Source organism: Dermochelys coriacea, chromosome 6, assembly GCF_009764565.3.
Source record: "Dermochelys coriacea isolate rDerCor1 chromosome 6, rDerCor1.pri.v4, whole genome shotgun sequence".
Classification (NCBI taxonomy): domain Eukaryota; kingdom Metazoa; phylum Chordata; order Testudines; family Dermochelyidae; genus Dermochelys; species Dermochelys coriacea.
This window is the reverse complement of record NC_050073.1, coordinates 9,989,560-10,061,648: the sequence shown is the minus strand read 5'-3', so window position 1 is coordinate 10,061,648 and position 72,089 is coordinate 9,989,560. Positions and strand designations below refer to the sequence as shown.

The window sequence follows — 72,089 nt, the reverse complement described above, 5'->3', positions numbered from 1 at the left end:
CATCTGCATCCAAGTCCTCATCACTCTCGTCACCACGCTGCCATCGCCTCCTCGTCTGCTTTTGCAGGTTCTGGTTCTGCATATACTGCAGGATAATGCATGAGGTGTTTACAATGCTCATAACTGCCATGGTGATCTGAGCGGGCTCCATGCTTGCCATGGTATGGCGTCTGCAGGAGATCAGAGTTTCAGCGGAAGCGATGGCTGACGACAGATGCCAGAAGAATAGATATTTATAGAGAACAATGAGAGGACCTGCGAGGTGGATTCATGATACCAGGAGAGCAGATTTGCAGCAGAAGAGGTAGATGACGATGGTTAGCAGGCCTACTGCACTGTCTGCTGCCAGCAACACCAGGACACAACAGCGGCAGTGTCGGTGAGCTGAGCTGAGCGGGCTGCACACTTGCTGTGATATGGCGTTTGCATGAGAGCAGAGGTGCAGCAGAAGCGGTGGATAACAATGGTTTGCAGTCCTACTGCATCATCTGCTGAAAGCAGCCTGGCGTCCGCACGGAAAAAAGGCGCAAAACGATTGTCTGCCATTGCTTTCACAGAGGAAGGGGTGACTGATGACATGTACCCAAAACCATCCACGACAATGTTTTTGCCCCATCAGGCATTGGGAGCTTAATCCAGAATTCCAATGGGTGGCAGAGACTGCAGGAATGATGGGATAGCTACCCACAGTGCAATGCTGCAAAAGTCGATGCTAGCCACGGTACTTTGGACGCACTCCGCTGACTTAATGCGCTTAGTGGGGACATACACAATCAACTGTATAAAATCGCTTCTATAAAAATCGACTTCTATAAATTCAACCTAATTTCGTAGTGTAGACATACCCTTAGTGCTTTGCTCAGTAGGGGCCTAGCTGGAAGTCCCCTTCTTTTTGCTATTTTGAATATATTGCTGGCTACTTTAATTCTTCTAACTTCCCTTTTTCAGCCTCTCTGGACACTTTGTCTTTCTTTTGTTCCCTGGTAGCCTGGCTACCTTTTTAGCAGCTGTTTGCAGCTTTTCTTTCCATTGAACTCCTTTCTATTGGGCTCTTAATTGAGGTTTATGTGTCAGTAGAAAAATTGAAGGTGGTTGTTGAGCCACAAGCTGCTGCTACAGATACAGCAGGCAGACAGTAGGGAGCAGTTTAAAGTATCCCTATTTCTCTTCCAGCTCCCTATTTGTCATAGAATCATAGACTATCAGGGTTGGAAGGGACCTCAGGAGGTCATCTAGTCCAACCGCCTGCTCAAAGCATGAACAATCCCCAACTAAATCATCCCAGCCAGGGCTTTGTTAAGCCTGACCTTAAAAACCTCTAAGGAAGGAGATTCCATGACCTCCCTAGGTAACCCATTCCAGTGCTTCACCACCCTCCACCCTGTCTCTTCTGTCTTCCTCTCCAATACAAGTTTCAACAAAAATTGGTCCAATAAACAATATTACCTCCCCCACCTTCTCCCTCTCCAACATTCCTTCTCCATGTTCTTGATCAACAAGCACTCTGCTATTTCCCATCAGCCACTCTTCCTGGATAATGCCCTGGGCGAAGCAGAGCTAAACTCTGAGAATCCTCCGCCGCCCTCCTCCTGTTAGGAAAGGGGTGGGAACATTCTCTAGAAACTCACCAGACAGATGTTGCCACAATTCTCAGCTGCAACCAAGAGGGATCCAGAAATGACGAACTGCCCGGGAAAGAGAAAACCATCGTTCACACTTCACACTTACAAGAAAGATCTCTCCTCTGAGACAGGCTCTATGCAAAGAGAAAGAATGACACAGTTCCCTCAGCAGGGGCAGTCATAATAATTATACCTAGTGTTTAGAGAGCACTTTCCATCTAATAATGCTGCCATCCAGGTTCACTTCAATCTAATCAGTTAAGGTGACACCCATACCATAATCTTTCCCCCCAGATTCTCTCCTCCTTCTGAGTTCTTGCTCCTTTTGACAACTGAGCTTGCTCTTCTCCCAATAAATAGAGCAATGACTGGATGATCCTGAGAAGAGCTCAGGATGTCACCAGATTCCTCACCCCACCTTCCACCCAGTGCAGCTGTGCCATCCCCTGCCTATGTCTCTACCTATGGAAATTGTATAGTACTCCCATCACCATGGGATTGGAGTACCTCTACATTTCAAGACTGACCTGCAGTGGGGACACAGGCTGGGGGCTGCTCTCAGGTCCCCCAGCCTCTTGCTCAGGGCAGATGGAGGATCTGGGGCTCTCCACAGTGTCCTGGGCTCCCTGGGCAACTCTTACCATGGCTTGGCTCTGGCTTCCCGCCTGACTGGGGGGTGGGGCTTTGGGGGAAGAGGAGGACCAGGTGGCAGGGCTACACGGAGGGTGGGGCTTCTGCATGTGTCCTACCTTTGCCTTTTGAAAAACTGGTCGCCTTACCTGTCCTCTCCAGCGTCCCAGCTGTGCTAACATGCCTCAATCCAGACCTGCAGTGCCCCCTGCTGTCACCTCCATTTCTGTGGCGAAGCAGTTACTAATTTCACTTAAGAGTTGAATAGTCCCTTGGTTGGAAGGTGACAGAAGATTTGCCCTTTTTGCTCATCAGGCAATTTTCCTCCCCTCCACTCCCAATTCAGGGTAGATAAAACCCTAACAAGGCCCAGTTCAGCCAGGGGAATTGCAAAGGGACAGAGACGTGAACCTTGACCTCAGCCTAGTAAGCTAGAGATGCTCAGATAGTGACCTCACAAAGGCCTGGGCCTTGACAACAGCCCAGTAAGCAGAAGTGCTGAGCCAATGACTTCACAGGTGTCTGAGTGCCAACATCGGCCCAGTAGAGGGGCTAAGGCAGGGACTTCACAGCATCTTGGCCCTTAACATCAGCCCAAGAAGACAGTTTTGGTGAATAGGGTGAGTAGATTTTCAAAACGAGAAGCCAGGACAAGGTAGGATAGCAGGGATTGTGAGAGTGGTAGTTGGTGGAAGGCTCCTGTCTTTCAAGCACATGTGGGTGGGTTTTACTGGGGGACTAAGGTGGCACATGGGAAAGGTTTTTAGAAGCCTATTCCGGGGCACTGCATGATACAGATTAATGCAGATTGAGGAGTCTGGTGGCACCTTAAAGACTAACAGATTTATTTGGGCAAAAGCTTTCGTGGGTAAAAAACCCACTTCTTCAGATGCATGGAGTGAAAATTACAGATGCAGGCATAAATATACTGACGCATGAAAAGAAGGGAGTTACCTTACAAGTGGAGAACCAGTGTTGACAGGGCCAATTCGATCAGGATGGATGTGGTCCACTCCCAATAATTGATGAAGAGGTGTCAACACCGAGAGAGAAAATTGCGTTTTCAATGAGCCAGCCACTCCCAGTCCCTATTCAAGCCCAAATTAATGGTGTTAAATTTGCAAATGAACTGAAGCTCTGCAGTTTCTCTTTGAAGTCTGTTTTGAAGTTTTTTTGTTGAAATATGGCTACTTTTAAATCTGTTATAGAATGTCTAGGGAGATTGAAGTGTTCTCCTACTGGCTTTTGTAAGTTACCATTCCTGATGTCTGATTTGTGTCCATTTAGAGCTTTAATAATATATAATTATTATTTATCCATGTGGTCATGCCATCATTTCATAAAAGCATTCAATTATTCTACTCACAAAAATTCCTTCCCAGAACGGGTACCCCACGATGCCAGAGACAGAAATGTATTGAATGAAAATTGTAGAGACACCTCCAAAGCCGATGTGTATTAGCCCAATCAAGATCTGGATGGCCTGTGGGAAGAGAATGGGGCAGTAAGAGGAGACTATTCCCCCCCATCTTGGGGATGAGCAGAGCACCCTGTCCTGAACAGAGCTGATTAGATATTGGAATGTCCATCCTGTGAGAAATTCTGATCTTTAGACTGTTGTTTTAATCTGAAATCTGAAAATTTTCAGTTTTGAAAATGTTAAACATTTCATTTCAGTTTGTCAAACTGTCGCCTTATAGGAGTTGTAGTTGGGGTACCATTCTCTTCTATGGGCTAGACTTCCTACATGGACTACATCTCACATGCGCAATCATGGGACTCTCATGGCATACCATGGTGGTTCATTAGAGACTAACAAATTTATTAGAGCATAAGATTTCGTGAGCTACAACTCACTGCATCGGCTCACGAAAGCTTATCCTCTAATAAATTTGTTAGTCTCTAAGGTGCCACAAGTACTCCTTTTCTTTTTGCGAATACAGACTAACACGGCTGCTACTCTGAAACCTGTCATGGTGGTTCAGTAAAAGAGAAGACCGCAGTGCAGCTGGGAAGGCATAGTTTGGAATAGGGAGCCAGTCCTATTGGGAAGAATCACCTCAACTTCCTTGAGGCATTGTAGCAGCTCATGTGGATACAATTTAATGTCAAACTGACCTGAGAGGAAACATTTCAGTTCAGTTTGACAAACTGAGGTAGTTTGATTTGGGAAGATATTTTGTTTTGATTTTTCCAATGGAAATCTTTGATTTTTATGGAAACTACATTTCCCATTTAAAAAATGTCAACCTCTCTGCCCCCCCCCCCAATCATCCCCTCAGCAGGAAGGTTCTCTGGCCTGTGATATACCGGAGGTCAGTGGTCCCTTTTGGACTTCAAATCTATTAACGGATTTGCTTATTTATTTACATAATTGTAAATAAACAACCAATCATTGGCTTATCCATGTAGACTAATGAATAGAAGTTGCAGGTTGGTTGTTTTCACTAGCAGCACAAGGGTGAATGGAATCAGCTCTGCACTGCAGTAACTAGGAGTGGGACCTTGGGTTTGAACTGCTTCTTCTCAGACCAGATCCTTGGCCAGAGTGAATTAGCACAATGAAGCTACATTGATTTACACCAGTTTAATAGCCATCCCCTCTTCCCCAAGATGGGGCTGTTTCATTCCATTAGTTCCAGAAATAGCTGGTTTATAATCTTTTCCCCCTGTTTTTCCTTTGCTTGATTAATCTTCATTTCTCTTGGGTAGCTAGGAGGATTCAGTGCCCTTGGAACTCTGGGTGTATTTCCATCCCCCGCCCCCTACAAAACAGTGAAGTCTCAAGAGGAGGCCAGATGGTACCAGCTTCTTGGCATCCTTCCCATAAAGCTGTTGGTTAAAGTAAAAAAGAAAAGGGTGGAATCTGGAGTTTGTTCATGCTCAGGCCTTCATCCACCTGTGTAGTCCCTTCTGTATTGAAATGACTCATTCTCATGGACTGAGACCAAAGATCACACTTACCCCCAGGGTCTTGGGCTGTGCTTTGAGGAATATCTCCATCATCCCTACATTCCTTAGCTGCGCGATCTTTTCAGCGGGACACCTGGGGTACACTGACCCAAGAGGTTGGTTCCCAGGGTTCATGACTGTGAACTGCTGAGGCCCACATTGCAACATCTCAGGAGTCTGGGAAATAGCACTAGAGCCCCCCTGGCCTTGGTGGATGATGCCAGCGCTGTTTGGGGGCATGAACACAAGCACCCTAACGGCCATGCTTCCTGGTGCTGCCATGATGGCGAAGATGCTGAAGAAAAGAGTGATTGGCCCAGATTAAGTCATATGTAATAATACTGGTTCCAAAATTAGCCCCTGGGCCATGCTGAGTAGGAATCTTCATGCTCAATCCCTTTTGAGTCCCTGCCATGATTTTGTCCTTCTCCTGGAGCTATAATTGAAGCACGAGCAACACCTTAAAGCTAAGGCTTGACATTCCAAAAGCTGACTCAAGGATTCAGCCACAACTCCCATTAATTTCAGTGGGGTTTGTGTGGCAAAACAGTCTTGTTGGCTTTTAAAATCTCAGCCAAGGAGCTCAAGTGTCTCCATTCCACCCCTCCTTTTCCAGGTGTTTTTCACTTTCTGGATCTTTCAGTTTTCGGGATGGAATTTTCCAGAGCTGTGTAACTGATTATCCTCGGGTTGATAGAGGGTGAAATTAACTCGGGTTCTTTGGCACAGAGGCTCTGGTGTTGCTCCCATTGAAGTGAAGGAAACATTCCCGTTAACTTCAAAGGCATGGGATCAGACCAGAAAGCATTTACAAAAGAGCTGGCCAAAAATTTTCCATCAAAACTTTTTTGCTGGAAAATTGGGTTTTCCATTAAGTGGATATTTGTGTGTGTGGAAAGGGTCTCCTTTGCACAGACCTTCAAGTTTTCATAAAAAACCTGAAAGCTCTAAGCTGGAAATATTACAATTCAGCTATACTGCTGTGGTGCCTCATGGGATATGTAGTTCAGTTGCCACATATCCCCGTACTCCTCTGCAGGCTGAGCTTCTTGGCTGGATTACATCCCCCATCATGTGCCATGGTCTCCCATGACGCACTGCATCCATTTCCAGGAGGAAGGACCATGGTGCACCATAGGCGATGTCTGACCAGGATTCCTGGGCTACAGAGCAAAGGGGAGCAATGAGGCACAGGAATGACCCCTCCTATGAGTCAGCATTTCCAAATTAAAATATTTCAGTATTCAGATTTCCACTGAAAATTGAATTTTTCTCTGGAAAAAAAATGAAATTTTCAACCGGCTCTAGTTAACAACACAAAGGCTTATTAATAATCTCCCAACACTCCAAAAGAAATAGAGCTGCAGAAGCTTATATGTGTATTTCCTATTTTGCGAGACATTTACAGGTCCACCCACATGGCAATGTACAGTACTAACCCCATAAGGGGCCAGTCTTCCCAATGCTCCCAGCTGCTGCTAGGTTTGGCTTGTTAAGAGGCTCCAGATCTTTTTTAAGTGTTAACAAGCACTGGAAAACAGGTTGCGGTCATGATCTATAAGTGGGGAGACAATTTCTAAGCACAGAGAGCTCTTTCATTTCGAGACAAAGGCATAACAAGATGTAGTGGCAGGCTGCTGGAGCTACATACATTCAGTTTAGTGCAAGCAGGAATTAAGAGGCTTGATGCTGAAATCCCTGGGGGGAAGTTCTATGGCCTCTGTTCCAGAGGAGATCAGACTAGATGACCATAATGATTCCTTCAGGCCCTGAAAGCTCTCAATCTAAATGTTGTTCTAACCTATGTGGGTAGTAAGGAGGAAGGAAAGTCTAAAGGGCCATGGGAATAGTCAGGACTGTCTCTTCCTTCCCAGAAAATCTATTCTCTCCAACCTGTGCAACCTCCTTTTGTCCCATTTCTTTTTCTCTTTCACTGTCCAGTGAATCTAGAATCGTAAGTTTCTATCCCTTGTGGGTGCACAGAAAAGCTAAAAACTATGATCCCTAGTGGCTCAGACACCAAATATCAGTAAAAATATTTTTTAAAAAGTCTCATGATTTTGGGGGACCTGAATGACAATATTTCTATGGTTGAGAATGGCAATCCTGTGTCAAGCTAGAGCTGGGCAAAATCTTTCAGCCAAAATGTTTATTGGCAAAAAATTCAGATTCAGAGACATCAAAAAGTTTCACAGATTTGTGTCGGTTTGGCTGAATTGTTCATGTTCAAACAAAACAGGCCACCCCCCAAAAAACAACAAAACAAAAAAAATCCAAAAGGTAACACTTCAATTTTTTGGTTTAAAACAACTTTTTGTTTTGAAATTTCCTTCACATTTATTAAATGCAATTAAAATGTTATAAAACTTCTTAAAACTGAAACAAAATATTTCATTTAGGTTCAAACAAACAATTTCTTTTGACCAGAAATATTGTTTTGACTATTTTCTCATCAGAAATATAGAAAAATTTCAGTTTTGGTTTGACTCAAAACAAATGTTTCAATTTTTCATAATTGCCAGAGAACCAAAAAAATCCATTATTTGGCCTATATCAGGTTTCCTACTCTTGCAACTCAGTGTCAACCTGCATGGGCCAAAGCCTTCCGGGGTATAACTGTAACAAAGTCAAGCACTATGACATCTTGGCTTTCAGTTTCCCGTCAGTGCTGTGACACAATCCGGTGGCTGGCTTGACCAATATCAAAAGAGCATTTGAGTGAGTGCTTTGATCCCTTATGAACCACTCTTCCCTTTTATGGTATCACTTATTAGCCTCTCTTGTTAACAAATATTGATGGTAGGAGAGGTCTCCTGTCATTGTGTGATTCATAAGAAGAACATAAGAATGGCCATACTGGGTCAGACCAAAGGTCCATCCAGCCCAGTATCCTGTCTGCTGACAATGGCCAATGCCAGGTGCCCCAGACGGAGTGAACCTAACAGGTAATGATCAAGTGATCTCTCTCCTGCCATCCATCTCCACCCTCTGACAAACAGAGGCTAGGGACACCATTCCTTACCCATCCTGGCTAATAGCCATTAATGGACTTAACCTCCATGAATTTATCTAGTTCTCTTTTAAACCCTGTTATAGTCCTAGCCTTCACAACCTCCTCAGGCATGGAGTTCCTTGGTTGACTATGCACTATGTGAAGAAGAACTTGCTTTTATTTGTTTTAAACCTGCTGCCCATTAATTTCATTTGGGTCCGTGGAGAAATTACGAATATGGGAGTAAGGATGTTGGGCCAAGCTGACTAGTGGTTTGGGGATATCCAGCTTGTGATGCCTTAAAGAGTCCTGATGTTCAGAAAGTGCTGAGGACCCACCTTCTGAAAATCAGGCCCTTGCGAGGTGTCTCAGGTTGGGTACCCTAAATCACTACTCACCTTTGAAAATCTTAGTCATGAGGCCCTAGAGTCGACAGGAGTTCTTCCATGAACTTTAATGGGCTCTGGGTGAGTTAACCCTTCAGTTAACATAACTCTAAGCCTAAGCCCCACCTAAGACAAAAGGTGTGTGTGAACCCTCCAAGCAGTTTTTGGCTGAGTATTGTTTTGAGCATGTGTGTGTGTGTAAGCGAGAAAGAAATCACGCAAACTGAGGTCAGACAAGGACAGACTGAGGCCTGGTCTATACTTAAATCTTAGGTCGACCTAATCAGATTGCTCAGATCTCTGAAAAATGTCACACCCTAAGCACCGTAGCTAGGTTTACTGAACCCCCGGAGTCGATGTGGCTAGGTTGACAGAAGACCTAGCTTCTCACAGAAGTGGATTACCTACCTCAATGAAAAAACCCCTTCTGCCGAAGTAGAAAGCATTCAGACAACGGCCCTGAGGTGCCAGAGCTGTGCTGCTGTAGTGTAGACATACCCTAAGAGAGAGACAGACAGCCTGAAGGAGCAGCTGAAAGAGTGGTTGCTGACCCTGGAAAACACTGGGAAAGAGGTTTTTGGGTCAGAGAGCAGGCTAAAAGGGTGTCATTGGTGCTGTGTGCAAAAGAAGCTGTTTCCTGCTATTTGCTTCTGTCTGCATTCAGAGACCAAGGACTTTGAACATTCCTTGTAAAGAAACACAACTGTATCAAAGAAACACCTGGCTAGCACCAATTTCTGCTCCCAACTGGAACACCCACAGGGCTCCAAACTTTGGCTAGCCACTTGGCATGAAAAGGGCCTGTCATTGCTTCTGTGCTATGAACTGAAGGGATTTGTCACATGCAAGCAAATGGCTAGGACTAAATTAATTTAATCAGGAGATATTCAATGATCTGGAATACAAAAAAGAGTCCTACAAAATGTGGAAACTAGGTCAGATTACAAAGGCTGAATATAAACAAAGATCACAAGTATGTAGGGACAAAATTAAAAAGGCCAAGGCACAAAATGAAATTAAACTAGCTAGAGACATAAAGGGTAACAAGAAAACGTTCTGAAAATACGTTAGAAGCAAGAGGAAGACCAAAGGACAGGGTTGGCCTGTTACTCAATGGAGGGGGGGGGGAGGAACAATAACAGAAAATGTGGAAATGACTTTTTGGTTTCAGTTTTCACCAAAAAAAAGTTAGTAGCGATTGGACGTCTAAAATAGTCAATGTCAGTGAAAATGTGGTAGGATCAGATGCTATACTAGGGAAAGAACAAATGAAAAATTATTTAGACAAGTTAAATGTCTTCAGGTCAGCAAGACCTGATACAATACATCCTAGAATACTGAAGAAGATATCTGAGCCATTAGTGATTATCTTTGAAAAGTCATGGAACACAGGAGCGATTCCAGAGGACTAGAAAAGAGCAAATACAGTTCCCATTTAAAAAAAAAAAAAGGGAAATAAGGAAAACTCGTGGAATTACAGGCTCATCAGGTTACTTCAGTAATCGGAAAGATAATGGAGCAAATGATTAAGCAATCAATTTTCGAACACTTTGAAGATAATAAGGTGATAAGTAACAGTCAGCATGGATTTGTCAAGAACAAATCATGTCAAACCAACCTAATAGCTTTCTTTGACAGGGTAACAAGCCTTGTGGATGGGGAAAGGGGTAGATGTGGTATATATTGATGTTAGTAAGGTTTTTGAAACTGGCTCACATGACCGTCTCATAAATAAACTAGGGGAACACAACCTAGATGGAGCTACTATAATGTGGGTGCATAACTGGTTGGAAAACCATTCCCGGAGAGTAGTTATCAGTGATTCCCAGTCAAGCTGGAAGGGCATGTTGAGTGGGGTCCCGCAGAGATTAGTTCTGGGTCTTGTTCTGTTCAATATCTTCATCCATGATTTAGATCAGGGGTTGGCAACCTTCCGCATGCGGCCCATCAGGATAATTCGCTGGTGGGCCGTGAGACATTTTGCTGACATTGACCATCCACAGGCACAGCCCCCTCAGCTCCCAGTGGCCTCGGTTCACCGTTCCCGGCCAATGGGAGCTGCAGGAAGCGGCGGGCCGCAGGGACATGCTGGCCACCGCTTCCCACAGCACCCATTGGGTGGGAACAGTGAACCACAGCCACTGGGAGCTGCGGGAGGCCGTCAATGTCATCAAAATGTCTCACGGACCACCAGCGGATTACCCTGATGGGCCACGTGCCAAAGGTTGCTGACCTCTGATTTAGATAATGGCATAGAGAGTACACTTATAAAGATTAAGGATGATACCAAGCTGGGAGGAGTTTCAAATTCTTTGGAGGATAGAATAAAAATTCAAAAGGATCTGGACAAACTGGAGAAATGGTCTGAAGTAAATAGGATGAAATTCAATAAGGACAAATGCAAAGTGCTGCACTCAGGAAGGAACAATCAGTTGCAGACATTCCAAATGCCTAGGAAGGAGTACTGTGGAAAGGGATCTGAGGGTCATAATGGATCACAAGTTAAATATGAATCAATTGTGTAACACTGTTGCAAAAAAAAAAAAAGCAAACACCATTCTGAACTGCATTAGCAGGAGTGTTGTAAGCAAGACAAAAAGTAATTTTTCTCTACTCTACTCCATGCTGATACGGCCTCAACTAAAGTATTGTGTCCAGTTCTGGGCACCACATTTCAGGAAATATGTGGACAAACTGGAGAAGGTCCAGAGAAGAGCAACAAAAATGATTAAAGGTCTAGAAAACATGACCTATGAGGGAAGATTAAAAAACTAGATTTGTTTAGTCTGGAGAAAAGAAGATTTAGAGGGGATCACAGTTTTCAAGTACATAAAAGGTTGTTTCAAGGAGGAGGGAGCAAAATTGTTCTCCTTAACCTCTGAGAATAGGACAAGAAGCAATGGGCTTAAGTTGCAGCAAGGGCAGTTTAGGTTGGACATTAGGAAAAAAACTTTCTGTCAGTGTGCTTAAGCACTGGAATAAAGTGTCTAGTAAAAGTGAATAACTAATAACTTTCTAAAAAAGAAAAGGAGTACTTGTGGCACCTTCGAGTCTAACAAATTTATTTGAGTATAAGCTTTTGTGAGCTATAGCTCACTTCATCGGATGCATTCAGTGGAAAATACAGTGGGGAGATTTATATACATAGAGAACATGAAACAATGCATGTTACCATACACACTGTAACGAGAGTGATCACTTAAGGTGAGCTATTACGAGCAGGAGAGCGGGGGGAGGAGGGGGGAGGGAAACCTTTTGTAGTGATAATTAAGGTGGGCCATTTCCAGCAGTTGACAAGAACGTCTGAGGAACAGTGGGGGGCGGAGGGGGGGAATAAACATGGGGAAATAGTTTTACTTTGTGTAATGACCCATCCACTCCCAGTCTCTATTCAAGCCTAAGTTAATTGTATCCAGTTTGCAAATTAATTCCAATTCAGCAGTCTCTCGTTGGAGTCTGTTTCTGAAGTTTTTTTGTTGAGGAATAGCCACTCTCAGGTCTGTAATCGAGTGACCAGAGAGATTGAAGTGTTCTCCAACTGGTTTTTGAATGTTATAATTCTTGACATCTGATTTGTGTCCATTTATTCTTTTACGTAGAGACTGTCCAGTTTGACCAATGTACATGGCAGAGGGGCATTGCTAGCTGTGATCTGTTCTCAGATATTCTGCAAGCAGAAAACAGAAGAAACTTGATCAGTTGGTTATGTGCTGCTAATAGATTTGCTCCACTCTGATTATTTCACCCTGTAATGCTCCTTGTTGGTGTATCAGCTATCTTCATTCTATTATCTTTGAACATCATTGTAGAACATTTAATTTGTTCACACTCAACTAAACTCAAAAACATCAGATTAGAATTTTAGCATATTTTCCAAAAGAAATTTACGTCTGGTCTAGGAGATGTCAGCCCAATGGAAAATGTCAGAAAGCTACAAAGAAGTTTCTACTGAGGAAGTGTTGTTGCACATTATATACCCTTTGATATGGGTATGTAACCAGAAGCTACGCACTGCCTCAAATGACCAGTGGAGGCTACTTTCTCCCCATAGGATTATTCTGCAAGTGCCCTATTAACATGGGAATGTATAAACTCATAAAAACAGCCAGTTTCATTAAAGTTTTGTAATCACACATTTCATTCCTCACCCTTAATTAAATGTTAATTTCCCCTGAACTCTGCCCTCAACATAAGGAGAAAGCTTCTCCAGGTCCCTGACGCTTGAGCTGGAAAAGACTTATGTAAGTCATCTTGTCCTATGCTCTGCATAACTCCACGGTAGGATTGTTCCCTACAATATATTACTCCTGGGGGAATTCTGCACCAAAAAAATACAAATTCTGCACACAATATTTCAGAATTCTTCAAAATTCTGCATATATTTTATTTGTTAATATATCACAATATACTAATGCAAGTTACAATTATTTTGGTAATTTATTTCAAAATATCGGTCAGCAAGTATGTCTGTAACAATACAGACCACCCAAAAAAGAGTCTGGTACATTTTTTTTTGACAAATAGATTCCTTACTAGGCATATTAATACAGAACATTGTGTAATTCATTTACATTGGATTTTACGTCTCAATAGGAGCCACTGCTGGAGCAATCTCTTGTAGGAGTTCGTTATGAAGCCTATTACTTGGTCTCGTCTTTGGGGTCTAAGCCGCATTGGTGTGAGGTGCTGGAGAGGCCATTTGTGCAGAAGGAACCCCAAAGTTTGCATTGGCAATATATGGCGTGAACAACATAGCCTGCAGAACAAAAGAGATCAGTCCTCACTGGTAAAATCATTATCTCCATTCTCACCCCCACAACCATCACCTTCCTCACCCCTCCATTTTTGCTTCATCATCTTCCTCACATTCTTCACCACCATCACCTTTCTCAGTCCTCCATGCTCACCCCCATCACTTTCCTCATTCTTCTACTCCCTTTCATCAACACATTTTTCAACACTACCACCATCGTCTTCCTAATCCCTCTAGTTCGTATAACTGGGACAGGTTCATCCCTGGTGTAAGGCTCCTGTAGTGACTGGCATTACAACAAGGATGAATCTGTGCCATCATCACTATCAACCCCCTCCTTACTATTGGTAGGATTTTCTTTGTGTAGTTGCATGGCTCTCAGGTTTCACAAACTGACCCTGGTCTCTTGATATAGTGATGACATTTTGGATAAAGAAACTAGAAGTTCACTTGGCTCCTGACTTCAGCAGATTTGCTTTGATGCACTTAAAGAGTTAATGTGGTAGGTCTCACTACGCCACAGAGCATTCCTCTGTGCTCCTTGCTAGGAATGCTTGAAAATTTCCTGTTGAAATGCTGATTTTCAAAAAGAAAACAAAAAAACTTTCCAAAAAACAAAACTAAAAGAACCCAAAATGAACAAATCCCAAACTGTTCTGTGAAATATTTCATGAAAAGTATCCCGTTTCCTGGGAAAAATTAAATTTTTCACCGCAAAAGAGTGCCTGAAATCCGAAAGATTTCAATTTGGAGATGCTCATGGGAGATGCAGTTTGGTTGCCTGGTGTCCCAATTCTTCGCTATGGGTCAGGAACACAAGCTAGACTACATTTCCCATGACACACCATGACCAGGGACTCCTAGGATACAACAACCTCCCCTCACCAAGAGGGGAGGCAATTTTGCATCATGGGAGTTGTAGTCAGGCCAAGGCGCTTGGCCTACATAAGAGAATGGCAACATGAGGCATTCAAACTACAACCCCTATCAGGAACCATGGCAGTATTTCCAAATTGAAATATTTTGGTTTTGTCAAAATATTCTAGTATTACAATTGCTGCTGAAAAAAATCAAAAAGGTCTGTGGAAAATTTAGACAAAAACGGGTTTTTTTTCTTCATAATAACACAGTTTTACCACCGTTTGAGAAAATGTTAGTCCATCAGTGTGTGAGATTACCTACTCCCAGGTCAACAAGGGTCAACCTCACCTCAGCTACCCCCTTTGCTATGCAAAGGTGCTCAGAGGAACAGCCCTGAAAACTGCTGAATGGGAGGCAGACAGTCTTTGGGAAGGTCAGATTCTACACCAGCATCACAGCAATGAGTTGACCCCAAACAAAGAGTTTTTGTTGCCTGGGTTCATTTATTTTGCTGTGTGGCTAGAAACATTGTCCCTGTAGAGAATGTCCACAGCTGTAGCTTTTGGGAGGGGAGTTTGCAGCATCATGACTCCATGGCCGGCTCTGTGTTAGCCCCAACAGTTGCTCTAAAACATCAAGGCTGGTGATGACTCCCAAGCATAAGCGCTGACTCCAGCCCTGGAGCACCCACATAAAAAATAGTGGGTGTTCAGCACCCATCGGCAGCCCTCCCGATCAGTTTCTCGCCCTTCCCCCCAGTGCTTCCTACCCACCAGCAGCCCCTCTGATCAGCTCCTTCCCCTCCTTCCCAGCGCCTGCTGCCTGCCGTGATCAGCTGTTCAGCGGCGTGCAGGAGGTGCTGGGGGTAGGGGATGGGAAATATTGAGGGGCACACTTGGGGGAGGGGGCGGAACAGGGCGGGAAGAGGCAGAGCAGAAAGAGGCAGGGTGGGGGCTTGGGGAAGATGTGGAGTGGGGTTGGGGCCAGTGGCAGAATGGGGATTTCGCACCCCCCAGCAACTGAGAAAGATGGTGCCTCTTCCCCCAAGGTATTGCTGGAATACAAGGGACTCCGACCATTCCATCAGTGCATGCCCTCCACCAAGGGAGTAAGGGCTGGTGTTGCCAGGTGGGAATTCCGTGCGGAGGGAATTCTCTGCTGGGGAGAGCCAGTGACTTTCAGTGGCACAAAAACGTGGGATTGCAGTTCAGGTTCTGGCCCAGTTACAGTCTCCTGTTCCTCCCCACCTGACACAGAGAGATAAAATGAATCCCTATGGAAATTAAGGCATAAGCTTTTGTGGGTGAATACCCACTTCGTCGGATGCACGCATGAAAGCTTATGCTCCAATACATTGGTTAGTATATAAGGTGCCACAGGACTCTTTGCCACTTTTACAGATCCAGACTGACACGGCTACCCCTCTGATATATGGAAATTAAAACACTGACAATGAAGGTCAATGTGGTGGCAGTGAAAACTGGGATTATTTCCCCCTCTCATAAAAAAATTCATTCACTTGGACCATGGTGTTAGCAGTCTGGTTAGGAATCAGGATAAAAAGGGCCAGAAAATGGGCAATTTCTTCTGCCAAAAATGTCAACAAAAATCTGTCAACCGCCAAAATATTTTGATTCAACGTGCAACCACGGTGCGTCACAACTTCTATTGTCCTCTAAGAGCCATGGTCACTGGCAGGACTATATCTTCCATGATTTACCACTTTCCCTTTGTTGGGGAGAGGAGGGGGATGTGTCACAAGGGCCCCGGCAATGGTGCATCATGGGAGATGTAGTCCAGCTAGAGAATGCAGCCCATAGAGGAAAATGGGAGCATGCCGCAGCTGAACTACAACTGCCATCAAGAAGCATGGTGCCATTTTACTCTAAATAGTTTGTTTTCAGATGTTCAGTGTTTTGGCAAAATAGAAACATTTTGTGAAGAAAGCAGGTGCTTTCTGCTAAAACTCTCATTAGTCAAAACCCCAATTTCCCATCAAGAAAACTATTTGACCAAATTTTCAACCAGCCCAAATCAAGGGCTGTCACTTTCCCCCCTCAGTGCCCCCCGAGAGACATTCAGGTCCTTCCCCAGGGACACTCCTTCCATGAGGGTGGGTGCTTCGTTCAGGCAGACATCTTCTCCTCCATTCAACACATGATCCGACTCACGTCCTGTTTGACAGCTGAAAGACTCACAATGTTGGGTGTATAGCAGATGGCTTGGGATGCAAAGTACGAGGTTGAGACGGCAATGGAGAACTCCAGGATGGTGAACAAAAGCAGCATGACCGTGATCCCCTTCCCGGCACTCTGGAGAGCACAAAACCGGGTGGGGTTTTTTAGGGGATGCTAATTAATTTTGACTGCTAGAGGTAACACACTGCACAGGGCTGCTGTGAGGTACATAAAAACCCCTCTTTTCCCTCCAAGGGAATGTAGTGGGGAGTCCAATTCTGGGGACGCAGAAATTCGGTTCCAGTTCTTCCCTCCTCCCAGGCACACAGAATTCTTCTCCTCATTGAAACTGTTCAGCAGCCCTGGTAATTGTGATGCCTGGAGCCACACCACTGTCAGGAGATCATAGATTTCTGTTTTCTCTTGGATCTACAGGAATCAGCGTCCCTGAGATGCAGCCATTTGTGAAGATGGAGGATCATAAAGCTTAGGGGAGGCTGAGTGGCCTAGTCGCTCAAACACTGGACTACAACTCAGAAGAGCTGGGTTCAGTTCTGAGTTTTACTACTTTCCTGCATGTGACTTTGGACAAATGGCTTCACTCCCCTGTGCCTCAGTGCCCCATCCGTGCAAATTGGGGTTAAATAAAATAAAACAGACATTTGGGTCCGCTCCTGCTGAAATCAACAGGAGTTATTCTAAATTTGTATGTTGAAATCACCTGGAAATCCCAGTCATAGATCAGGACCCTATTGTGCTTGGTGCTGTAAAAACAGAAGAAAAACATGGTCCCCGCCTGATTTTTGACCTTGACGGGAGTTTTGACACTGGCTTTATCAAGCAGAACCAAATCAGAAAGTCTGGAGCTGAACACATGGATAGTTTCTACCTTGGGATCAAAGGCTTGGGACAATTCCAGGTACCTGGTATTTTAAATAAACCTGTTAGGGATGCTCCAGGTAGACATAACCCTGCTTCTGTGCAGGATAGACGTAACCTTCTTGAGGTCCCTTCCAGCCTTATACTTCTATGGTTCTATGGCAGAGTCTCATCACTTACCAACAAAATTAAGTAATTTGATGCATTAATAATCAGCTCCGTTAGCAAGAGAATGATCCCAATGGCTGAGAAGATGGCGCTAGTGATGTTCATTCCCAGGCTGCCTCTCACCTGAAAGAGACGTGCAGAGGGTCAGGCTGTGTGTAGGCAGAGAACATGTTTGGTTAAAATCAGAACCAGCCCACCTGTGTGTTCTGGGAATGCTCCTGCACTCATATGTTTTGGGCAGAACTTAATTGCAGAGTCATCTTTTTACTGTCAGATAAAATTGTGTTACAAGCCAAAAATGTAATTTTAACCCTAATGGATGTTAATTGGAAGGTGAATATATCTGAAAAAAAAGCAGAGCACTAGTAATTTCTAAGAGACCAGTACTACAAGCATGGAAATCCAAAGAATGACCAACAATTGATGACTGGAGCATAGATATCATAAGCGTGGCCACCACAGAAAGACGTGTGTATTGTAACAGACATACCCAAGAAAAATTCTCAGAGATGTGGGATGCTCTCCTGGAAGTATCTGAATGATCCTGTTAAACGAATTGGCTCCCTTACTTCCCCCTCCTCTTTACCCATTTCATTTCCTCTGCATCTCTAATCCCCTCCTCTGAACTTTGCTTCTATTCTTTAGGTTAACTTAGGTTAATTTTTTTGGTTTAATTAGTTGGATTTTTATAAACAAATTTTGCTTGTTTGTAAATTGTATAATACAAATAATTGATTTATATTTTGACCATTCATATTATATATATATATACATATGAATAATTAAATGTTTCAATTACAGCTAAGATTAGGTAGCAAATGGTTACTATATTATGAAAAGTGTACATATAGTTTATTTATTCTATATTGTGACAGAGTCAGGCCGGATGGCTGCAGGAGAGTAATAGAAGGCAGATATGTTAGCCCCAGGTTAAGTAGGTCCCTTTTCCCTGGGTAAGGTAACAGGGAAGGTTCCAGAACAATCAGGAACCTTCTGGAGACAATTAAGACAGACAGGCTGATTAGAACACCTGCAGCCAATCAAGAAGCTGCTAAAATCAATTAAGGCAGGCTAATCAGGGCACGTGGGTTTAAAAAGGAGCTCACTTCAGTTTGTGGTGCACGTGTAAGGAGCTGGGAGCAAGAGGCACTAGGAGCTGAGAATGAGAACACATACTGTTGGAGGACTGAGGAGTACAAGCATTATCAGACACCAGGAGGAAGGTCCTATGGTGAGGATAAAGAAGGTGTTGGGAGAAGGCCATGGGGAAGTAGCCAAGGGAGTTGTAGCTGTCGCACAACTGTTCCAGGAGGCACTCTAGACAGCTGCATTCCACAGGGCCCTGGGCTGGAACTCGGAGTAGAGGGCAGGCCTGGGTTCCCTGCAAACCTCCCATCTCCTGGTCAGACACAGGAGGAGTTGACCTGGACTGTGGTTCATGAAAACAGCCAAACTGAGGGCTGCTGTGAAGCTCAAAGGAAAGCAAATCTGCCAATAAGCGCAAGACCCACCAAGGTAGAGGAGGAACTTTGTCACAGTATATAGTGAGAAATTTTAAATAAAAATTTAATAGAAAGAAGATACAAGAACCAGCCTGAACCTTACACTCAACTCAAACCCTGAACTTCTTTGGGAAAGTTAGATAAGGCCAGCTGACTCTTACTATGATAACAGCTAGAGGTTCCAATCGAGACTGGTTGTTCGTTGTGCTGGATGCTGTACATACACACACATATACTGTCCCTGCCCCCAAGAGCTTATGATCTAAACACACAAGAGGGATAGTGAAACACAGAGAGGTGAAGGGAGTTGACGAAGGTTTCCGGCAGAGTGAGGAATCAATTCAGCTCTACTGGCTCTCAGTTCAGCACCACTAAGAATACTGAGGCACATGGCAGGGAGTGATTTAAAGTATCCCCATTTCTCCTCCAGCTCCCTATTGGTCTCTTCTGTCTTCCTCTCCAACACAAGCTGAAAATAGGTCAGCACCTTAGATGGGCCAATGATCTACCAAGTGTCAGCAGCAAGTGTGGCAGCAGACTAAGAGGCATGCTAGTTTACATGGACTAACGTTCTACCATATCCCAGTGGAGTGACATCTGCTGCAGGTTCCTGAGCTGACCACACGCTGTCACTTTCCCTTTGTGGGTTGAGTTTGGTAGTGCTGTACTAGGTATCTGTTTCTTATTGACCATAGCTACAGTCTGCCCTGTCTCTTGATACATACAGGAAGTTTGAAGTAAATGAGGAGGAATCAGGAGATCTGGATTCTATACTCACTTCTGCCACAATCCAACTGTATTACCTTGGGTGACTCCATTAGCCCCTTGATGCCCCATCTTTAAAATGGGGATAATAATATCTAACTCACTAGTGTTTTATGAGGCATATTTCACTCATGTTTAGAAAGTGCATTAAGATTCTGGAAGTGTCCATCTTGCCCTCTGTTTATCCTATGTGTATCACTACAGTCCTGATAGACGGGTAGAGCATTAATGATAGACAGTGATTATTTATCCATGTGGCCATGCCATCATTTTATGAATGCTTCCATTTATTCTACTCACAGAAAGTCCTCCCAAGAAGGGATATCCTCTAATAAAAGAGATGGAAGCGTAGTATCCGATGAAAACTGCAGAGACACCCCCAAAGCCAATGTGCATCAGCCCAGTCAGGATCTGGATGGCCTGTGGGAAGACAATGGGGTAGTAAGAGGAGCCAATTCTTTGCCAACTGGTGGAGGAGTGGAGCACCATGTCCTGAGCAGAGCTGATCGGAAATTGAAATTTACATTCTGTGGGAAATTCTAATCTCTAGAGACTTGTTTTAATCTGAAAACTGAAAAATTTCAGTTTTGAAATGTTGAAACAGTTAGTTTCAGTTTGTCAAACCGACTTGAAATATTTCATTTAGGCTTGGTTAACACTGAGCTGAGTCCACCTGAGTCAATGTGTTGCCTTATGGGAATTGTAGTTGGGGTGCCTAGTGCCCCCATTCTCTTCTATGGGCTAGACTTCCTAGCTGGACTACACCTACATTTGTGGAATCATGGGTCTCCCATGACATACCATAGTGGTTCAGTAAAAGGGAAGACTGCAGTGCATCTTGGAAGATGTAGTTTGGAACAGGGAGCCAGTCCTACTGGGAAGAATGAGATGATCACCTGAAATAAATTTGTTAGTCGCTAAGGTGCCACAAGTACTCCTTTTCTTTTTGCGAATACAGACTAACACGGCTGCTACTCTGAAACCTACAACTTCCTTGAGGCTTTGTAGCAGCTCAGGTGGATGCAGTTTAAATGTCAAACTGACCTGAGAGGAAACATTTCAGTTCAGTCTGACAAACTGAATAATTGATTTGGGAAGTCCCAACCCAAAACAAAATATTTTGTTTAGATTTTCCCAATGGAAAATTTTGATTTTGTGAAAACTACATTTCCCATTGAAAAAATGTGGTTCCCTCAATGGCCCCCTAAACAGTGATGGGAGCCACCAAAGAATGAATCAGAGAAGCAAATCTCTGTAAGCTTGAAAGTTTGTCTCTCTTACCAACAGAAGTTGGTCCAATAAAAGATATCACTTCACCCACTTTGTCTCTCCAATATCCTGAGACCAACACAGCTACAACAACACTGCATATAATAATGGAAGATAACAAATTTTGCTATCAGAAGTAGAAACTCCAGAACATGAAGAAAAAGGAAACAAAACTTAAGAGCGACGTCTACTTCCTGAGCAAAGTCAAGACAGAAAATATCATCCCCTGACGTCTCACCATCATAACCCTCTGGCCACTACATATAATTCCAAATATGTTGAAAAGCTCTGCAGATGGACTTCAGAAAAATGAAGGAACTACTTTTTGAACCTCATATATTCCAGAAGGGAGCATCTCAAACAAGAAATCATCATGTGCTCCCACACACTGGAACTAAAAACCCAGGAAAGTTTCTTGGAAATCATGCAAGAAATCCAAAACAACTCTTTCAAAGAAATCCGATGACAGGCATCCAACACAAAAACAAAAAGTGGAACCAACTACAACTACTCCACAACCCCCAACCCCACCTTCAGGACAAACCTGGGCACCAGTGCCCACAACATTGACACTACCCAACAGCCAAACATCATTTCATAAAGACTATCTCTAACTGCAGCTGAAATTTGCTGTACTCTAAGGGACTGAACTTCTGCCCTACAACAGAAACTGATATGGTACTAACATGTAGAGAACTAGAAAAATTATTCTACCATCTCCACTCAAAGAATTGATGACTCTACTCATAATTATCACATCATCACCAACAATCAGAAAAAAATCATCAGACTGGATACCACAGAGCAGACAAAACCATATTTGATTACACTGATTGCTTCAAATTTTTTTTATTGAAATCCTTAACAATCACCACTTCTATCACAATCTCTCCACTGCTGAGGTGACAGCTATACAGTCCCTGAAATCTAATCACCAGAGTGATTAGGGGTTGCCATTATAATCCTCAACCATGATGATTATGTTAATGAGGCCAATCGACAACTTTCCAACACCACCTACTATAAAGACCTCAGAGATGACCTCACACCACAATTTACCCAGGAATTTAAGGAAATCTTCAGAATCTTCCCCAAATAGCTCCAAGAGAAACTCTACAAACTCATCCACCATGAATCCACCCCAGGGACCTTGTACATGCTTCCCAAGATACACAGACAAGGGAAGCCAGGCAGATCTGTCATATCTGGCCACAGCACTCTTATTGAAGGAATATAGGGTCTCACAGAAAGCATCCTCAAACTACTCACCACACGAAGGGACAGCTTCCTCCAGGACACAACCAACTTCCTTCATAAACTCTGCAACATCAATGAAGTCCCGCAGAATGCCATCCTTGATACTCCCAATACACCAACATCCCTCACAATGACAGCAAAGCTGCCTGCCTTAAATATTTACAAGACAATGGACAACCTTCAGATACCTACCACAAACACATCGCCAAACTCATCCATTTCATCTTCACCCATAATATTTTTACATTCAATTACAAACACTTTGTCAAACCATAGTAACAGCCATGGGTATTAGGATGGGTCCCCAGTATGCCAACCTCTTCATGTGCCATCTTGTAGAAGAATGTCTGGAAAATGTACCCTGAAACCAATGATATACTTGAGATACATGGATGATATTGTCATCCTCTGAACAGACGACTTAAACTCTGTCATAGATTTCCACCATAACGTCAATAACCTTCAGCTTTCTGTTAAACTCTCTCTGGAACACTCCCACACCAACATCAACTTCCTGGACACCACAATCAGCTTCAACACTGGAACCCTACAGACAACTATGTACAAGAAACCCACAGATCACCTGTCATAAATATAAAGGGAAGGGTAACCACCTTTCTGTATACAGCGCTATAAAATCTCTCCTGGCCAGAGGAAAAACCCTTTCACCTGTAAAGGGTTAAGAAGTTAAGGTAACCTAGCTGGCACCTGACCCAAAATGACCAATGAGAGGACAAGATACTTTCAAATCTGGAGGGGGGGATGACAAAGGGTTTGGTCTCTCTGTGTGATGCTTTTGCCGGGAACAGATCAGGAATGCAGCCTCACAACTCCTTAAGTTAGTAAGTAATCTAGCTAGAAATGCATTCAATTTCCTTTTGTATAATGGCTGGTAAAATAAGCTGTGCTGGATGGAATGTATATTCCTGTTTTTGTGTCTTTGTAACTTAAGGTTTTGCCTAGAGGGATTCTCTATGTTTTGAATCTGATTACCCTGTAAGGTATTTACCATCCTGAGTTTACAGAGGTGATTCTTTTACCTTTTCTTTAATTAAAATTCTTCTTTTAAGAACCTGATTGATTTTTCATTGTTCTTAAGATCCAAGAGTTTGGGTCTGTGTTCACCTGTACAAATTGGTGAGGATTCTTATCAAGTCTTCCCCAGGAAAGGGGGTGTAGGGCTTGGGGAGATATTTTGGGGGAAGTGGTCTCTTTCCCTGGTCTGTGTTTAAGACGCTTGGTGGTGGCAGCATACGGTTCAAGGACAAGGCAAAGTTTGTACCTTGGGGAAGTTTTTAACCTAAGCTAGTAAGAATAAGCTTAGGGGGTCTTTCATGCAAGTCCCCACATCTGTACCCTGGAGTTCAGAGTGGGGAACGAACCTTGACATCACCACAGTGACATTCACTGATCCAGTAACTACTCCGAACAAATTCCCTGCTGTGGGACAAAACTCCACTGACAGGGATGGGTCTGTGACTATGTACACCAGCAGAGATTTTGGATCTTGTGAGCCAGAGAAGCCCTAACTTTGCAACAAGATAGTCCAAACCGGCACGTTCTCAGGAATCTGGTTATCTTAGCTTAAAAAGGTTAAGGGTTCACTTGGTCATAATTTATAAGCACCTCTGTGGCGAAATAAAATTTAGTAACAGGCTCTTCAATCTAGCAGACAAAGGTCTAGAAAATCCAGTCATTGGATGTTGAAGCTAGACAAATTTGGACTGGAAATAAGATGCAAATGTTTAACACTGAAGGTAACTAACCATTGGAACAACTTACCAAGGGTTGTGGTGGATTCTCCATCACTGACAATTTTAAAATGAAGACTGGATGCCTTTCTAAAAGCTATGCTTGAATTCAAATAGGAATTAATTCAGGGAAGTTTTCTGGTGTGTGATACACAGGTGGTCAAACTAAATGATCCTAGTGGTCCCTACAGGCCTTAAAATCTATTAATCTATTTGCCTATTTATTTACATAACTGTAAATAAATGAAGAAGCATTGGCCTATCCATCAATCTAGAGGGATATAAGTTGCAGGTTGGTTGATTTCACTAGTAGTTCAAGGCTGAATGGAATCAGCTCTGCACTGCAGTAACTCGGAGAGGGACCCTGGGTTTGAACTGCTCCTTCTCAGACCAGCTGGAGTGAATTAGCACAATGAAGCTACATCGATTTACACCAGCTGAACTGTAGTCCCTTCCTCCCCAAGATGGCCCCTGCCAACTTGGGGCTGTTTCATTCATTTAGTTACAGAAACAGTTGATTTATCATCCTTTCCCCCACTGTTTCTCTTTTACTTAATTAATCCTCATTTATCCCTGTTTGGGCAGCTAGTAGGATTCACTGCCCCAGATCCCTGCATGTATTCTTCTCATTCTCTTCCCCCCCGCAAGCAATGAAGTCTCAAGAAGAGGTCAGATCTACCCTTGGTCCCAGAGATTCCAAGTCACTTGATGGCACTAGCTACTTAGCATCCTTCCCATAAAGCTGTTGGTTAAAGTAAAAAAGAAAAGGGTGGAGTCTAGAGTTTGAATAGATATGTGGACAGAGTTGGTAACGGGCTTTGTTGCAAGGATAGGTTCCTGGGTTAGTGATTCTGTTGTGTGGTGTATGGTTGCTGGTAAATATTTGCTTCAGGTTGTGGGGGCTGTCTGTAAGCAAGGACTGGCCTGTCTCCCAAGATCTGTGAGAGTGATGGGTCGTCCTTCAGGATAGGTTGTAGATCCTTGATGATGCGTTGGAGAGGTTTTAGTTGGGGGCTGAAGATGATGGCTAGTGGCGTTCTGTTATTTTCTTTGTTGGGCTTGTCCTGTATTCAGGGGACACCATCATAGGGCCTAATCACATCGGCCACACCATCAGAGGCTCGTTCACCAGCACATCTACCAATGTGATATATGCCATCATGTGCCAGCAATGCCCCTCTGCCATGTACATTGGTCAAACTGGACAGTCTCTACGTAAAAGAATAAATGGACACAAATCAGATGTCAAGAATTATAACATTCAAAAACCAGTCGGAGAACACTTCAATCTCTCTGGTCACTCGATTACAGACCTGAGAGTGGCTATTCTTCAACAAAAATACTTCAAAAACAGAGTCCAATGAGAGACTGCTGAATTGGAATTAATTTGCAAACTGGATACAATTAACTTAGGCTTGAATAGAGACTGGGAGTGGATGGGTCATTACACAAAGTGAAACTATTTTCCCATGTTATTTCTCATCCCCCCTCACCCCCCACTGTTCCTCAGACGTTCTTTTCAACTGCTGGAAATGGCCCACCTTGATTATCACCCCAAAAGGTCTTCTTCCTCCCCGCCCTTTCCTGCTGGTAATAACTCATCTTAAGTGATCACTCTCCTTACAGTGTGTATGATAAAACCCATTGTTTCATGTTCTCTGTTTCTGTATATAAATCTCCCCACTGTATTTTCCACTGAATGCATCTGATGAAGTGAGCTGTAGCTCATGAAAGCTTATGCTCAAATAAATTTGTTAGTCTCTAAGGTGCCACAAGTACTCCTTTTCTTTTTGCGAATACAGACTAACACGGCTGCTACTCTGAAACCTGTCATTATGCAAGGCACTGAATTTAGCCGTATGGAGTGGAAATCTATCGACTTCATGAAAAAACTCATACAGATACAGACAGACATCATCTTCCTCTCCAAATGCAAAGAGATGGACATCATACCAAAAGGACTGAAGGTAAAAAAATCCATTACAATCTACATACCACACAAACTATGCTGACAGCTTGTGCCACACACTCTCAAAGAAACTGCGGAACCACCTGATCAACATCTTCTACAGCAAACACGGAAAGATTAAGAATGAGTTCTCAAAACTAGATACTCTCATAAAAAAACAACCTTCCACACAAACTTCCTCGTGGCTGGACTTTACAAAACCTAGACAAGCCATTTACAACACACACTTTGCTTCTCTACAAAAGAAAAAGGGCACTAAACTCTTGAAACTACTACATGCCACAAGGGGCCACAAGGGGCCACAACAGTGGTTCCCTTAACCCACCCAGCAATATTGTTGATCTATCCAACTATACTTTTAGCCCAGCAGAAGAATCTGTCCTATCTTGGGGCCTCTCCTTTTGCCACTCCACCCCCACGAACATGATACAGTTCTGTGGTGACCTAGAATCCTATTTTCGACATCTCCAACTCAAGGAATATTTCCAACACACCTCTAATCAACGTATTAACCCACAGAGACCTTCCTACCAACACTACAAAAAGAAGGATTCTGGGTGGACTCCTCCTGAAGGTTGAAACCTCAGACTGGATTTCTACATAGAGTGCTTCCGCCGACGTGCACGGGCTGAAATTGTGGAAAAGCAGCATCACTTGCCCCATAACCTCAGCTGTGCAGAACACAATGCCATCCACAGCCTCAGAAACCACTCTGACATCATAATCAAAATGGCTGACAAAGGAGGTGCTGTCGTCATCATGAATAGGACGGAATATGAACAAGAGGCTACTAGGCAGCTCTCCAACACCACTTTCTACAAGCCATTACCCTCTCTTCCCACTGAGGGTTACCAAAAGAAATTACACCATTTGCTCAAGAAATTCCCTGAAAAAGCACAAGAACAAATCTGCACAGAGACTCCCCTGGAACCCCGACCTCGAGTATTCTATGTGCTACCCAAGATCCATAAACCTGGAAATCCTGGACGCCCCATCATCTCAGGCATTGGCACCCTGACAGCAGGACTGTCTGGCTATGTAGACTCCCTCCTCAGGCCCTACGCTACCAGCCCTCCCAGCTATCTTCGAGACACCACTGACTTGCTGTGGAAACTACAATCCATCGGTGATCTTCCTAAAAATACCATCCTAGCCACTATGGATGTGGAAGCCCTCTACACCAGCATTCCACACAAAGATGGACTACAAGCCATCAGGAACAGTATCCCCGATAATGTCACGACTAACCTGGTGGCTGAACTTTGTGACTTTTTCCTCACCTATAACTATTTCACATTTGGGGACAATGTATACCTTCAAATCAGCGGCACTGTGATGGGTACCTGCATGGCCCCACAGTAGGCCAACATTTTTATGGCTGACTTAGAACAATGCTTCCTCAGCTCTCGTCCCCTAATGCCCGTACTCTACTTGCGCTACATTGATGACGTTTTCATCATCTGGACCCATGGAAAAGAAGCCCTTGAGGAATTCCACCATGATTTCAACAATTTCCATCCCACCATCAACCTCAGCCTGGACCAGTCCACACAAGAGATCCACTTCCTGGACACTATGGTGCTAATAAGCAATGGTCACATAAACACCACCCTATACCGGAAAACTACTGACCGCTATTCCTACCTACATGCCTCCAGGTTTCACCCAGATCACACCACATGATCCATTGTCTACAGCCAAGCTCTACAATACAACTGCATTTGCTCCAACCCCTCAGACAGAGACAAAAACCTACAAGATCTCTATCAAGCATTCTTACAACTACAATACCCACCTGCTGAAGTGAAGAAACAGATTGACAGAGCCAGAAGAGTACCCAGAAGTCACCTACTACAGGACAAACCCAACAAAGAAAATAACAGAACACCACTAGCCATCACCTTCAGCCCCCAACTAAAACCTCTTCAATGCATCCTCAAAGAACCCATCACTCTCACAGATCTTGGGAGACAGGCCAGTCCTTGCTTACAGACAGCCCCTCAAACTGAAGCAAATACTCACCAGCAACCACACACCACACAACAGAACCACTAACCCAGGAACCTATCCTTGCAACAAAGCCCATTGCCAACTCTGTCCACATATCTATTCAGGGGACACCATCATAGGGCCTAATCACATCAGTCACACTATCAGAGGCTCGTTCACCTGCGCATCTACCAATGGGATATATGCCATCATGTGCCAGCAATGCCCCTCTGCCATGTACATTGGTCAAACTGGACAGTCTCTACGTAAAAGAATAAATGGACACAAATCAGACATCAAGAATTATAACATTCAAAAACCAGTCGGAGAACACTTCAATCTCTTCGGTCACTCGATTACAGACCTAAAAGTGGCAATTCTTCAACAAAAAAACTTCTAAAACAGACTCCAATGAGAGACTGCTGAATTGGAATTAATTTGCAAACTGGATACAACTAATTTAGGCTTGAATAAAGACTGGGAGTAGATGTGTCATTACACAAAGTAAAACTATTTCCCCTTGTTTATTTCCTCTCCTACTGTTCTTGTAAAGTGCTGGAAATGGCCCACCTTGATTATCACTACAAAAGGTTTCCCCCTGCCCCCTGCACTCCTGCTGGTAATAGCTCCCCTTTCCTGATCACTCTTGTTACAGTGTGTATGGTAACACCCATTGTTTCATGTTCTCTGTGTATATAACATCTCCCCACTATATTTTCCACTGTATGCATCTGAGACTCTCTGGATTAAGTTTAGAAGTGTGAGCAACAAGGGTGATGTTGTGGTGGGAGTCTGCTGTAGACCACCGGACCGGGGGATGAGGTGGACGAGGCTTTCTTCTGGCAACTAACGGAAATTACTAGATCGCAGGTCCTGGTTCTCATGGGAGACTTCAGTCACCCTGATATCTGCTGGGAGAGCAATACAGTGGTGCACACACAATCCAGGAAGTTTTTGGAAAGTGTAGGGGACAATTTCCGGGTACAAGTGCTGGAGGAACCATCGAGGGGCAGAGCTCTTCTTGACCTGCTGCTCACAAACCAGGAAGAATTAATAGGTGAAGCAAAAGTGGATGGGAACCTGGGAGGCAGTGACCATGAGATGGTCGAGTTCAGGATCCTGACACAAGGAAGAAAGGAGAGCAGCAGAATACGGACCCTGGACTTCAGAAAAGCAGACTTTGACTTCCTCAGGGAACTGATGGGCAGGATCTCCTGGGAGGATAACATGAGTGGGAAAGGAGTCCAGGAGAGCTGGCTGTATTTTCAAGAATACCAAAGCAAACCACAATTCAGGAAAAAACCATCCCGATGTGTAGAAAGAATAGTAAATATGACAGGTGACCAGCTTGGCTTAAAGGTGAAATCCCTGCTGATCTTAAATACAAAAAAGCAGCTTACAAGAAGTGGAAGATTGGATAAATGACCAGGGAGGAGTATAAAAATATTGCTTAGGCATGCAGGAGTGAAATCAGGAAGGCCAAATCACACTTGGAGTTGCAGCTAGCAAGGGATGTTAAGTGTAACAAGAAGGGTTTCTACAGGTATGTTAGCAACAAGAGGATCTTAGGGATAATGGTAGCATGACAAATGGGAATGAGGATATGGAGGTAGATATTACCATATCTGAGGTAGAAGCGAAACTCAAACAGCTTAATGGGACTAAATCGGGGGGCCCAGATAATCTTCATCCAAGAATATTAAAGGAATTGGCACCTGAAATTGCAAGCCCATTAGCAAGAAGTTTTAATGAATCTGTAAACTCAGGGGTTGTACCGTATGACTGGATAATTGCTAATATAGTTCCTATTTTTAATAAAGGAAAAAAAAGTGATCCGGGTAACTACAGGCCAGTTAGTTTGACATCTGTAGTATGCAAGGTCCTGGAAAAAATTTTGAAGGAGAAATTAGTTAAGGACATTGAAGTCAATGGTAATGGTACAAAATACAACATGGTTTTACAAAAGGTAGATCGTGCCAAACCAACCTAATCTCCTTTTTTGAAAAAGTAACAGATTTTTTAGATAAAGGAAATGCAGTGGATCTAATTTACCTAGATTTCAGTAAGGCATTTGATACCGTGCCACATGGGGAATTATTAGTTAAATTGGAGAAGATGGGGATCAATATGAACATCAAAAGGTGGATAAGGAATTGGTTAAAGGGGAGACTACAACGGGTCCTACTGAAAAGCGAACTGTCAGGTGGGAGGAAGGTTACCAGTGAAGTTCTTCAGGGATCAGTTTTGGGACCAATTTTATTTAATCTTTTTATTACTGACCTTGGCACAAAAAGTGGGAGTGTGCTAATAAAGTTTGCAGATGATACAAAGCTGGGAGGTATTGCCAATTCAGAGAAGGATATTATACAGGAGGATCTGGATAACCTTGTAAACTGGAGTAATAGTAATAGGATGAAATTTAATAGTGAGAAGTGTAAGGTTATGCATTTAGGGATTAATAACAAGAATTTTAGTTATAAGTTGGGGACGCATCAATTAGAAGTAACGGAAGAGGAGAAGTACCTTGGAGTATTGGTTGGTCATAGGATGACTATGAGCTGCGAATGTGATATGGCTGTGAAAAAAGCTAATGCGGTTTTGGGATGCATCAGGAGAGGCATTTCCAGTAGGGATAAGGAGGTTTTAGTACCATTATACAAGGCACTGGTGAGACCTCACCTAGAATACTGTGTGCAGTTCTGGTCTCCCATGTTTAAAAAGGATGAATTCAAACTGGAGCAGGTACAGAGAAGGGCTACTAGGATGATCCTAGGAATGGAAAACTTGTCTTATGAAAGGAGACTTAAGGAGCTTGGTTTGTTTAGCCTAACTAAAAGAAGGTTGAGGGGAGATATGATTGCTCTCTATAAATATATCAGAGGGATAAATACAGGAGAGGGAGAGGAATTATTTCAGCTCAGTACCAATGTGGACACAAGAACAAATGGGTATAAACTGGCCACCAGGAAGTTTAGACTTGAAATTAGACGAAGGTTTCTAACCATCAGAGGAGTGAAGTTTTGGAATAGCCTTCAAGGGAAGCAGTGGGGGCAAAAGATCTATCTGGTTTTAAGATTCTACTGGATAAGTTTATGGAGGAGATGGTATGATGGGATAATGGGATTTTGGTAAGTAATTGATCTTTAAATATTCAGGGTAAATAGGACTAATCCCCTGAGATGGGATATTAGATGGATGGGATCTGAGTTACCCAGGAAAGAATTTTCTGTAGTATCTGGTTGGTGAATCTTGCCCATATGCTCAGGGTTTAGCTGATCGCCATATTTGGGGTTGGGAAGGAATTTTCCTCCAGGGCAGATTGGAGAGGCCCTGGAGGTTTTTTGCCTTCCTCTGTAGCATGGGGCATGGGTCACTTGAGGGAGGCTTCTCTGCTCCTTGAAGTCTTTAAACCATGATTTAAGGACTTCAATAGCTCAGACATAGGTAAGGTTTTTCGTAGGAGTGGGTGGGTGAGATTCTGTGGCCTGCGCTGTGCAGGAGGTCGGACTAGATGATCAGAATGGTCCCTTCTGACCTTAGTATCTATGAATCTATGAACAAGAAGAAAGTCAAGGAAAGTGTGGGCCCCTTACTGAATGAGGGAGGCAACCTAGTGACAGAGGATGTGGAAAAAGCTAATGTACTCAATGCTTTTTTTACCTCTGTCTTCACGAATAAGGTCAGCTCCCAGACTACTGCACTGGGCAGCACAGCATGGGGAGGAGGTGACCAGCCCTCTGTGGAGAAAGAAGTGTTTCGGGACTATTTAGAAAAGCTGGACGAGCACAAGTCCATGGGGCCGGATGTGCTGCATCCGAGAGTGCTAAAGGAGTTGGCGGATGTAAATGCAGAGCCATTGGCCATTATCTTTGAAAATTCATGGCATTCGGGGGAGGTCCCGGATGACTGGAAAAAGGCTGATATTGTGCCCATCTTTTAAAAAAGGGAAGAAGGAGGATCCGGGGAACTACAGGCCAGTCAGCATCACCTAAGTCCCTGGAAAAATCATGGAGCAGGTCCTCAAGGAATCCATTCTGAAGCACTTAGAGGAGAGGAAAGTGATCAGGAACAGCTAGCATGGATTCACCAAGGCCAAGTCATGCCTGACTAATCTAATTGCCTTCTATTATGAGATGACTGGCTCTGTGGATGAGGGGAAAACAGTGGACGTGTTATTCCTTGACTTTAGCAAAGCTTTTGACACAGTTTCCCACAGTATTCTTGCCAGCAAGTTAAAGAAGTATGGGCTGGATGAATGGACTATAAGGTAGATAGAAAGCTGGCTAGATCGTCGGGCTCAATGGGTAGTGATCAATGGCTCCATGTCTAGTTGGCAGCCGGTATCAAGTGGAGTGCCCCCAGGGTCGGTGCTGGGCCCGGTTTTGTTCAATATCTTCATTAATGATATGAAGGATGATGTGGATTGCACCCTCAGCAAGTTTGCAGATGATACTGGGGGAGGGGGGGGAGGAATAGCTCAGTGGCTTGAGCATTGGCCTGCTAAACCTAGGGTTGTAAGTTCAATTCTTAAGGAGGCCATTTAGGGATCTGGGGCAAAAATTGGGAATTGGTCCTGCTTTGAGCAGGGGGTTGGACTAGATGACCTCCTGAGGTCCCTTCCAACCCTGATATTATATGATTCTATGACACTAAACTGGGAGGAGAGGTAGATACGCTGGAAGGTAGGGATAGGATACAGAGAGACCTAGACAAATTAGAGAATTGGACCAAAAGAAATCTGATGAGGTTCAACAAGGACAAGTGCAGAGTCCTGCACTTAGGACAGAAGAATCCCATGCACCACTACAGACTAGAGACCGAATGGCTAGACAGCAGTTCTGCAGAAAAGGACCTAGGGGTTACAGTGGCTGAGAAGCTGGATATGAGTCAACAATGTGCCCTTGTTGCCAAGAAGGCCAATGGCATTTTGTGATGTATAAGTAGGGGCATTGCCAGCAGATTGAGGGACGTGATCATTCCTCTCTATTCGACATTGGTGAGGCCTCATAGAATCATAGAATCATAGAATATCAGGGTTGGAAGGGACCCCAGAAGGTCATCTAGTCCAACCCCCTGCTCAAAGCAGGACCAAGTCCCAGTTAAATCATCCCAGCTAGGGCTTTGTCAAGCCTGAGTACTGTGTCCAGTTTTGGGCCTCACACTACAAGAAAGATGTGAAAAAATTGGAAAGTGTCCAGCGAAGGACAACAAAAATGATTAGGGGACTGGAGCACATGACTTATGAGGAGAAGCTGAGGGAACTGGGATTGTTTAGTCTGCGGAAGAGAAGAATTAGGGGGGATTTGATAGCTGCTTTCAACTACCTGAAAGGGGGTTCCACAGAGGATGGATCTAGACTGTTCTCAGTGGTGCAGATGACAGAACAAGGAGTAATGGTCTCAAGTTGCAGTGGGGGAGGTTTAGGTTGGATATTAGGAAAATCTTTTTCACTAGGAGAGTGGTGAAGCACTGGAATGCATTACCTAGGGAGGTGGTGGAATTTCCTTCCTTTGAGGTTTTTAAGGTCAGGCTTGACAAAGCCCTGGCTGGGACGATTTAGTTGGGAATTGGTCCTGCTTTGAGCCGGGGATTGGACTAGATGACCTCCGGAAGTCCCTTCCAACCCTGATATTCTATGATTTTATGAGTCTATGGATAATCAAGTTTGTTTCCTTTTGAGCATTGGACTAAGTTCACCAGGAAAAGAGCTATGAGCAAGAGACTCTCTCAAGCTGTAGTAAGGACTTGGCCAGTCTCAATGCTGCTGTATTTCCTAAGATAGATAGAGAATACTCACATCAATTTTTCTTAATCAGCCTATAGAAATCTTGAAAATCTTGAAATCTTGGGAAAGTGTCTAGTAAAGGTGAATAACTAAGAACTGTCTGGAAGTTGTGTGCTGTTCCCAGATGTTCTGCAAGCAGAAAACAGAAGAAACTTGATCAATTAGTTATGTGCTACTAATAGATTTGCTCCCCTTGGATTATTTCAGCCTGTGATGCTCCATGGTGGAGTGTTTGCTAACTTCATTCTATTATCTCTGGACATCGTTGTAGTAAATGTAATTTGTTCACACAAACTCAAAAGCATCGGATTAGAATTTTTACCATATTTTCCAAAAGAAATTCATGTCTGGGCTAGCAAATGTCAGTCCAATGGAAAATGTTGTCAGAAAGCTACAAGGATGGCTTCTACTGGGAAAGTGTCGCTGCAAATTACTGTATATACCCGTTGGTATGTATATATAACCATTCATTATGCACTACCCCAAATGGCCACTGAAGGCCACTTTCTCCCCATAGGATTATCCTGCAAGTGCCCTATTAAAGTACAGATGTATAAACTCATAAAAGCAGCAAGTTTCACAATTTGGTTTCATCAGTTTTTTAACACCACATTTCATTCCCACACCCATTAAATGTTATTGTCCCCTGAGTTGTGCCCACAACACAAGGAGAAAGTGTCTCTAGGTCACTGACGTCAGAGATGGAAAAGACCTAAGTGATCTTGTCCTATCCTCTGCATAACTCCACTGTAAGATTGTTCACTGTAATATATGCTCCTGTGGAATCTAACACTGAGTGATTCACATGGTGTCCCCACCAGCTCAGTCCACAGCTGGATATCTTGCCTAAAGTTGGCTCTGATCAGCCTCACTAAATAATTCCTAATCATTTGAGCTGGTTGGAAACCAGTTCTTGCCTACCCAATTTATTTTACAGTTAAAAATATTTTTGCCAAAATCTGAAATGAGAAAATGCCACTATGATTCCTCATGGGTCATGTAGTTTGGGTGCATCATGCCCTTGCTCTCCTCTGAGAAGATTGTGTAGGACTGAACATTGCTCTGTGCATGACAGTTAACTAGAGGCCAGGAAAGGCATTTCTATGAAATTCTGTGTTGTGTGAAGAGCCAATTTTTGACTGAATGGGTGAACTGAAAAAAAAAATTGTTTCAGGTCAATCCAAAACTAACTGAAAAAAGTCAAAAAAAATTTTGCTGCTGGTTGAACAAAATGTTTTGGTCGACCCAAAATGAAATGTTTCTTTTTGTTTTTTTTTAAACTTTTAAAAAATTAAATAAAATACAAAACAGTCATTTTGAATTGAAGTCAAAACTTTTAATTTTGAAAATGTTGAAACAAAACATTTAAACTTTTTTTTTCTCCCAACCAAAACAATTTAGCGAATTCAACACAAATTTGTAAAATGTTTTGATCAATCTGAATTTTTTGTTTGGTGAAAAAAGCTGTGGCTGAAAAATTTTGCTCACCTCTAGTGAAAACTTCACAGTAATCCGGACATACAAAATATTTAACGTAGCTGTGAACCTCAATGGCCTAGATACAGCAGCTAATTCTAGCCATTAGTACATAACTGCCTCACACCCTCAATTGTTCCTAAAGCTGGTTGAAAGAAAAATGTATAGTACATGGAGGCTGAAGACATTAAAGTACAGATCAGAGAGAAAAGAATTTACTGTAAAAAATGTCTAAGCCACTGAAAAGCAGCTGGATCATTATAACACTGAAAATATTGTCAGTATCACAGAATGAAGAAAACATTACAAGATGATACACACCTGTCTACAAAAAATGCTCTGATATATTATGCTATTTCTCAGATTTCATAATAGGGATTAAAGACTGAATGCCAAAAACCCGCAAAGGTGTAAATCGACATAGTCCTATTCAATAGTGCCTACAGCCGTACGCATATTACACACCATTGGCAGCAGTGAGGAGCACCCAGCGCTGATCACCTCATTGCCAGTTCAGGTTTACCATTCTGACCCACTGTCATGGCAAGGGGGTGGTGGAGCCAAAATTGACTGAGTGCATGCCGCTACTCCTTGCCACAGGTGTAGGGCAAGCTCCTGCACCACAATTCATCTCCAGGGACCTGCCCAACCCTGCCCCACTTCCAAAAGCCCATGTCCTCTCCCAGAGATGGGGAGTGACATTGCATCTGTGTGGGCTGTGCTAGAAGGTGGGAGCTGAACATGGTGTGGACTAGGCAGGTGACATGCTGGGGCCAGCGACTGCATCAGGGATGGCCCCATGGGGATTGACAGTGCGCACCATGGGAAAAACTTGTGGGGGTGCCCAGACCCTGTTCAGGTCAGTGGGGATTTATCCCAGCTGAGAATCTGGCCCTATCTGCTTATCTAATAGGGTTCCTCTCCATATTCATAGATTCCAAAGCCAGAAGGGACCACGGTGATCATCTAGTCTCACCTCCACTATAACATGGGCCATAGAACTACCCTGAATTAATTCCTGTTTGAACTAGAGCAGATCTTGAAGAGAAATACCCAGTCTTGATTTAAAAATTTCCAGTATGGAAGAATACACCACAGCCCTTGGTAATTTCCTCCAATGTTTAATTATTCTCACTGTTAAAAATTGTGCCTTATTTCTAGTCAGACTTTATCTAGCTTCAACTTCCAGCCATTGTATCTTGTTAGACCTTTGTCGGCTAAATTAAAGAGCCAGGAATTATCAGATTTCTCTTTTCCCTGTAGGTACTTATAGACTGTGATCAAGTCACCCCTTTACCTTTTCTTCTTTTCAAAGAAACCCTTTGCAGATAGCACCTACATGCGTCTGTGTTTGGGGTTATTCCCCTTCTAGCTGGACACAGCTCTGTCATTCTCCAGCTCTGGCTGGGAGAGAAGTGGAAAGTCCATGAGGCCTGTGTCCCCTGCCTCGTGCCCTATATCTTAGTGCCTCTGCCAGATTCCAAAGGAAGAAAGTTTGTAAAAGGAGTTGGGGCCTGACCCAAGCAAATTAGTGCTAGTTGTAGTAGTAGTTTTTGTGATTCTGATATGGGTGAAGTGAGACCGTCTGCTCCACATGTGTATGGTGAGAGTTACATGTGGATATGCACACACAACATGCACACTCAAACACCCGCCCAGCCATACACCCCACATCTATATGCTACATGTTCACACAGGCACACATGCTATATGCATGCACACATGACACATGCATCTGTGAGCAAAGGCTTTAAAACAATCGACTCAGGATCCATTTTAAGCTTTATTGAAGAAGTGGCCAGGGGAAACATTCAGGACCAAAGCCTCAGGTGGCTGGATAGTGCTGGTGAGTCATCACCTTATTTCATTGAATAATGTGAATTCAATGAATGGTGCAGAGCCAGGGAGAAGCTGATTGAAACGAGTTCTCTCTGTGATGAGTGACAGAGCTGGGTTCTAGAACTGCACTCAGGAAATGGATTGCAATCTATCATGCAGGACGAGGTTAAGTTTTACATCTCAGAGGAGTTGCTGCTGGAGCCATCTCTCGTCGGAGTTCTTTATGAGGCCCCTTGCTCGGTCTCTTCTTTGGGGTCATAAGCCAGATTGGTGTAACGTGGTGGAGAGGCCATTGGTACAGAAGGAACCCCAAAGTTTGCATTGGCAGCATATGGCATGAACAACATGGCCTGCAAAACAAAAGAGATCAGCCCTCACACCCTCACAACGATTACCTTCCTCACCTCTCCATTTTCACTCCAGCATCTTCCACATATTCTTTGCCACCATCACTTTTCTCAGTCCGCCATGCTCACCCCCATCACCTTCCTCACCCTTCCACTCCCTTTCATCAACACATTTTTCAACATTACCACCATCGTCTTCCTAATCCTTCTAGTTCGTATAACTGGAACAGGTGCATCCCCGGTGTAAGTCTCCTGCTGTGACTGGCATTACACCAGGGATGAATCTGTGCAATCATCACTGTCAACACCCTTCTTGCTATCGGTAGGATTTTTCCTATGGAGGGGCATGGGTCCCAGGTGTCACAGAACATGACCCTGGTCTCTTGATATAGTGATGACATTTTGGATGTGGAAGCTAGATGTTCTCTTGGGTCCTGAGTGCAGCAGGTTTGTGTGAGGCACTTAAAAGGTTAATGTGGTAGGTCTCACTATGCCACAGAGCATCCCTCTGTGCTCCTTGCTAGGGCTGCTTGAAAATTTCCTGTCAACAAGCTGATTTTCAAAGAAAAAAAACAAAAACAAAAAAAACCCCAAACTCCAAACTTTTATGTTTAACTCAATGAATTGTTTCATGAAAAGTATCCAGTTTCCAGGGAAAAATTAAATTTTTCATCCAAAAAGTGAATGCCCTAAAACTTAAGGATTTCAATTTGGAGATGCTGCAGTGCCATGGGAGATGTAGTTTGTTTGCCTGTTGTCCCCTATTCCTTGCTATGGATCAGGCTCACTGGCGAGACTGCATTTCCCACGATGCACCATGGCCAGGGACTCCCAGGATGCAACAACCTCCCCTCACTAAAAGGGGGACAATGTTGGGAGTTGTAGTCAAACTAAGGAACCTGGCCCACAAAGAAGAATGGCAACATGATGCATTCAAACTACAATCCTCATTAGGCACCGCAACAGCATTTCTACATTGAAATCTTTTGGGTTTTGTTGAAATACTTTGGTATTCAAATTTCTGCCAAAAAATATAAAATGTCTGGAAAATTTAGACAAAAACAGGTGGGGGTTTTTTTTCATAAAAACTTAACACAGTTTGAGAAAACATTAGTTTATCAGTGTGTGAGCCTACCAACTCCCAGGTCAACCATGGGTTAACCTCATCTCAGCTACTCCCTTCGCTCTTCCAAGATGCTCAGCGGAAGGGCCAGGAGAACTGCTGCATGGGAGGCAGCCAGCCAGCCTTTGGGGAGGTCACAGTCACATCAGCCTCAAAGCAGTGAGTTGTATTCCTGTCTGCCTAGAAACATTGTCCCTGGAGGGAATGTCCACAGCTATAGCTTTTGAGAGGGGAGTTTGCAGCATCATGATTCCATGGCTGGTTCTATGCTAGCCCCACCAGCTGCTCTAAAACAAAGGCTGGTGATGACCCCCAAGGAGTTGTCCATCTGTCAGGTACTGCTGAAGCACAAGGGACTCTGTCCATGCCTCAATACATCCCCTCCACCAAGGGAGTTCGAGCTGGCTGTGCCAGGTGGGGAATTCCATGCCAAGGGAATTCTCTGCTGGAGAGCTCCAGTGACTTTCAGTGGCACAAAATCCACAGCTCAGGTTCTGGCCCCGTTACAGTTTCCTGTCCCCCACCCCGCCACACCCCACCCCGCTACCTGGCACGGGGACATGCAATGCAGCTCCACAGAAATTAAAACACTGACAACGAAGGTCAATGTGGTGGCAGTGAAAACTGGGATTACTTCCCCCTCCCATTAAAAAATGATTCAGTAACTTGGATCGTGGTGCCAGCAGCCTGGTAAGGAATCAGGGTAAAAAGGGCCAGAAAATAGGGTTATTTCCTCTGCCAAAAATATCAACAAAAATCTATCAACCAGCAAAATATTTTGATTCAACATGGAACCACAGTGCCTCATGGGAGTTGTAGTTTGGGTGCCTTATACTTTCATTGTCCCGTATGAGCTGTGTTTACTGGCAGGACTATATCTCCCATGGTTTATCACTTTCCCCTTGTTGCAGAGGGAAGGGATGTGTCACAAAGGTCCCTGCCCATGGTGCATCATGGGAGATATAAGTGCTGCAAGATATGGCCCATAGAGGAAAATGATAGCACATGGCAGCTGAACAACAACTGCCACCAGGCACCATAGTTCCACTTTGAGTCTAAATAGTTTGGTTTTCAGTAGGGTTGTCAATTAGTAGTAGTTAACTCATGTGATTAACTCAAAAAAATTAATCGTGATTAATTGCAGTTTTAATTGCATGTTAAACAATAATAGAATACTAACTGAAATTTATTAAATATTTTTGGATGTTCTTCTACATTTTCAAACATATCTATTTCAATTACAACACAGAATATAAAATGAGCACTGTACACTTTGTATTATTATTAATTACAAATATTTGCACTGTAAAAATTATAAACAAAAGAAATAGTATTTTCAGTTCATCTTCTACAAGGATTGTAGTGCAATCTCTGTCATGAAAGTGCAAATTACAAATGTAGATTTTTTTTGCTTTGTAACTGCACTCAAAATCAAAATAATATAAAACTTTAGAACCTGCAAGTCCACTCAGTCCTACTTCTTGTTCAGCCAATCACTCAGACAAACAAGTTTGTTTACATTTACAGGAGATAATGCTACCCGTTTCTTATTTACGATGTCACCTGAAAGTGAGAACAGGCGTTCGCATGGCTTTGTTGTAGCTGGCATCAGATGATATTTACGTGCCAGATATGCTAAACATTCATAACCCCCTTCATGATTTGGCCACCATTCCAGAGGACATGCTTCCATGCTGATGAGGCTCATTAAAAAAATAATGCATTAATTAAATTTGTGACTGAACTCCTTGTTAGAGAATTGTAAGTCTCCTGCTCTGTGTTTTACCTGCATTCGCCATATATTTCATGTTATAGCAGTCTTGGATGATGACCCAGCACATGTTGTTCATTTTCACAACACTTTTACTGCAGATTTGACAAAACACAAAGAAGGTAACAATGTGAAATTTCTAAAGATAGCTACAGCACTCGACACAAGATTTAAGGATCTGAAGTGCTTTCCAAAATCTGAGAAGGATGAGGTGATGCTTTCAGAAGTCTTAAAAGAGCATCACTCCAATGCAGAAACTACAAAACCCGAAAAACCAAAAAAGATAATCAACCTTCTGACTTAGATGATGAAAATGAACATGTGTCAGTCTGCAATGCTTTGGGATGATTATCGAGCAGAACCTGTCATCAGCATGGATGCATGTCCCATGCAATGGTGGTCAAAGCGTGAAGGGACATATGAATCTTTAATGCATCTGGCATGTAAATATCTTGTGATGCCAGCTACAACAGTGCCATACGAACACCTGTTCTCACTTTCAGGTGACATTTTAAACAAGAAGCGGGCAGCATTATCTCCCGCAAATGTAAACAAACTTGTTTGTCTAAGCAATTGGCTGAACAAGAAGTAGGACTGAGTGGACTTGCAGGCTCTAAAGTTTGACATTGTTTTATTTTTGAGTGCAGTTATTTTTATGTACATAATTCTACGTTTGTAAGTTCAACTTTCATGATAAAGAAATTGCACTACAGTACTTGTATTAAGGGAATTGAAATACAATTTCTTGTTTCTTTTTAGAGTGCAAATATCTGTAATAAAAATAAATATAAAGTGAGCACTGTGCACTTTGTATTCTGTGTTGTAATTGAAATCAATATATTTGAAAATGTGGAAAACATCAAAAATATTTAAATAAATGGTATTTTGTTATTGTTTACCAGTGCAATTAATTGCCATTAATTTTTTTAATCACCATTATTTTTTTAATCATTTGACTGCCCTAGTTTTCAGGTGGTCAGTGTTTTGGCAAAATAGCAATATTTTCTGGAGAAAGCAGGTGCTTTCTGCTAAAATTCTCATATAGTTGAAACCCCAATTTCCCATCTAAAAAATGATTTGACAAAATTTTCAACCAGGACTAAATCAGGGACTGTCATTTCCTCCTTTACTGTCTCCGTCATACACATTCAGGCCCTTCCCCATGGACACTCCTCCCATCAGGGAGGGCCCTTCATTCAGGCAAACATCTTCCCTTCCTTTCACCACATGCTCTGACTTGCATCCCGTTTGAGAACTGAAAGACTCACGGTGTTGGGGGTATAGCAGATGGCTCGGCATGCAAAGTACGAGGTTGAGACGGCGACAGAGAACTCCAGGATGGTCATCAAGAACAGCATGACCGTGATCCCCTTCACGGCATCCTGCGGAGCACAAAACCACAGGGGATGCTAATTACTCTTGACTGCTAGAGGTAACACAGGGCTGCCATGAGGGGATGCACTGGGGAGTCCAATTCTGGGAAGGCTGAAATGCACTCCCAGTTCTTTTCTCTTTTCAGGCACACAGAATTCTCCTCCTCATTCAAACTACTCAACAGCCCTGGTAATTGTGATGCATGGAGCCACACCACTGTCAGGAGATCATAAGATTCTCTTTTCTCCTGGGTCTGCAGGGAGCTGCATCCCTGAGATGCAGCCATTTGTCAAGATGGAGGATCATAAAGCCTAGGGGAGGCTGTGTGACCTAGTAGCTCAAACACTGCACTACAACTCAGAAGAGCTGAATTTGGTTCCAAGCTCTGCCACTAGCTTGCTTGTGATTTTGGACAAGTGGCTTCACTCCCCTGTGCCTCAGTGACCCCATTTGTGCAAAGTGGGATTAAATAAAATAGAACAGACATTGGAATCTAATCCTATGCCTGCTGAAATCAATAGGAGTTATTATTAATTTATATGTTGATAGCAGCTGGAAACCCCAGTCATGAATCAAGACTCTATTATGCTAGGTGTTGTCCAAAACAGAAGAAAAACATGTTCCCTGCCTGATATTTGACATGAGCAGGAGTTTTGACACTGGCTTTATCCATCAGAACCAAATCAGAAACTCTGGAGCTGAAAGAAAAGGAGTACTTGTTGCACCTTAGAGACTAACAAATTTATTTGAGCATAAGCTTTCGTGAGCTATGTTAGTCTCTAAGGTGCCACAAGTACTCCTTTTCTTTTTGCGAATACAGACTAATATGGCTGCTACTCTGAAACCTGTCTGGAGCTGAACACATGGATAGTTTCTACCCTGGGGTCAAAGGCTTGGGACAATTCCAGGCACCTGGTATTTTAAACACACCTGTTAGACTCCAGGTAGACTTAACCCTGCCTCTGTGCAGGGGTATAGACTGGACGACCTCTTGAGGTCCCTTCCAGCCTTACAATTATATGATTCTATGGCAGAGTCTGGTCATTTACCAACCAAAGATATACCTCATAGTTGTGCCCATAATCTGATGCATTAATAATCAGCTCCGTTAGGAAGAGAATGATCCCAATGGCTGAGAAGATGGCGCTAGTGATGTTCATTCCCAGGCTGCCTCTCACCTGAAAGACACATGCAGAGGGTCAGGCTGTGTGTAGGCAGAGAACAGGTTTGGTTAAAATAAGAACCAGCCCACCTGTGTCTTCTGGGAATGCTCCAGCACTCGTATGTTTTGAGCAGAACTTAATTGCAGAGTCACCTTTTTTCTATCAGATAAAATTGTGTTACAAGTCAAAAATGTAATCTTAAACCTAATGGATGTTAGTTGGAAGCTGAATAAATCTGAAAAACCTTGGCCAAGCAGAGCACTAGTAATTGCCACAAGACCAGTACTACAAGCATGGAAGTCCAAAAAGTGAAATTGACAACTGGAGCATAGATATCATAAGCATGGCCACCATAGAAAGATGTGTGTATTGTAACAGACATACCCAAGAAAAATTCTCAGAGATGTGGGATGCTCTCCTGGAAGTATCTGAATGATCCTGTTAAACGAATTGGCTCCCTTACTTCCCCCTCCTCTTTACCCATTTCATTTCCTGCGCATCTCTAATCCCCTCCTCTGAACTTTGCTTTTAATCTTTAGGTTAATTTAATAATTTTGCTTTAACTAATTGAATTTTGATAAACAAATTGTTTGTTTGTAAATTGTATAATACAAATAATTGATTTATATTTTAACCATTCATATTATATAGATACATATATACATAATTAAATGTTTCAAGTACAGCTAAGATTTGGTAGCAACTTGTTAATATATATATGAGAAGTTTATATATAGTCTTTTTATTTTGTATCTATATTTTGAAAAATTGTAATAAAAATGTAATAGAAAAAAAGATATAAGAATCAGCCCTGAACCCTTACACTCAACTCAAACCCTGCACTTCTTTGGGAAAGTTATATAAGCCCAGCTGACTCATATTATGATAACTGCTAGAGGTTCCAATGGAGATGGGTTCTTCATTGTGCTGGATGCTGTACACACACACACACACACACACACATACGGTCTCTGCCCCAAAGAGTTTATGATCTAAACACACAAGAGGGATAGTGAAACACAGAGAGGTGAAGGGAGTTGACGAAGGTTACCGGAAAAGTGAGGAATCAACTCAGCTCTACTGGCTCTCAGTTCAGCATCACTAGCCTATGCTTTGAGCTTGTCACCACTCCGTACTGCAGCTAGGACTGAGAATGGGGAGATGACATGAGAACAGCTTGGCCTTTCTCCATGGGTATTTTTTCTTCAGCCAAAAAAAAAAAACCCAACTCCCCCCTTTCCTCCCTGGAAATACTAGAACACTCATGACCAAAAAAACCGATTCTTCTTGGGGAAATTGTAACTGGATTTGGGGCCTTTCACCTCTATGCGACCAGCTCCCATCCAGACTAGTGACAAAGAATTGCTCCCATCTGACATTTCGCAGATTACATGAAAGGGGCTGGATGTCTCAGTCCAGTTCCTATTTGGACAAGAATCTCCAAGAATTTGGCCAGCATCCTGCACTTTGGCTATAGAAAAGAGGCCAAGAACTGACTGGGCTGGAAGGCTGATTTAGACGCTCACCTTCAAAGGTGGTCCCAGCAGGCCTGGGGTGAGGCGCACTGGTGAGGTGGTTTGGGGCTAATGTTGCACTGTCCATAGGCAAGTCATGCTAGGACAGGGTGGAGTTCTTGTCTGCCTCTAGTAGCTGAGCCACATGGAAGGTTTATAAAGCTGCTGCTGAAGCCACTTAAGGCTCCCTGTCTGCTAGATCAAGTAGTAGAGACTTTTCCTTCTAGTGCTGAAGGTTCCCAAGTTCTGTGGCTGGTTTAACAGTCACTTACACATGTTGTGTATGTTCCAGGGTAAATAGTGAGCTTGATTTTTCTGTCTTAGGACCTCTTATAAGCACTAAATTCACTTAAAATGCAATTTCAGGGCTTATGTAATTTTGGGAATTCAAAACCCTGGACTGACTTTTAGGGCTTCATACAAGCCAAGCCTATGACACTTTGGAAGTTCACTTCTCATGACCACAGCAATAAACCATAGCAGTTGGCTATTTTAGCCCTTAGTCACCTGCGAAGCCTACCAATAGCTAGCTAATATATTTCCGGGAGTGTCTCATTGTTATCACAGTATGGCTCATGGGGAGAATTATACAAACGTGTCTTTCCACTTAGAAAAGACAGTTCCTACTATGCAGAGAAAAGAAAATAGCAGGTAAAAGGTAAGAGGCGGAGCTGGTTGAAATTTTCAAAATGTCATTGATGTGAATTTTTGTGGGGAGGGGACGAATGAGGAAAAAAATTCTGCAACATTTTTCATTTATTCCCATATTTTTTGATCTGCTGTAGGTTTCAATTCAGGAGAGCACTTAAACACATGCTTAATTTTTAGCACATCCTAAAGTCTCACAGATACTTAGTGCTTTGCGCCATAGCGGCCTCACTGGAAGTCCCCTTCTCTTTATTATTTTGAATATATTTCTGGCTACTTTAATTCTTCTAAATTCCCCCTTTTTTTGCAGACTCCCTGGACCCTTTGTCTTTCTTTTGTTCCCTGATAGCCTGGCTGCCTTTTCAGCAGCTGTTTGCAGCTCTGCTTTCTATTGGACTCCTTTCTATTGGGCTCCTAATTGAGGTTTATTAGTCAATAGAAAAATTGAAGGTAGTTTTTGGGCCACAAGCTGCTGCTAAAAATACTGAGGCAGTCAGCAGGGAGTAGTTTAAAATAGCCCCTTTTCTCCTTTGGCTCTTTTATTTTTCTCTTCTGTCTTCCTCTCCAACATATGTTCCAGCACAAGTTGGTCCAGTAAACGATATTATCTCACCCACCTTCTCCAACATTCCTTCTCCATGTTTTTGATGAACAAGCACTCTGCTCTCTCATCAGCAACTCTCTTCCTGGATAGTGCCCTGGGTGAAGCAGAGCTAAACTCTGAGTATCCCCCACATTAGGGAAAAGGAGGAAACAATATCTAGAAACTCACCAAACAGGTGTTGCGATGATTCTCAGCTGCAACCGAGAGGGATCCAGAAATGACGAACTGCCCGGGAAAGAGAAAACCATCATTCATATTTCATGCTTACAAGAATGATCACTGCCCCAAGTGATGTGATGGAAGCAAAGGGAAAGAATGGCACTCTTCCCTCAGCTGGGGCAGTCATAATAATTATACCAAGTGTTGGAGAGTAGTTTCCATCCAATAATGCTGCCATCCAGGTTCATCTAAATCCAGTTAAGGTGGTACCCATGTCATAATCTTTCCCCCAGATTCTCCTCCTCTTCTTTCCTGCTTCTGAGATCTTGCTCCTTTTTGACAACTGAACTTGCTCTTCTCCCCATAAATAGAGTAGTGACTGGATGGTCCTGAGAAGAGCTCAGGAAGTCACCAGGTTCCTCACCCCACCTTCCACCCAGTGCAGCTGTGCCATCCCCTGCCTATGTGTCTGCCTATGGAGATTATATAGTACTTCCATTGCCATGGGATCTGAGCATCTCCACATCTCAAGCCTGACCTGCAGTACCTCCAGCTGTTCCAGTGCTGTCCTCCGCAGCCTCCCAGCTGTGCTAACAGGTCTCAATCCAAACCTACAGTGCCCCCTGCTGTCACCTCCACACTGTTTTCTGTGGCGGATCAGTCACCATTTTCACTTGACGGTTGAATGGTCCCTGGTTTGGAACCTGGCAGGAGATTTGTCCTTTTTGCTGATCAGCCAAGGTTTTTCCTCTCCCCCCATTCAAGGCAGACAAACCCTAACAAGGCCCAGATCAGCCAAGGGTGTTGCAAAGGGATGGAGACCTGAGCATTGACCTCAGCTTAGTAAGCTAGAGGTGCTCAGACAGTGACCTCACAAAGGCCTGGGTCTTGACATCATCCAGGTACTCAGAGGTGCTGAGGCAATGACTTCACCGACGTCTGAGTGCCAGCATCAGCCCAGCAGAGGGGCTAAGGCAGGGGCTTCACAGCAGTTTGGCCTTTAACACCAGCCCAACAAGACAGTTTTGGTGAATAGGGTGAGCAGATTGTCAAAATGAGAAGCCAGGACACCTGACATGTAGAACAGGCAAGGTGGGGTAGCAGGGATTTTGAGAGTGGTATTCAGGGCTGGTAGTTGGTGGAACGCACCCGTCTTCCAAGTGTGTGTGAGCGGGTTTTATTGGGGGACTAAGGTGACATGTGTGGAAGGATTTTTGAAGCCTCGCATGGGGCACTGCTTGCTGCAGACAGCAAACTAATGATCTGCTGAGCAATAGCAGGAAATGGGTCTGCACATTAGATGGGCCAATAATCTACCAAGTGACAGCAGGAAGTGTGACAGTAGACTAAGTGCCAGTTTGGATGGACTAACGTTCTACTATATATCAGTCGAATGACATCTGCTGCAGGTTCCTGAGCTGGCCACACACTGCCTTTTTGCCTTTGTGGGTTTCTTTTGGTAGAGAGGTACTAGGTATCTGTTACTTATAGATGACCATAGCTACAGTTTGCATTGTCTCTTGATACATACAGGAAGTTTGAAGTAAATGAGGAGGAATCAGGAGATTTGGATTCTATACCGAGTGCTGCCACAATTCAACTAACTACATTACCTTGGGTGACTCAGTTAGCCCCTAGGTGCCTCAGGTTCCCCATCTGTAAAATGGGGAAAATAATATCTAACTCACTAGTGTTTTATTAGGTTTAGTTCACTCATGTTAGGAAGTGCATTAAGATCCTGGAAGTGTCCGTCTTCCCCTCTCTTTATCTTATGTGTATCACTATAGTCCTCATATATTGGTACAGCATTAATCATAGACAATTATATATACAAATGGCCATGCCATCATTTCATAGATGCTTCCATTTATTCTACTCACAAAAAGTCCTCCCCAGAAGGGGTATCCTCCAATAACAGAGATGGAAACGTACATGTAATATCCGACAAAAACTGCAGCCACACCCCCAAAGCCAATGTGCATCAGCCCAATCAGGATCTGGATGGCCTGTGGGAAGAGAATGGGGCAGTAAAAGGAGCCAATTCCTTGCCATCTTGTGAAGGAGCAAAGCACAATGTCCTGAGCAGAGCTGATTGGGAATTGGAATTTCCATCCTGTGGGAAATACTGGTTTTTTGACAGCTGTTTAAATCCAAAAATCTGAAAAATTTCAGTTTGGAAATGTTGAAATATTTAGTTTCAGTTTGTCAAACCGACTTAAAATATTTCATTTAGGCGTGGTTAACACTGGACTGAGTCTACCTGAGTCAGTGTGTTGCCTTATAAGAATTATAGTTGGGGTGCCTAGTGCCCCCATTCTCTGCTATTGGCTAAACTTCCTAGCTGGACTACATTTACATTTGTGGAATCATGGGTCTCCCATGACATACCATAGTGGTCCCGTAAAAGAGAAGATCGCAGTGCATCTTGGAAGATGTAGTTTGGAACAGGGAGCCAGTCCTATAGGGAGGAGTGACACCACCATCTGAACTACAGTTTCCTTGAGGCTTTGTAGCAGCTCAGGTGGATGCAGTTTAAATGTCGAACTGACCTGAGGGGAAACATTTCAGTTCAGTTTGATAAACTGAAGTACTTTGATTTGGGAAGTCCCAACCCAAAACAAAATATTTTGTGTTTGATTTTCTCAATGGAAAATTTTGATTTTGTGGAAACTACATTTCCCATTGAAAAAATGTGGTCCCCCTAGTAATCCCCTCAACAGTGATGGGAATCACCACCAAAGAATGAATCAGAGAATCAAATCTGTGTAAGCTTGAAGGCTTTTCTCTCTCACCAACAGAAGTTGGTCCAATAAATAAAAGATATTACCTCACCTACCTTGTCTCTCTAATATCCTGAGACCAACACAGCTACAATACTGAATATAATATGGAAGATATTGAATTTGCTGTCTGAAGTGGAAACTCGACAACATGAAGAAAAAGGAAACAAAACTTAAGAGTGACATCTATTTCCTGAGCAAATTCAAGACAGAAAATATCACCCACAGATGTCTCACCATCATACCCTCTGACCACGACATATAATTCCAAACATGCTGAACAGCTCTTCAGACGAACTTCAGAAAAACTAAGGAACCATTTATTGCACCTCATATATTGCAGAAGGGAGCATCTCAAACAAGAAATCGTCACATGCTCCCACACTGGAAGAAAAAAACAACACCACCAAGGAAGTTACCTGGAATCATGCAAAAAATCCAAAACAACTGTCAAAGAAATCTGATGACAAGCATCCAAATTAAAAACAAAATGTGAAACCAACTACAACTACTCCACAACCCCCAGAATACCACCTCTGGGAGAAATAAATGCTCCAGTACCCACAACATTGACAATACACAACAGATGAACATCAACATTTTATCAAGACTATCCCTAACTGCAGCTGAATTATCTATAATCTCTAAAGCCTGGTCTACACTGGTGGGCCGGGGGGGGGGAGAGAATCGATCTAAGTTACGCAACTTCAGCTATGTGAATAATGTAGCTGAAGTCAACGTACTTAGACCTACTCACCGCAGTGTCTTCACTGCAGTGAATCAACCGCTGCTGCTCCTCCGTCGACTCTGCCTGCGCCTCTCGTGGCGATGGAGTACAGGAGTCGACGGGAGAGCACTTGGGGATCGATTTAGACTAGACGATCTAGACTTGATGCGATAAATCAACCCCCGCTGGATCGATTGCTGCCTGCCGATCCGGCGAGTAGTATAGACATACTCTAAGGGACTGAACTTCTTCTGCACCACAGAACCCAGTACCATAGTAACATGTAGAGAACTAGAAGAATTCTTCTTCCGACTCCACCTCAAAGAATTATTTCACAATGACTAACACCACTCATAATTACTATATCCCCACTGACAATCAATCAATCAATCAAAAAAAAAGACTCATCTGACTGGACACCACAGAACAGACAAAACTACACTCTTGGCGATTACATTGATTGCTTCAAAAAAGAATTGACTATGAAATCCTTAACAACCCTCACATCCACAAAAATCTCTCTACTGCCAAGAGGACAACCATACAGTCCCAGAAATCTAACCAGAGAGTGATCCAACCAGAAAACAAAGGGGTTGCCATTGTAATCCTCAACTATGATGACTATGTTAATGAGACCAATTGACAACTCTCCAACACCACCTACTATGAAGAACTCAAATAAGACCCCACACCACAATTTACCCAGGAACGTAAGCATATTACCTCATCCTTCCCCAAATAGCTCCAAAAGAATCTCTACAAAATCATCTCACACGTACCCAACCCAGGGAACTTCTACCTGCTTCCCAAGATACACAAACAATGGAACCCAAGCAGACATATCATATCTGGCCATGGCACTCTTACTGAAGGAATATAGGGACGCATAGAAACCATCCTCAAACCACTCACCACACAAAGGGTCAGCTTCATCCAGGATACAACCAACTTCCTCCACAAACTCTGCAACATCAACAACCTCCTTTAGAACGCCACCCTTGCCACTATGGATGTCACCTCTCAATACACCAACATCCCTCACAGTGACAGCAAAGCTGCCTGACTCAAATATTTACAAGACAATGGACAACCCTCAGATACCTACTACAAACACATCACCAAACACATCCATTTCATCCTCACCCATATTATTTTTACATTCAACAACCAATACTTTATCCAAACCATAGCAACATCCATGGGTATTATGATGACTCCCCCAGTATGCTAAACTTTTCATGGGCCACCTTGAAGAAGTATGTCTGGACAAATGCACCATGAAATGAACGATATACCTGAGAAACATGGATGATATTTTCATCCTCTTGACAAACGACAAACTCTCTCATAGATTTCCACCACAACTTCAACAACCTTCATCTGTCTGTTAAACTCTCTCCCACACCAGCATAAACTTCCTGGACACAATGGTCAACTTCAACACTGGAACCCTACAGACAACTGTATACAAGAAACCCATGGATCACTACACCTACCCCTCTGAACAAATTCCCTGTGGGGAGACAAAACTCCACTGAAAGAAATGGGTCTGTGACTATGTACTCCAGTAGAGATTTTGGACCATGCCTTCTGAGCCAGAAGAGCCCAAACGTTGCAACAAGAAAATTCAACGAGGCCCATTCTCAGGACTCTGATGATCTTAACTAAAAAAGGTTAAGGGTTCACTTGATCATAATGTATAAGCACCTCTGTGGCGAAATAAAATTTAGTAACAGGCTCTTCAATCTAGCAGACAAAGGTCTAGCAAATCCAATCACTGGAAGTTGAAGCTAGACAAATTTGGACTGGAAATAAGGTGAAAATGTTTAACACTGAAAGTAACTAACCATTGGAACAACTTACCAAGGGTTATGGTGGATTCTCCATCACTAGCAATTTTTAAATCAAGACTGGATGCTTTTCTAACAGATATGCTTGAATTCAAACAGGAATTAATTCAGAGATGTTCTCTGGCTTATGGTTCTCTGGACTAGGTCAGACTAAATGATTCCAGTGGTCCCTACTGGCCTAAAACCAGTAATCTATTAACTCATTTATTTATTTATATTATTGTAAATAAACAGACAACCATTGGTTTATCCCTCTAGACTGATGGATAGAAGTTGCATGTTGGTTGATTTCACTAGTAGTTCAAGGCTGAATGGAATCAGCTCTGCACTGCAGTAAATAGGAGAGGGACCCTGGGTTTGAACTGCTTCTTCTCTGACCAGATCCTCAGTCGGTGTGAATTAGCACAATGGAGCTACACTGATTTATAACAGTTGAATAGCCATCCCCTTCTCCCCAATATGGGGCTGTTTCATTCCATTAGTTACAGAAACAGCTGGTTTATATTCCTTTCCCCAGCTTTTTCTTCTTTGCTTGATTAATCCTTATTTCTCCCTGTTTGGGCAGCTAGGACGATTCACTACCCCTGGAACTCTGGGTCTATATCCCTGACCCCAAAGCAATGAAGTCTCAAGAAGAGGTCAGACCTATCCTGGGTCCCTGAGGTGCCAAGTCACCTGATGGCACTGGCTTCTTGTCATCCTTCCCATAAAGCTGTTGGTAAAAGTAAAAAAGAAAAGGGTGGAGTCTGGAGTTTGTTCATGCTCAGTCATTCAGCCACCTGTGCATGCCCTTCTGCATTGAAATGACTCATTCTCATAGATTGAGAGCAAAGATCACACTTACCCCCAGGGCCTTGGGCTGTGCTTTGAGGAATATCTCCATCATCCCTACTTTCTTCAGCTGCGCAACCTGCTCAGTGGGACTCATGGGGTACATTGACCCAAGAAGTTGGTTCCTAGGGTTCATGACTGTAAACTGCTGAGGCCCACATTGCACCATCTCAGGAATCTGGGAAATGGCACCAGAGGCCCCCTGGCCTTGGTGGATGAAACCAGCGCTGTTTGGGGGCATGAACACAAGCACTCCATTGGCTGGTGCTGCCATGATAACGAAGATGCTGTATAAAAGAGTGATTGGCCCAGATTAAGCCATATGTAATAACACTGACTCCTCAAATTAGCTGAGTAGGAATCTTAGTTAGCTATTGCTCAACTCCTTTTGAGTCCCTGCCATGATTTTGTCCTTCTCCTGGACCTATAATTGGAGCACGAGCAACACCCTAAAGCTCAGGGTTGAGATTTCAAAAGCTGACTCAAGGATTCAGCCACACAACTCCCATTAATTTCAACTTTCTCATTGGGTTTTAAAATCTCAACCCAGGAGCTCTAGTGTCTCCATTCCACCCCTCCTTTTCCGGGTGCTTTTAACTTTCTGGATCTTTCACTTTTTGGGATGGAATTTTCCTGAGCTATGCAATTGATTTTCTTAGGGCTGATAGAGGGAGAAATTATCTCGGGTTCTTTGGCACAAAGACTCTGCTGTTGCTTCCATCTAAGTGAAGGAAACATTCCCGTTAACTGCAAAGGCATGGGATCAGACCTGAAAGCATTTACGAAAGAGCTGGCCAAAAATTTTCCACCAAAACGGTTTTTTGACAGAAAATTGGGTTTTCTATTAAGTGGATATTTGTGTGTGTGGAAAGGGTCTCCTTTGCACAGAACTTTTCTAGTTTTCATCACAAAACTGAAAGCTCTCAACCAGAGAGTTTCAATTCAGCTATGCTGCTGTGGTGCCTCATGGGATTTGTAATTCAGTTGCCACATATCCCTGTTCTCCTCTGCAGGCTGAGTTCCTTCACTGGACTACATCCCCCATCATGTGCCATGGCCAGGGACTCCCATGATGCACTGCCTCCATTTCCAAGAGGCAGGACCATGATGCGCCACAGGAAATGTTGTCTGACCAGGATTCCAGGCCTACAGAGGAAAAGGGGGGCACAGGATTTCCCGCCTTTCAGCATTTCCAAATCACAATGTTTTAGTATTCAGATTTCCATTGAAAATTGAATTTTTCTGTGGAAAAAAATGAATTTGTCACCTGGCTCTAGTTAACAACACAAAGGCTAGTTAATAACAATCTCCCAACACTCTAAAAGAAAGATGTCTGCAGAGGCACATATGCCTATGTCCCATTTTGCAAAACATTTACGGGTTCTTCCACATGGCAATGTACAGCACTAACCCCATAGGGGCCAGTCTTCACAACGCTTCCAGCTGCTGCTAGGTTTGGCATGTTAAGAGGCTCTAGATATTTTTTACAGGTTTCAGAGTAGCAGCCGTGTTAGTCTGTATTCGCAAAAAGAAAAGGAGTACTTGTGGCACCTTAGAGACTAACAAATTTATTAGAGCATAAGCTTTCGTGAGCTACAGCTCACTTCATCGGATGCATTTGGTGGAAAAAGCAGAGGAGAGATTTATATACACACACACAGAGAACATGAAACAATGGGTTTATCATACACACTGTAAGGAGAGTGATCACTTAAGATGAGCCATCACCAGCAGCAGGGGGGGGAAGGAGGAAAACCTTTCATGGTGACAAGCAGGTAGGCTAATTCCAGCAGTTAACAAGAATATCAGAGGAACAGTGGGGGGTGGGGTGGGAGGGAGAAATACCATGGGGAAATAGTTTTACTTTGTGTAATGACTCATCCATTCCCAGTCTCTATTCAAGCCTAAGTTAATTGTATCCAGTTTGCAAATTAATTCCAATTCAGCAGTCTCTCGTTGGAGTCTGTTTTTGAAGCTTTTTTGTTGAAGTATAGCCACTCTTAGGTCTGTGATCGAGTGACCAGAGAGATTGAAGTGTTCTCCAACTGGTTTTTGAATGTTATAATTCTTGACGTCTGATTTGTGTCCATTCATTCTTTTACGTAGAGACTGTCCAGTTTGGCCAATGTACATGGCAGAGGGGCATTGCTGGCACATGATGGCATATATCACATTGGTAGATGCACAGGTGAACGAGCCTCTGATGGTGTGGCTGATGTGATTAGGCCCTATGATGGTATCCCCTGAATAGATATGTGGACAGAGTTGGCAACGGGCTTTGTTGCAAGGATAGGTTCCTGGGTTAGTGGTTCTGTTGTGTGGTGTGTGGTTGCTGGTGAGTATTTGCTTCAGATTGGGGGGCTGTCTGTAAGCAAGGACTGGTCTGTCTCCCAAGACCAGTCCTTGCTTACAGACAGCCCCCCAATCTGAAGCAAATACTCACCAGCAACCACACACCACACAACAGAACCACTAACCCAGGAACCTATCCTTGCAACAAAGCCCGTTGCCAACTCTGTCCACATATCTATTCAGGGGATACCATCATAGGGCCTAATCACATCAGCCACACCATCAGAGGCTCGTTCACCTGTGCATCTACCAATGTGATATATGCCATCATGTGCCAGCAATGCCCCTCTGCCATGTACATTGGCCAAACTGGACAGTCTCTACGTAAAAGAATGAATGGACACAAATCAGACGTCAAGAATTATAACATTCAAAAACCAGTTGGAGAACACTTCAATCTCTCTGGTCACTCGATCACAGACCTAAGAGTGGCTATACTTCAACAAAAAAGCTTCAAAAACAGACTCCAACGAGAGACTGCTGAATTGGAATTAATTTGCAAACTGGATACAATTAACTTAGGCTTGAATAGAGACTGGGAATGGATGAGTCATTACACAAAGTAAAACTATTTCCCCATGGTATTTCTCCCTCCCACCCCACCCCCCACTGTTCCTCTGATATTCTTGTTAACTGCTGGAATTAGCCTACCTGCTTGTCACCATGAAAGGTTTTCCTCCTTCCCCCCCCTGCTGCTGGTGATGGCTCATCTTAAGTGATCACTCTCCTTACAGTGTGTATGATAAACCCATTGTTTCATGTTCTCTGTGTGTGTGTATATAAATCTCTCCTCTGCTTTTTCCACCAAATGCATCCGATGAAGTGAGCTGTAGCTCACGAAAGCTTATGCTCTAATAAATTTGTTAGTCTCTAAGGTGCCACAAGTACTCCTTTTCTTTTTGTAGATATTTTTTAAGTATTAACAAGCACTGGAAAGCAGATTGTGATCACGGTCTGTAAGTGGGAAGATTATTTCTAAGGATAGAGGGCTCTTTCATTTGGCAGACAAAGGGAAAACAAGATCCAGTGTTGGAAGCATAAATTCAGGCTAGTGCAAGCAGGAATTAAGAGGCTTGATGCAGAAATCCCTGGGGAGAAATTCTATGGCCTCTGTTACAGAGGAGATCAGACTAGATGACCATAATGATTCCTTCAGACCCTGAAGCTTTCAATCTAAATGCCGTTCTAACCTATGTGGTTAGAGGAAGGAAAGGCTAAAGGGCCGTGGAAATAGTCAGGACTGTCTCTTCCTTCCCAGAGATTCTATTCTCTCCAACCTGTGCAACCCCCTTTTGTCCCATTTCTGTTTCCCTTTCACTGGCTGGGCCCGAGTACTTTGTTCCTTTGCTGGGGGATGTTGTGGGAGTGGGAAGGTGGCAGGGTGACACTACTTGTGTCTATGTTTTCAAAAGAGCTGGAGGCACCGACCTTTATCAGCACCAAATGCTCACCCCAGATCCAGCTGTTATTAACAGGAGACATCACAGACAATATCAATACCAGTCTGACCTCTGAACACCGTCTTTTCATTCACTGGCTAGAGCCACGTCATTAGGGTTACCGGGTGTCTGGTTTTCAACCAGAATGCCCAGTCATAAGGGGACCCTGGCAGCTCCAGTCAGCTTTGCTGACCTGGCCATTAAAAGTCCAGTTTGTTGGCGCAGGCAGGCTCCCCACCTGGTTCCGCTATCCAGGAAGCTACCGGGATCTCCCTCTGGCTCCTAGGCAAAGGGATAGTCACGAGGGATCTCTGCACTGCCCCCACGACCAGCACCACCTCAGTTGCTCCCATTGGCCAGGAACCGCGGCCAATGGGAGCTGAGGGGGCAGCGCCTGCAGGTGCGGGCAGCACGCAGAGCCATGTGGTCATGCCTCCACCTAGGAGCTGGAATGAGATGTGGGTAGCTTCCTGGGAGCTGCCTAAGGTAAGCACCATCCAGAGCCTGCACCCCAAACCCCTTCCGTGCCCCAACCCCCTGCCCCAGCTCTGAGCCCCATCCTGCACCCCAAACCCTGCCCCCCCAGATCCCACATCACCAGCAGAAGCCCTCACCCCCTCTTGCACCCCAACCCTGCGCCCCAGCCCGGAGCAGACTTCTGCACCCCAAACCCCTGGTTCCACTCCAGAATCTGCACTCCCAGCCTGAGTTCTCACCCCCACCACACACCCCAACTCCTTGTCCCAGCCTGGATCCCCCTCCCCTTCCCACACCCTGAACCCCTCATTTCTGGCCTCACCCCAGAGCCTGCACCCCCAGCTGGAACCCTACCCCCCTCACACCCCAACCCCCTGCCCCATCCCAGAGCCCCCTCCTGCACCTCAAATCCCTCATCCTTGGCCCCACCCCAGAGCCACACCCCCTGCCAGAGCACTCCCTCCCTCCCACACCCCAAACCTCTGCCCCAACCCGGAGCCCTCTCCTGCACCCCAAACCTCTCATCCCTGGCCCCACCCCAGAGCCCATGCCTGCAGCTGGAGCCCTCCCCCGCCTCAGACCCCAACCCTCTGCCCCAGCCTGGTGAAAATGAGCGAGTGAGCAAGTATGGAGGAGAGCGAGCGATGGAGGGAGAGGGGATGGAGTGAGTGGGGGCATGGCCTCAGAGAAGGGGTGGGGCAGGGGTGTTCGGTTTTCTGCAAATAGAAAGTTGGCAACCCTACAAATAGCGGAGAGCAGCTGACACATGAAAAGATTTGAATCAATGCAAGCAAGTTATGTTGCTGCTCCACCTTTCTGTGTGAACATTTTCTAGGCGTTTGGGAAGTGACGCTCACATAGGTGCATGCTGCTTTGAGCCACAAATTTCTCCCCCCTCCTCTCTTCCCCACTTGTCAGGTAATCGGATCTGGTGCTCTCTAAATTCTGACCTCATTTTTCTACAAAGAGTCCTGAAAGGATCTCAGGGCATCCCCATGACCGTCTCGCCCAGTATGGCCACCAACTCCCAGTTTTAACAATCACCCAAGGAGACTGTTTGCTGATGCACTTACTCTGTCACCACAACTGCTCTCCTCCGTCCAACTGTGGGTGACTCCAAGCCTCACCAGGAAATTCTCACAGGCTCAAGCAGAAGGGGTTTATTAGCATCAGACTTTGAATCCTGCCCTGACGGTCACACTCAGCTCCTCCCTCCGTCTCTGCCCTGTTTTACTGCAGGACTCCAAAGTCCCATTCTCTAGTCCTGGTCCCTTCCCCCATTCCCATCAGGGTTCCTCATATGCCTTTTCCCCATCCTAATGACCATTTGTTCTGGCTCAGAGCATATGGGGCTCCACACAGGAGCCCACCAACACTACCCTTTGGCCACCAGGGTCACTACTGAGTAAAACGAGACCCTTCCTTTTCCTAAAAAGAAAAGGAGTACTTGTGGCACCTTAGAGACTGTTTGCCTAAAGGGAACTGCCACAACTGGTTGGACATGTTCAGATCAAAACTTTTGATTGTTTATTCCAAAACCCAGTTTTTCATCAGAAATGTTGCCAGGTTGCACCAGCTTTCCTCAAAATTTGTTGACGGTTCATTGGAAAGCTGAACACACAGAAAAAAAATTGTCTGAAAACTGAATAATTTTCAGCTTTTCGAAGAAAACTGGGAATTTTCCACTGAAAATTTTGATGAAAACGACCATTTTAATTGACATTTGCCATGGATAAAAGGCCTTTTTTCAAACAGCTGTAATAAGAGCATTCAGTACTTATAAAGTGCATTTAATCTCCAATGCATGCACTCTCTCTCTCTCTTTCTGTAGCATCCTACTTTGCTACATCTATGCATATTAAACATTTAGGAACTTTATATTAAGCATTTACCACTAAGAGAAATTGTGAGGCTCTGTGATCTTAAATGCCAGCAGTACACAGATAATACCCATCTCTGGATCTCCTTGATATCAAATAAATACTCTCTGTGATGGGGCAAGGCCAGATGGCTATGGAAAAGTAGTCCTTTTGGGATCCGGGAAGTAGACGGGCGAAGCCCATCCACTGCTAAAGGATCCCCCCCAGCCTAGAAGGGGGATCCACAGGACCTAGATTCCAATTAATTTCGGGGAACAACTAATGAAATAACAGGGACAGGAGTGCGGTCAAAGGGTCAAACTAAGGGAACCGGACGGGGACACTGAACAGAGAACCCTGGACAGCGCCCACTGTTTCTCAAAGGCGTCAAGGGAGTCAGAGGACGCCGCCCAGAGGAACTCTGCCCGAACATGTGAACGGACCGAGGACCGAAAATAGGCCCCACAGACACAGGAGACTCCATCGGCCAACCTCCTCACCCTGGTTTTATAGATGGCCATTTTTGCTAGGGCAAGAGGAGGTTGACCAGGAGATCCCGTGACTTTGTGGGGCCATGGATAGGGAGTCCATAGATAAGTAGGTGAGGGGAAAAGTGCAACCAAAAGCGTAAAAAAATATTGGTGAGGAGCCGGAATAGGGGCTGCAGCCTGGCACACTCCAGGTAGACATGTGCCAGGGTATCCCTCATGCCGCAAAAGGGGCAGGTGTCTGGGATTGAAGTGAACCACGCCAAGTATACGCCCATGCTCACGGCTCCGTGAACGAGCCACCAACTGACATCCCCGGCGGGCCTTGGGACTAAGGTGGAATATAGGCTGGCCCACCGGGGCTCCTCACCCTCCAAAGGTGGCAGGAGGTCCCGCCATTTTGTATCGGGGCGGGACACGAGGGTGCGGGCGTGAGGGTGTGGAGCACGAGCGTGTAGAGATGTTTTCTTGGTGCGGTTTGAAAGCAGACCGGCTGCATCTCGCGCAGCCGGCTTCTAGTGAAGGGGTGAAGGGGTCGGTTGGGTCCACGGGGCAGGGGTCCAATTAAAAGGTCCGGCAGGCCTGGGGTAAGGGGTGGGCAGGGCGTGCCCTCGTGCAGGACCCGGTCGAGATGAACCCGAGCAGCGGGCGGCAAAGCAGCCTTCACCTCCTGAAGTATGCACCGGGGAGTACAAGATCTGGAAAACCCCATGCGCTGAGCGAGCGTCAGGGGATCCAGCCAGTCTCCCCGGTCATAGTCCAGGAGGTCTCCGACTCTTGTGACCTCTGCCAGGATCAACCTCTGGCGCACCGAGTGGGACTCCGTCAGCTGCACACGGAGTTGGGGGTTGTGTAGCAGGGGCTCCGCGAGGAGATCTGCCCCCTCGGTGGCTGCCACGGTCCTGGTCATAGTAAAGACTTTCCAGGTCCGGAGGAAGTCCTGGTAGAAGACCGGCAGCCCAGAGAGGTCTCGCGGAAGACCTCTCGGATGGAGATAAAGGAGCTGCCGGTCGTATCGGAGCCCTCGGAAGCGGCACAGGAAGGCGTGCGCCAGTATGCTCCACGCCGGACTACCTGCACCATAAAGGAGCCACTGCAGGGTCTGGAAGCGGAAGACATGGACCTGAGTGAGCAGACATTTTAGGCCCTGCCCTCCCTCCTCCAGAGGTAGATGAAGAACTCCTGCAGGGACACAGTGCAGTCCTGACCAAAAGAACTCCAGAATCGATGTCCAGAGGTTGGCCAGGAAAGCCGGGGCCGGGACCAGGGTGTTGAGCCGGTACCAGAGCATGGACAGGACTAGTTGATTAAGCACTAGCACTCTCCCTCGAAGGGAGAGGCACTGGAGTAGTCCTGTCCATTTCTGGAGCCGCTCTATCACCCCGCCCTCTAAATTCTGCCAGTTCTCCGGCGGAGAGGGATGCGTGGCAGAAAGGTAAACGCCCAGATAGAGCAGCGGACCCGTGCTCTACGGGATGGCTTGAAGCGCGGGTGGGCAGGGGCTCGCCTGCCGCCAGTCCCCTACCACCAAGCCAGAGCTCTTGACCCAGTTGACCCACGTAGAGGAGGCTGCTGAATAGATGGCCTGGCAAGCCTCCACTCGCACCAAGTCGCCTGGGTCCTGGACCATGAGGAGCACGTCATCAGCGTACGCCGACAGGACCAGCCGCAGCTCCGGCTCCCTCAGCACCAACCCTGTCAACCTCCTTCGGAGGAGACAGAGGAAGGGATCGATCGCCAGAGCGTAGAGCTGGCCTGAGAGGGGGCACCCCTGCCGTACTCCTCGCCCGAAGTTGACCGGTTCGGTCAGGGTCCAGTTGAGTCTTACCAGACACTCTGCGGAAGCGTACAGCACCCGGAGAAAGTTCACAAACCTGGGTCCGAAGCCAAATGCCTGCAGAGTGCTCAGGAGATACCCGTGATCCATCCTGTCGAACGCCTTCTCTTGATCTAAGGACAGGAGGGCGAACGACAAACCATCCCTACACCCAAGTTCCAATAGGTCCCGGACCAGATAGAGGTTGTCGAAGATGCTGCGGCCCGGGACGGTGTAGGTCTGGTCTGGGTGGACCACGTCCGCCAGCACAGACCCTAGCCTCAGGGAGATGGCTTTTGCCACGATTTTGTAGTCCGTGCTGAGGAGCGAGACGGGACGCCAATTTCGTAAATCGCGGAGGTCCCCCTTCTTCGGCAATAAGGCGAGCACGGCTCGCCTGCACAAAAGAGGGAGGACCCCGCTCTGCAAAGACTCGGCCCAGACGGTGACTAGGTCTGGGCCCAGGATGTCCCAGAACACGCGGTAGAACTCCACGGTCAGCCCGTCCATGCCCGGAGATTTATTGGTGGGCATGCGACGGAGGACTTCCGAGAACTCGGCCAGAGTGAGAGGCAGCTCTAGCCGGTCTCGGTCGCACACGCTGACCGTCGGGAGCTCCTCCCACAGCACTCTGCAAGCGTTAGGATCGGTCGGGTCCGGGGAGAATAGGCTTGCGTAGAAGGCTCTCGCCCTCTCGCACATCTCCACCGGATCCGTGAGGGGGGTGCCATCTTCTGCCAGTAGGCAGATGATATGTTTCTTAGCCCCCCTCTTTTTTTCCAGGGCGTAGAAGAAGCGGGAGCCGCAATCCATCTCCCGAAGGAGACGGATGCGGGATCGAACAAAGGCACCCCGGGCCTGATGGTCCTCGAGGCTCCGGAGCTCCTCCCGCTTCTCCCGGCACGCTCCGCAGAGGGATGGATCCTCGGGGCTGGCGGCCAGACGCCTCTCCAGCTCTAAGACCTCCCGTTCCAACTGCTCTATCGCCGCATCCCTCCGTCGGCTGGTGGCCCGGGTGTAGTCACGGCAGAAGAGCCGGGCGCGCACCTTCCCGACGTCCCATCACCGCCGTGCCGAGGGAAAGGCACGCCGCTGCCCTCGCCAGGCCAGCCAGAACTCCCGGAAGGACGCCACGAAGCCCGCATCCTCCAGCAAGCTGTTGTTAAAATGCCAATAGGCCGGCCCAGGCCTCTCCGCGCATAGGGAGGCTGTCACGGTGGCTATGTGATGGTCAGAAAATGGGGCCGTCCGGATGCTGGAGGAGTGGGCTTGTGAAAGATGAAAGCGTGATAAATAAATGCGGTCCAACCGGGAGTGGCGTGACCGATGGGCCTCCACCCGGACAAAGGTGAACGTGGAAGTGTCATCCGGGTGGTGGTCGCGCCAGACGTCCACCGGGGAGTGGTGTTCGACTATCTCCTGGAGGACGGCGATGGCAGCCGGGCTCTGCTCGGTCCCCGAGCGGTCCCGTTCCTCAAGGGTGATGTTAAAGTCCCCTCCCAGGACCAGGCACTCCTGAGGATCCAAGGTGCCGAGGAAGGCGGATGCCTGCTGATAGAATTGCAGCCGCTCCGGGCTCGCTGCTGGGGCATAGATGTTGACGAGGTTGACTAAGAGCCCCTCCATGCGGACCCGGAGGTGCAGCAGGCGACCCGGCACAGCCTCGGCGACCCCCAGCACCTCGGGCCGTAGGTCGGGGGAGAACAGGGTCGCCACTCCACCCGGATGAACTGTGAGGTGGCTAAAGTAGACCCTGTCCCCCCAATCCAGCCGCCAGCTGTCTTCGGCGGTTGGATCCGTATGGGTCTCCTGCAGGAAAACCACAGAGTACCTCCCCTCTCGAAGGAAGGAGAGCACCTGGGACCTGCGGAGATCCATCCTACAGCCCCGGGTGTTCAATGTTGCGATGGTAAAGGGTGCCATGAGGAGGGCTGGGGGGGATCCTCGCCGGCAGGGATGCTCGTGGCTCCCGGCGGACCGCGCAGCAGTCCGTGACCCACCCCGTAGGTGAGTAAGGAGTCACGGAAGTGGCGGACCCGCTGGTAGGCCGCAGCGCCCTGTCTCCCAGTCCTTTTCCCCTCCCCCATGAGGGCCCTTGCGGCCCGGAGGATTTGATTAAAGTCCCCCCATCGCTGGAGGGCAAGCTGGACTTTGTTGCGGGAGCCACGGACGTCTTCTAGGAACTCCCGCAACTCCTCTCGCAGCGCATGGGGGGCTGGGGTTATGGTCTGGTTGCTCCCCGATGGGGCCCTTGGTACAGCCCCCTGGCCCAGCGAGACGGGCAGACAGGGTGCGGATCCCCGACGGGGCTCCTGATGGGTTGACCTGAATGCTGGGGCGATAGGGGGCGGCGGAGGGAGGATAGCAGCCCCTGGTGGGTCGGGACGGGCAAACACAAAGGCCATTCCCTGGGAGTCATCTGTTGGAAAGGGGAAGGAGACTGTCCCAGGGGTGGCAATAATATCTCGGGAGGTGGGCGGGATAAGGGCAGGGGCAGGGGTAGAGGTGAGAGTCTGGATCGGGAGAGGGCTCTCACTGATGCCGGGCGCAAGCTGTCTGGTGGATTTGGCAGCCACGGCATCAGGAGGTGGACTTTCTTCTGTAGGGTCCTCTCCCGGAAAGGAGGTCGAATGCTCCTCACCAGCGAGGGATGCCCCTGGTGGCTCAGGTTCCAGCCGCGTGGCACTGGCCGTCGCCTCAACTGGCTCGGCGGCTCTCAGCGGGGTGCCCTCTGCAGCCGGGTTGATGGAGGAGTCCAGAGGCTCCTCGGAGGTGGGAGCAGAAGCAACGGTTACGGGGAGGGAGTATGGGGAGAGGGGGGCTGGAATGAAGTCGCCCAGATCGAGGCCCGCTGGCATAGGATCGTCCTCCCCTTGGGTGACCGGGGTCAGACCCAGGGCCTCGATCTCCTCATATATAGAGGGGAAATTGTTTTCCGCTACCCCGGGATTCTCCCCGCCGGCACCTGACGTGACGGTTACTTCGGGGCACACTGGGGTTTCAGATGGTGCCTCGGGGGTCTTGGAGGGGAGGGACTCCCGTGGAGGGGAGATGCCGCCTTCCAGTGCTGCCACGTCTTCCCCAGCCGGCTCTGGTGGATGGAACACACCCGTGGGTAGAGCGGAAGGCTCGGCATCGGTGCCCCCCTTCCTGGTCTTCCGGGGGGCCTCCGCGTCAGATGGGAGGAGCGGAGCTCGAGCCTTCCGCTTGCCCCGCTTCCCCTGGACAAGGGCCCAGCCCTCCATGGCATCATTTGGGGGCTGGCTAGCAGGGGTTGTGTCAGGGGGCAGAGGCGATGGCTCAGGGACTCGAGGGGGTAACGTTGGGGCAGCACAAGGGAGGGAAGATTCCCCTTGGGGCGGGTCCTCTCCCATGCTTGATGGTGTCCCTGCCGCACCCTCCTCCACAGGCCCCGCCAGATTGCAAGCAGCGGGGGCGGGGTTCTCCCGCTTGTTTGGGCATAGTGGGGGAGGTACCCCTTGGGCCCGAGCGGGAGCAATGGTGGACTGGGAAGGAGGAGGGGCGGTTTCGGGCGCCGGGCAGCCAGGGGCGTCGGCGATGACAGGGCCGGTGCCCTGCCGGGGCTGGGGGGTCCTGGATGCCCCTTCTTCCCGGGCCAGGGGGCAGTCCCTCCGGACGTGCCCCATCGCACGGCAGAGGTAGCACCGGGCCTCCCCCGTGGAATAATGCACCCTGTAACGGGCCCCCTGGTAGGGGACTAGGAAGGACCCCTCCAGTGCCTCTCCATCACGCGCCGCCGGCAGCAGTTGAAGCTGCACTTGCCGGCGGAAGGAGAGGACGTGACGGAGGGCGGGGTCTTTGCAGCCCAACGGGAGAGGGCTGATGACAGAGATGGGCTTTCCCAAGGCAGAAAGGGCAGGTAACATGGCGGCATTGGGGAGAAAGGGAGGGACGGAGGTCAGGACCAGGCGGACGCCCAGGTCCTCTAGCGGCTCTAAGGGGACGAACACGCCCCCGACTGCCAGGCCCTTCTCCACCGCCTCCTGGGCGGCGGCCTCCGATGCTAAGAAGAAGACAACCTTGCCATACATTTTGGAGGCCGCACAATGGCCGTGGGCCCCACCACCCTCGCCAACGCCCGCACATAGGTCTCCACGTGGGGTGAGGCGGGCACCAGGAGGCAACGGACGCCGTGCTTCCTGGTCACGGTGGGAAAGGGGCCCCGGCCGCTATAGATGGTAGCGGAGGCGGTGGGCTGGAGAAATGACGTAGCGGCAGGTGGGGGGGCTGCCGCCACCTGGGCGTATGCTTTGGGGGCCTGGGGAGGGACACCTGCAGAGCTGGTGGAGGGAATAGCGGGGAGGGGTGCCCCAACTGGAGATGGGGTCGGGGCATTGGGGGCAGCCCCTGCCATGGAGGGCCTGGTCTTTTTAGCGGGGCCCTTCCCCTTCTTCTTCCCCTGGCCTTTCCCGCCGGCTGGGGGGACTCCCCCCAAATCTGAGGGGGGGAGAGACGTGGCAGCAGTGGAGGTCACCCCGGTGCCTGTCGCTGCTGGTGCCCCAGCGGGGGCGATGGCAGATGGTTTGGCAGCGGAGGTAGAAGCTTGAGGGGGTGACGGAGGGGTAGGCTGGGGAGGGGGAGCTTGGGCTGCTGGAGGGGTCTCACCCATCTCATCCCCCGCCATCATGAACAAGGAGGAAAGGGGGACACCAAAAGGAGGAGGGGAGAGGGGAAGCAGGTCGACCACTCCTCCCCGCTAGGCTGCAGGCAGGGGAGGAGGGCGCCAAAAGGGGTGGGCTGGACGGGGGGCAATCAGGGGTTAGGGGTCAGTCACCGACACAAGGTGGAAATTCCGGCTTCTCTTGGTGCACTACGGGGGGCGGGATTCAACAACATTGAGGGTGCAGTGAAGAGGGTTGCAACTAAAATGGGGAGTTGCACAAGCGCATGGGAGGGGGCATGGGCACACGGAGCGAGGGGCTAAGCGGTCTGGGGGTAGAACAGGGAAACCAAGGGGCTAGCTTCAGAGGCTGGGGCGGGGCAAACAAACAAAGGCTGCAGAAGGAAATGGGCGGGGCAGGCAAACAAACTGAAGCTAGTAAGGGGGGCTGGGGCAAAAGAGGAGGCAAAGCAAGTGGCAAATGGGGCAGGTAGTAAAGGGCAAAGCTGGGGGGTAGGCAGTCCAGGGGGGGCACATGTGCCCATGTGCACTTGCACAAGTCTTTTTTAGCTTGCTGCTGCTTCTGGCCCAAAGAGTGGAAATAGGGCGTGGCAAGCCAAGCAAGCAGCTGAGTCCAGAGGCAGGAGCTGAGGCAGATGGTATACAGCCAGTGGGGGTAGTGGAGGGGGTAGCGGTGGTGGTAATAGTGGTGGGGGTTGGGGGGACACACAGATGGATCGGGGAGCAGCTCCACGCCACACCTCCTGTGTCCCTACAAACACAGTCAAAACCCCCACCACAAGAGCACAGTTTGAAAATTACTCAGTCTTAGGTCCCCCTCCACGGTGGTCTGCAAAGTCTCTAGATACTGCCCCACTGGCAGATGATCCTCTTCTTCTCCTCCTCGGGCTTCAGCAGCTCCAGGCAGTGGCCTCTGCACCAGCAGCAGCTCCAGGAACTCCAGGTGGTCGTCCAGGCAGGCAGAAAGGACCTTCTCAGGTGGTGGTGATGGTGGTAATGTCCACAACAGCAGTGGCTGGGGTTCCCACTCTTCCTCTCTGGGGAGTGGGCTACCAGCCCCCCCCCCCCCGGGTTGCAGTTGGAGCAATAGCAGCACCCGAGAGTAGGGGGTCCAGCAACCAGGTAGCAGAGAATGGGGGTTGTCTGGCCCAGCCAGGGGAGCAGCTGGAGCAGCAGGGAGAGTTTAGGGCCTAGCAGCAGCAGGAGTAGCAGCTTCCCACCTCCCTCCAAGCTAGAAGGCTATGAGAGTGAGAGAGAGAGAGAGAAAGAGAGAGAGAGAGAGAGAGAGAGATTCGCTCCAAGCTAAACAAATCCTTGGTACCAGGATCAGTCTTATTGGGATCCGGGAAGTGGGCGGTCGAGTCCCGTCCACAGCTAAAGGATCTCCCCCAGCCTAAAAGGGGGATCCACAGGACCTAGATGCCCAAAAAATTCCGAGGGACAACTAATAAAATAATAGGGACAGGTGTGCGGTCTAAGGGTCAAAAGAAGGGAACCGGATGGGGACACCGAGCAGAGAACCCCGGACAGCGCCCACTGCTCCTCAAAGTCGTCAAGGGAGTCAGAGGATGCCGCCCAGAGGAACTCTGCCCGGATACGTGAACGGACCGAGGATCGGAAATAGGCCCTACAGTCACAGGAGACTCCATCGGCCAACCTCCTCACTCTGGTTTTGTAGATGGCCATTTTAGCTAGGGCCAGGAGGAGGTTGACCAGGAGATCCCGGGACTTTGTGGGGCCACGGATAGGGAGTGCATAAATGAGAAGGTGAGGGGAGAAGTGCAACCAAAAACGTAATAAGATATTGGTGAGGAGCCGGAATAGGGGCTGCAGCCTGGCACACTCCAGGTAGACATGTGCCAGGGTATCCCTCATGCCGCAAAAGGGGCAGGTGTCTGGGATTGTGGTGAACCACGCCAAGTACACGCCCGTGCTCACGGCTCCGTGAAGGAGCCGCCAACTGACATCCCCGGCGGGCTTTGGGACTAAGATGGAATATAGGCTGGCCCACCGGGGCTCTTCAACCTCCAAAGGTGGCAGGAGGTCCCGCCATTTTGTATCGGGGCGGGACACGAGGGTGCGGGCATGAAGGGTGTGAAGCACGAGTGTGTAGAGATGTTTTCTTGGCGAGGTTTGAAAACAGACCGGCTGCATCTCGTGCAGCCGGCTTCTAGTGAAGGGGTGAAGGGATCGGTTGGGTCCACGGGGCAGGGGTCCAATTAAAAGGTCCGGCGGGCCTGGGGTAGTGGGTGGGCGGGGCGTGCCCTCGTGCAGGACCCGGTCGAGATGAACCCGAGCAGCGGGCGGCAAAGCAGCCTTCACCTCCTGAAGTATGCACCGGGGAGTACAAGGTCTGGAAAGCCCCATGCGCTAAGCGAAGGTTAGGGGATCCAGCCAGCCTCCCCGGTCATAGTCCAGGAGGTCTCCGACTCTTGTGACCTCTGCCAGGACCAACCTCTGGCGCACCGAGCGGGACTCCGCCACCTGCAAACGGAGCTGGGGGTTGTGTAGCAGGGGCTCCGCGAGGAGATCTGCCTCCTCGGTGGCCGCCACGGACCTGCTCGTTGTAAAGAGTTTCCAGGTCCGGAGGAGGTCCTGGTAGAAGACCGGCAGCCCGGAGAGGTCTCGCGGAAGACCTCTCGGATGGAGATAAAGGAGCTGCCGGTCGTATCGGAGCCCTCGGAAGCGGCGCAGGAAGGCGTGCGCCAGTATGCTCCACGCCGGACTACCTGCACCATAAAGGAGCCTCTGCAGGGTCTGGAGGCGGAAAACATGGACCTGAGTAAGCAGACATTTTAGGCCCTGCCCTCCCTCCTCCACAGGTAGATGGAGAACCCCTGCAGGGACCCAGTGCAGTCCTGACCAAAAGAACTCCAGAATCGATGTCCGCAGGTTGGTCAGGAAAGCCGGGGCTGGGACCAGGGTGTTGAGCCGGTACCAAAGCATGGACAGGACTAGTTGATTAAGCACTAACGCTCTCCCTCGAAGCGAGAGGCACCGGAGTAGTCCTGTCCATTTCCGGAGCCGCTCTATCACCCCGCCCTCTAAATTCTGCCAGTTCTCCGGCGGAGAGGGATGCGTGGCAGAAAGGTAAACGCCCAGATAGAGCAGCGGACCCGTGCTCCACCGGATGGCTTGAAGCGCGGGTGGGCGCGGGCTCGCCTGCCGCCAGTCCCCTACCACCAAGCCAGAGCTCTTGACCCAGTTGACCTGCGCAGAGGAGGCTGCTGAATAGATGGCCTGGCAAGCCTCCACTCGCACCAAGTCGCCCGGGTCCTGGACCATGAGGAGCATGTCATCAGCGTACGCCGACAGGACCAGCCGCAGCTCCGGCTCCCTCAGCACCAACCCTTTCAACCTCCTTCGGAGGAGACAGAGGAAGGGTTCGATCGCCAGAGCGTAGAGCTGGCCTGAGAGGGGGCACCCCTGCCGTACTCCTCACCCGAAGTTGACCGGTTCGGTCAGGGTCCAGTTGAGCCTTACCAGACACTCTGCGGAAGCGTACAGCACCCGGAGAAAGTTCACAAACCTGGGTCCGAAGCCAAACGCCTGCAGAGTGCTCAGGAGATACCCGTGATCCATCCTGTCGAACGCCTTCTCTTGATCTAAGGACAGGAGGGCGAACGACAGACCATCCCTACACCCAAGTTCCAATAGGTCCCGGACCAGATATAGGTTGTCGAAGATACTGCGGCCCGGGACGGTGTAGGTCTGGTCTGGGTGGACCACGTCCGCCAGCACGGACCCTAGCCTCAGGGAGATGGCTTTTGCCACGATTTTGTAGTCCGTGCTGAGGAGCGAGACGGGACGCCAATTTCGTAAATCGCGGAGGTCCCCCTTCTTCGGCAATAAGGCCAGCACGGCTCGCCTGCACGAAAGAGGGAGGACCCCGCTCTGCAAAGACTCGGCCCAGACGGTGACTAGGTCTGGGCCCAGGACGTCCCAGAACACGCGGTAGAACTCCACGGTCAGCCCGTCCATGCCCGGAGATTTATTGGTGGGCATGCGACGGAGGGCTTCCGAGAACTCGGCCAGAGTGAGAGGCAGCTCTAGCCGGTCTCGGTCGCCCACGCTGACCGTCAGGAGCTCCTCCCACAGCGCTCTGCAAGCGTTAGGATCGGTCGGCTCCGGGGAGAAAAGGCTTGCGTAGAAGGCTCTCGCCCTCTCGCACATCTCCACCGGATCCGTGAGGGGGGTGCCATCCTCAGTCAGTAGGCAGATGATATGTTTCTTAGCCCCCCTCTTTTTTTCCAGGGCGTAGAAGAAGCGGGAGCCGCAATCCATCTCCCGAAGGAGACGGATGCGGGATCGAACAAAGGCACCCCGGGCCCGATGGTCCTCGAGGCTCCGGAGCTCCTCCCGCTTCTCCCGGCACGCTCCGCAGAGGGGTGGATCCTCGGGGCTGGCGGCCAGACGCCTCTCCAGCTCTAAGACCTCCCGTTCCAACTGCTCTATCGTTGCATCCCTCCGTCGGCTGGTGCCCCGGGTGTAGTCACGGCAGAAGAGCCGGGCGCGCACCTTCCCTACATCCCACCACCGCCGTGCCGAGGGAAAGGCACGCCGCTGCCCTCGCCAGGCCAGCCAGAACTCCCGGAAGGACGCCACGAAGCCCGCATCCTCCAGCAAGCTGTTGTTAAAATGCCAATAGGCTGACCCCGGCCTCTCCACGCAGAGGGAGGCTGTCACGGTGGCTATGTGATGGTCAGAAAATGGGGCCGGCCGGATGCTGGAGGAGTGGGCTCGTGTAAGATGAAAGCGTGATAAATAAATGCGGTCCAACCGGGAGTGGCGCGGCCGATGGGCCTCCACCCGGACAAAGGTGAACGTGGAAGTGTCATCCGGGTGGTGGTCGCGCCAGACGTCCACCAGGGAGTGGTGTTCGACTATCTCCTGGAGGACGGCCACGGCGGCCGGGCTCTGCTCGGTTCCCGAGCGGTCCCGTTCCTCAAGGGTGATGTTAAAGTCCCCTCCCAGGACCAGGCACTCCTGAGGATCCAAGGTGCCGAGGAAGGCGGATGCCTGCTGATAGAATTGCAGCCGCTCCGGGCTCGCTGCTGGGGCATAGATGTTGACGAGGTTGACTACGAGCCCCTCCATGCGGACCCGGAGGTGCAGCAGGCGACCCGGCACAGCCTCGGCGACCCCCAGCACCTCGGGCCGTAGGTCGGGGGAGAACAGGGTCGCCACTCCACCCGTATGAACTGTGAGGTGGCTAAAGTAGACCCTGTCTCCCCAATCCAGCCGCCAGCTGTCTTCGGCGGTCAGATCGGTATGGGTCTCCTGCAGGAAAACCACAGAGTACCTCCCCTCTCGAAGGAAGGAGAGCACCTGGGACCTGCGGAGACCCATCTTACAGCCACGGGTGTTCAATGTTGCGATGGTAAAGGGTGCCATGAGGAGGGCTGGGGGGGATCCTCGCCGGCAGGGTTGCTCGTGGCTCCCGGCGGGCCGCGTAGCAATCCGTGACCCACCCCGTAGGTGAGTAAGGAGTCACGGAAGTGGCGGACCCGCTGGTAGGCCGCGGCGCCCTGTCTCCCGGTCCTTTTCCCCTCCCCCATGAGGGCCCTTGCGGCCCGGAGGATTTGATTAAAGTCCCCCCATCGCTGGAGGGCAAGCTGGACTTTGTTGCGGGAGCCACGGACGTCTTCTAGGAACTCCCGCAACTCCTCTCTCAGCGCATGGGGGGCTGGGGTTATGGTCTGGTTGCTTCCCGATGGGGCCCTTGGTACAGCCCCCTGGCCCAGCGGGACGGGCAGACAGGGTGCGGACCCCCGACGGGGCTCCTGATGGGTTGACCTGAATGCTGGGGCGATAGGGGGCGGCGGAGGGAGGATAGCAGCCCCTGGTGGGTCGGGACGGGCAAACACAAAGGCCATTCCCTGGGAGTCATCTGTTGGAAAGGGGAAGGAGACTGTCCCAGGGGTGGCAATAATATCTCGGGAGGTGGGTGGGAGAAGGGCAGGGGCAGGGGTAGAGGTGAGAGTCTGGGTCAGGAGAGGGCTCTCACTGATGCCGGGCGCAAGCTGTCTGGTGGATTTGGCAGCCACGGCATCAGGAGGTGGACTTTCTTCTGTAGGGTCCTCTCCCGGAAAGGAGGTCGAATGCTCCTCACCAGCGAGGGATGCCCCTGGTGGCTCAGGTTCCAGCCGCGTGGCACTGGCCGTCGCCTCAACTGGCTCGGTGGCTCTCAGCAGGGTGCCTTCTGCAGCCGGGTTGATGGAGGAGTCCAGGGGCTCCTCGGAGGTGGAAGCAGAAGCAACGGTTACGGGGAGGGAGTATGGGGAAAAGGGGGCTGGAAAGAAGTCGCCCAGATCGAGGCCCGCTGGCATAGGATCGTCCTCCCCTTGGGTGACCGGGGTCAGACCCAGGGCCTCGATCTCCTCATATATAGAGGGGAAATTGTTTTCCGCTACCCCGGGATTCTCCCCGCCAGCACCTGACGCGATGGTTACTTCGGGGCACACTGGGGTTTCAAATGGTGCCTCGGGGGTCTTGGAGGGGAGGGACTCCCGTGGAGGGGAGATACCGCCTTCCAGTGCTGCCACGTCTTCCCCAGCCGGCTCTGGTGGGTGGAACACACCCGTGGGTAGAGCGGAAGGCTCGGCATCGGTGCCCCCCTTCCTGGTCTTCCGGGGGGCCTCCGCGTCACATGGGAGGAGCGGAGCTCGAGCCTTCCGCTTGCCCCGCTTCCCCTGGACTAGGGCCCAGCCCTCCATGGCATCATCCGGGGGCTGGCTAGCAGGGGTTGTGTCAGGGGGCAGAGGCGATGGCTCAGGGACTCGAGGGGGTAACGGTGGGGCAGCACAAGGGAGGGAAGATTCCCCTTGGGGCGGGCCCTCTCCCATGCAGGGCAGTGTCCCTGCCGCACCCTCCTCCACAGGCCCCGCCAGATTGCAAACAGCGGGGGAGGGGTTCTCCCGCTCGTCTGAGCATAGTGGGGGAGGTGCCCCTTGGGCCCGAGCGGGAGCAATGGTGGACTGGGAAGGAGGAGGGGTGGTTTCGGGCGCCGGGCAGCCAGGGGCGTCGGCGATGACGGGGCCGGTGCCCTGCCGGGGCTCGGGGGTCCTGGATGGCCCTTCTTCCCGGGCCAGGGGGCAGTCCCT

At 47.3% G+C, this 72,089-nt stretch overlaps 1 protein-coding gene across 1 annotated transcript; it reads right to left on the bottom strand.

Annotated features, from left to right (window-relative positions):
* Positions 1-36,857: 36,857 nt before the first annotated feature.
* Positions 36,858-57,421, bottom strand: LOC119857849 (membrane-spanning 4-domains subfamily A member 15-like). Its single transcript, XM_038407345.2, has 7 exons — positions 57,255-57,421; positions 51,927-52,200; positions 47,606-47,731; positions 45,735-45,791; positions 42,702-42,815; positions 41,532-41,645; positions 36,858-37,372 (listed from the first exon to the last, which is right to left on the bottom strand). The coding sequence occupies exons 2-7, from the start codon at positions 52,185-52,187 to the stop codon at positions 37,244-37,246; spliced, it is 801 nt and encodes a 266-aa protein (XP_038263273.1). The 5' UTR covers positions 52,188-52,200; positions 57,255-57,421; the 3' UTR covers positions 36,858-37,243.
* Between the last annotated feature and the right edge of the window lie 14,668 nt (positions 57,422-72,089).

What these genes read in the sequence shown, in the direction of transcription:
- LOC119857849 (XM_038407345.2), bottom strand. Translation starts at nt 52,187, where the DNA reads ATGGCAGCACCAGCCAATGGAGTGCTTGTGTTCATGCCCCCAAACAGC. An exon ending in ATCATCGCAACACCTGTTTG is followed by an intron (nt 42,816 to 45,734) that starts GTGAGTTTCTAG and finishes TGTGTCTTTCAG; the next exon opens with GTGAGAGGCAGCCTGGGAAT. An exon ending in TCTGCTATACCCCCAACACC is followed by an intron (nt 37,373 to 41,531) that starts GTGAGTCTTTCA and finishes TTTGTTTTGCAG; the next exon opens with GCCATGTTGTTCATGCCATA.